We start from the raw sequence: 72,089 nt of genomic DNA on the forward strand, positions 1-72,089 counted from the left end.
CCAGATCCCCTCCCCTCTTCCCCATCCTGCCTGGGGCAGACATTGCAGGACTATGGGGTACAGTCTCTGGCAGGAGGGGTAGAGCTATGGATGTCAAGCTGCTGAGGTGTGGACAGAGAAGCTTTGAAATTAGAAGTATCCTGAGAAACCTATATGCAGGTCAGGAAGCAACAGTTAGAAGTGGACATGGATCAACAGACTGGTTCCAAATAGGAAAAGGAGTACGTCAAGGCTGTATATTGTCACCCTGCTTATTTAACTTCTATGCAGAGTACATCATGAGAAACACTGGGCTGGAAGAAGCACAAGCTGGAATCAAGATTGCCAGAAGAAATATCAATAACCTCAGATATGCAGATGACACCATCCTTATGGCAGAAAGTGAAGAGGAACTAAAAAGCCGAAAGAGGAGAGTGAAAAAGTTGGCTTAAAGCTCAACATTCAGAAAACGAAGATCATGGCATCTGGTCCCCTCACTTCATGGCAAATAGATGCAGAAACAGTGGAAACAGTGTCAGACTTTATTTTGGGGGGCTGCAAAATCACTGCAGATGGAGATTGCAGCTATGAAATTAAAAGACGCTTACTCCTTGGAAGTAAAGTTATGACCAACCTAGATAGCATATTGAAAAGCAGAGATATTACTTTGCCGACTAAGTTCCGTCTAGTCAAGGCTATGGTTTTTCCAGTAGTCATGTATGGATGTGAGAGTTGGACTGTGAAGAAAGCTGAGTGCCGAAGAATTGATGATTTTGAACTATGGTGTTGGAGAAGACTCTTGAGAGTCCCTTGAACTTCAAGAAGATCCAACCAGTCCATTCTAAAGGAGATCAGTCCTGGGTGTTTGGAAGGAATGATGCTGAAGCTGAAACTCCAATACTTTGGCCACCTCACGCGAACAGTTGACTCATTGGAAAAGACTCTGATGCTGGGAGGGATTGGGGGCAGGAGGAGAAGGGGACGACAGAGGATGAGATGGCTGGATGGCATCACGGACTCAATGGACGTAAGTCTGAGTGAACTCCGGGAGTTGGTGATGGACAGGGAGGCCTAGCGTGCTGCAATTCATGGGGTCGCAAAGAGTCGGACACGACTGAGCGACTGAACTGAACTGAGTTGAGATTTTGTGTGGCTTTTCAGTCTATTTAATTGATCTAAAACTGAAAGATTCAAAAGAATTTGTTTTTAGGAGTCTTCAGGGTTACAAGGGGCTTCCCTGGTGGCTCAGAAGGTAAAGAATCTGGCTGCGGTGCAAGAGTCTGGGGTTTGATTCCTGGATTGGGAATTCCCTGGAGAAGGGAATGGCAACCCACTCCAGTATTCCTGCCTGGAGAAACCCATGGACAGAGGAGCCTGGCGGGCTATAGTCCACTGGGTAGCAAAGAGTCAGACACGACTGAGGAACAAACACACATACATGCACAGGCTTACCAAGAGCTTTGGGGGCATCAATAGGCAATTGGAGGGGCCTTTCCAGTGGCTCAGTGGTAAAGAACCTGCCTGCAATGCAGGAGATGCAGGTTTGATTCCTGGATTAGGAAGAGCCCCTGGAGAATGGCTGCCCACTCAAGTATTCTTGCCTGAAGAATCCCATGGACAGAGGACCCCGGTGGGCTACAGTTCATGGAGTTGCAAGGAGTCCAACACAACTGAACCGACTGAGCCCACACACATGCAGGCATAGGCAGTTGGAATGTGTCAAGAAGACTCTCAGAAAAAGAATTCTTAATGCGGCTTGCTCTGGGTTCTAATTTTTAACAAGAGGGAAGTAAAAAGAGTCTCTACACTGGATCTCCAAGGAAGAATAGGAGATTCTAACTCTGGACAACCAGAGCTACCTGAATTTATAGAGATTTGCTTGTGCTCACCCTAGACACTGATGAGGGTAAGGAATTCCAACACATTTCAATAGTTTAGATGCAAAACATTTGTAATTTTACCTCTCTGCTTCCTAGACTAAAAGATGAAAACATAATCTAACCTGATTTTAATGACACAATGACCATGTAAAACTCCATTTCCTATATGACTCAGGGAATTCAAACTGGAGCTCTGTAAGAACCTAGAGGGGTGGGAAAAGGTGGGAGGTGGGAGAGAGGTTTAATAGAGAGGGGACCTATGTACACCTGTGGCTAATTCATGTTGATGAACGGCAGAAATCAAACCAATATTTTAAAGCAATTGTCCTTCAATTAAAAATAAATACATTTTTTAAAAACTCCCATTTCTATTTTAAGAAGGGTTTCTAAGTCAATGAGACACAGATTCTGTATCAAGCATCCTCAGCCTGTTTTTATGTTTTTGCTTTTTTTTTTTTTTAATCTTTGTTCTTAGTCTTGGCTTTTATTTCTGGTGATTAAATATTTCTACATTTAGAAATTTCTCCTTCCCTTTTTATTTTCTTATGATCTGAAAATGATAAACTAATGACATTTATTTGAACTGTAACTCACACAAGAACAAAAAGAAACTAAGAAAAAAATTTCTTATAAGCACATGGGCTTTAGGGCTATGTGTTCTCTATTTTGATGGGCTTTGAGACTTTTTTGCGTACTTCTAAGTGCTTGAATGTTCCAGATAGCTGCATCTAAAGATAAATAACACTTGAATTAAATGCACTAGATAAATATTACCCCACCCTTGCTTGATTCCTTCTCAACCCTACATTTACTCAAGAAATAAATCCTATTAGATTTACCTTGATCATGATTTAGAGTCCAGCCATGTTTCACCACTTCCACTGCTACTATTGCAGCCTAAACCATCATCTTCTCTCACCTGGATTACTACAATCTCTCCTAACCTATACTATGCTTCTGCCTTTGGTTCCCTTCAGGCTGTGGAACCCAGCCAGAATGTGTGTGTATTAGTTGCTCAGTTGTGTCTGACTCTTTGTGACCCCATGGACTGTAGCCCACCAGGCTCTACTGTCTATGGAATTCTCCAGGCCAGAATACTGGAGCAGGTAACCTTACCCTTCTCCCAGGGATCTTCCAGACCCAGGGATTGAACCTGGGTCTCCCACATTGCAGGCAGATTCTTTACAGTCTGAATCACCAGGTCCAGCCAGAATTGCCCCATAAAAATGTCATGCATGGTTTCTTCAACTATTTTGTAACATTTTTTTAAGAATAGGAGCTTGCCATTTCCTCTGAAATCAGGAACAAGACGAGGGTGCCCACTCTCACCACTACTGTTTAACATAGCTTTGGAAGTCCTAGCCACAGCAATCAGAGAAGAAAAATAAATAAAAAGGATCCAGACTGGAAAAGAAAAAGTAAAACTCTCACTGCAGATGACATAATCCTCTACATAGAAAACCCTAAGGACACCACCAGAAAATTACTAGTGCTAATCAATGAATATAGTAAAATCACAGGATATACAATTAACACACAGAAATCCTTGCATTCCTATACACTAACAATGAAACAGAAAGAGAAATTAAGGAAACAATCCCATTCATCATTGCAATGAAAAGAATAAAATACTTAGGAATAAATTTACCTAAAGAAACAAAAGACTTATATATAGAAAACTATAAAACACTGATGAAAGAAATCAAAGATGATACAAATAGATGGAGAAATATACCATGTTCATGGATTGAAAGAATCAGTATAGTGAGTATACTATCCAAAGCAATCTATAGATTCAATGCAATCCCTATCAAGTTACCAATGGTATTTTTCACAGAACTAGAACAAATAATTTCATAATTTGTATGGAAACACAAAAACCTTGACTAGCCAAAGCAATCTTGAGGAAGAAGAATAGAATAGGAGGAATCAAACCTTCCTGACTTCAGACTATCCACAAAGCCACAGTCATCAAGACAGTATGGCAGTGGCACAAAGACAGAAATATAGATCAATGGAACAAAATAGAAAGTCCAGAGATAAATCACACACCTATGGACAACTTATCTTTGACAAAGGAGGCAGAAATATACAATAGAGTAAAAACCGTCTCTTTAACAAGTGGTGCTGGGAAAACAGGTCAACCACATGTGAAAAAATGAAACTAGAACACTTTCTAACACCATGCAAAAAAAAGTAAACTCAAACTGGATTAAACATTTAAATGTAAGACCAGAAACTATAAAACTTTTAGAGGAAAGCACAGGCAGAACACTCTCTGACATAAATCACAGCAGGATCCTCTATGACCCACCTCCCAAAGTAATGGAAATAAAATAAATAAATAAACAAATGGGACCTAATTAAAAGCTTTTGTACAACAAAGGAATCTATAAGCAAGGTAAAAAGGCAGCCTTCAGAATGGGAGACAATAATAGCAAACAACTGACAAAGAATTAATCTCCAAAATATACAAGCAGCTCATGCAGCTCAATACCAGAAAAACAAACAACCCAATTAAAAAGTGAGCAAAAGAACTAAACAAAAATTTCTCCAAAGAAGACATACAGATGACTAATAAACACATGCAAAGATGCTCAACATCACTCATTATTAGAGAAGTGCAAATCAAAACGAAAATGAAGTATCATCTCATGCTGGTCAGAGATCATCAAAAAGTCTACAGACAATAAATCCTGGAGAGGGTGTGGGGAAAAGGGAACCCTCTCAACCTGTTGGTGGGAATGCAAACCAGTAAAACCAGTATGGAGAACAATGTGGAGATTCCTTTAAAAACTGGAAATACATCTGCCATATGACCCAGCAATCCCACTGCTGGGCACACACACTGAGGAAACCAGAATTGAAAGAGACGCATGTACCCCAGTGTTCATTGCAGCAATGGTTACAACAGCTAGGACATGGAAGCAACTTAAATGTCCATTGGCAGACGAATGGATAAGAAAGTTGTGGTACATGTACATAATGGAATATTACTCAGCTATAAAAAAAGGAATGCATTTGGGTCCATTCTAATGAGGTGGATGAAACTGGACCCTATTATACAGAGTGAAGTAAGTCAGGAAGAAATAAGAATACTGTATGTTAATGCAGATATATGGACTTTAGAAAGATGGTAATGAGGATCCTATGTGCAAGGCAGCAGAGACACAGATATAAAGAACAGACTTTTGGACTCTGTGGGAGAAAGTGAGGGTGAGATGATTTGAGAGAATAGCATTGAAACATGTATATTACCTTATGCAAAATAGATTGCCAGGGCAAGTTTGATGCATGAAGCAGGGCACTCAAAGCCAGTGCTCTGGGACAACCCAGAAGGATAGGGGAGGGAGGGAGATGGGAGGAAGGTTCAGGCTGGGGGGACACATGTATACCTGCAGCTGATTCATGTCAATGTATAACAAAAATCATCACAATATTGTAAGATAATTATCCTCCAATTAAAATAAATTAATTTTTTAAAAACAGGAGCTTGAGCATAGATATTTTAATTTAATTTAACTTAATTTAATGATGGTCTGTTCATAGTGAGCCTCTATTAAATGCTCTTTAACAAGCTCAGCAGTTAAGCGACTAGTACAAGATATGTTTCCTGGCTTGCTTTCCAATTATCCACATCAGAGCCTTCTCCTGGGCAGAGTAAAAAAAAAAAATTTCTACTGTAAAATTAAATCATGTTATCATGTAGGGTCAATGAATGAAGACCTGAAGTCATTCTGTATTGGCTAGTGATCAACTCATTTTTCCGAAAGTCCTTCTGAAGTGGGCTTATAATGGTTATGAACTGGCAGATAATAATCCAGAAAAGAATACAAATGAAACATTGTTTTTAACATACAAAGCAAGTGGGTATGTTACTTGGCAATTTGCCAACAACTACTGTACCCATTATGCATATTTCTGTTATAAATTCCTTTGTTTCTAAAGGACTAATGACAAATTTGTTCATTGTCAGAGTTTTCGAGTATGGGGATTCTGAATTCACCATGTAAAGAAAGAGGGGCAGAAAATGAGTTCAACCTGATTCCAATAAGTATATATGAAGAATACTGTATGAGGAATTCCTATGAAATATAAAGCTTTTACATGGAAGGGATTTTAACATATATTTTTAAATGTCTATCAAAAAGTTTACATCAAACATGGAAAGAGATTAATTTATACGTTATATAAAATGCTTATTCCTTCTCCAATGCATGAAAGTGAAAAGTGAAAGTGAAGTCGCTCAGTCGTGTCCGACTCTTAGCGACCCCATGGACTGCAGCCCACCAGGCTCCTCCGTCCATTGGATTTTCCAAGCAAGAGTACTGAGGTGGGGTGCCATTGCCTTCCCCGATATAAATACACAATGATAAGAATAATGAGCAAAAACATGAACAATTTATAAAAATTAGAAATATAGTTAGAAAACAAATATGTGAGGAAAATATTTTGCCATTTATAAATCAAAAAAGTATAAATTAAAACACCAAGTTATCATCCTAAGAAAAAAGCACATAGTAAAGATATATGGTGATAGGTGTTAACTAGTCTTATTGCAGTGATTATTTCACAGTATAAGCAAATACTGAACCATTATGTTGTACACCTGGAACCAATACATGTCAATGATACAAAAAAAAATTATACCTCAAAAAAAACAAAAAATGAAGTATTGTATTACATGTATTAAATTTTGGGAAAAAACAAATTAGATGAATATAACATAAATTATTGGTAACATAAACTGGGATAACTCAGCAACACTTATCAAGAGCAATAAACATATGTATACTTTCAGGTAGGAATCCCATTCATGATAAATTATACTAAGAAAATAATTTAAAATATAAATTTTAAAAATCTTTACTAATTAAAATATTTATGATAAAATAATCAAAAGTTAAAAAGTAGGAGTCTTAAGCATCAATTTGAGAAGCTACCACTCCAGCAACTTAAAATACAGTGTTTATCCCTTCAGTTCAGTCACTCAGTCATGTCCGACTCTTTTGTGACCCCATGGACTGCAGCACGCCAGGCTTCTCTCTCCATGGGATTCTCCAGGCCAGAATACTGGAGTAGGTAGCCTTTCCCTTTTCCAGGGGATCTTCCCAACCCAGGGATTAAATCCAGGTCTCCCACATTGCAGGTGGATTCTTTACCATCTGAGCCACCAGGGAAGCCCAATGTATCAACAGATATCCCTAAAATTTATTAGGTATCCCCCAAATTTATTATCTATATTTTATAAGAATTAAAAATTAGATATAACCATTAGCCTAAACCAGCATGATAATGAGCCCTATAAAACACTAAGCTCTAACAATCATTATGAGTGACCTTGCAGTCAAGAGCATGGTCTTTGGAGACTGACCCCAGCTGTGCTACTTATTAACCCTGAAGGACATAATACCCTTTCTAAAGCCCAGTTTTAACAGTAATTATCTCGTGAGGTGTTCATGAAAATGATTTAAGGTAAGGAATATAAAGCACAGCATCTAGGGCATAGTAAGTGTGTTAGTCACTCAGTTGTATCCGACTCTTTGCAACCCCATGGATTATAGACTGCCAGGTTCCTCTGTCCATGGAATTCTCCAGGCAAGAATACTGGAGTGGGTAGTCATTCCCTTCTCCAGGGGATCTTCCCAACCCAGAGAGTGAACCCAGATCTCCTGCATTGCAGGCATATCCAAGCCACCAAGGGAGCATGGTAAGTGTATGGTAAGTGGTCAGTACAAATAAGCTATTAGTATTATATACAGTAGACTTCAGTGTAAGATCCATGAAACTTTTAGTATTGCTTTATTATTTTAACATACAAAATCAGCTTTAAAAAATTGTCCTTCCTTGACATAATGATATTTTCTGCCCTTGTTCCCTTTCACTAAAGCTTAATGCCTGACACTCCATCAGATCCTTTCCCTGATAAACTTAATAACTCAATTCACTCAGTCACCAGCTCCTGACTGAGCATCTTGCCAATCTTATCCTTCTTTCAAGGCTCAGCATGAATCTGTTCTCTTCACATCTGACCTGAAAGACTCAAAGTATTTCTCCAACCTCAAAAATTTTATAGCCATCTTCTAGAGCAGTTCCCAACCTCACCACTGTTGACATTTGGGGCTTGATAATTTTTTTGGTCAGGGAGGGGCCTGTCCTGTGTATTGTAGGATACGTAGCAGCATCTCAGGCCTCTACTCACTAGATGCCAAATAGCAAATCCTTCCTTCCGCATGCCCTGCTACAAATTGTGACAACAAAAAATATCCCGGTTCTCTTGACATTTATAAACACTCCCTGAGCAATAACACCATCCTTGATTGAGAATCACTGTTCTGTAGCATTCTTATCTCAGCAGTTAATCCATTCGGGACTCTGTCTTTTGATATTATATGTGCTTTTTAATTAAATGATTGTTGGTTTGTTGTAAGTTTCATTATTTTTCTGTCTGTCTCTCCTTTGAGTAAATAGCTGATAAATTCCCTACAGACAAGTGTGTTGTGTTTACTTCTCTGTATTTGAAGTGGTTGATTTGTCCATGTCACTGGCACAGTGCATAAGAGCAGATGTGTGTGTCTTTAAACTCCAGTTCCACCGCTTACTTGATTGCCACTTCAGATAATTTACTTCACTTCTCTATAGATTAGCTTTATCATGAACAGAAAAGGAAGAATAGTATCTTCTTCACGAAGTCCTTATAAGGATTAAATAAATTAATACATGTAAAACACTAAATTAACACCTTCCCATGTAAATACTATTCCAAGTATTGCCTCTTATGATGTTCATAGTGGGCTTCCCTGATAGCTCAGTTGGTAAAGAATCTGTCTGCAATGCAGGAGACCCCAGCTTGGTCCCTGGGTCAGGAACATCCACAGCAGAAGGGATAGGCTACCCACTCCAGTATTCTTGGGCTTCCTTTGTGGCTCAGCTGGTAAAGAATCCACCTGCAATGCGGGTGACCTGGGTTCAATCCCTGGGTTGGGAAGATCCCCTGGAGAAAGAAAGGCTACCCACTCCAGTATTCTGGCCTGGAAAATTCCATGTAATATAGTCCATGGGGTCACAAAGAGTCAGACACGACTGAGGGACTTTTAACTTTCATTTTCAAGATGTTCATAGAACCAAAAGATGCAACATAGTAGAATGAGTGATTTCTATTCTCACAGGAATGTTTTTATGGTTGAAAGACATGAAAACCATATCCCAGAATTTAGAGGACCATTTGCAAAGTAAAATGTGAAGGATCTATGACAAACAGTCACCATGTAGTGTATGAACTACTGACAAATGACTGACAATTGTTTAGAATTCAGAGAAGGGACTATCACAGAGGAATGGAATGTTGGAGTCACTGAAGAGGTAAAAATTGAGTAGAACTTTAAAAACAAGTTGTGAAGAGGTAAGAAAAGAGTCTAAGCAGAGAGAAAGGTTCACTCAAAACCCAGGAAGACAAAAACCATGGCAGAAGACAGTCACTAAACAATTCTGGTTGGAATAGACAGTTGAAAGGAAAATGTGTCAAAACAAAGCAAAAATCAAATTCCATATTTTGTCATATGGAATGCTCACACAAAATCATTTCTATACATTTTAATTAGTTGCTACAGTTTCCACTGGTGACTGGAATAACCACAGCCAAGGCCCAGAGTTCAATATGAAGCATATTTTCAGCATATATGTTTCTTTACTTCAAGAAGGACTTATGATCATTGAACATTTCCTTCATCAGATGGTGTGCTGAGCACTATAGGGGCTTCCCACGTGGCACAGTGGTGAAAAATCTGCCTGCCAGTTCAGGAGATGCAAGAGATGTGTGTTCGATCTCTAGATCCCTAGGTTGGGAAGATCCCCTGGAGTAGGAAATGACAGCCCACTCTAGTATTCTTGCCTGGAAAATTCCGTAGATAGAGGAGCCTAATGGATTACCATCTATGGGGTTACAGAGTTGGACACAACTGAGCAAGCACACACACTGAGCACTATATTTTGTTTCAGTATTCTATTCAAATTAAAATAAATTCATGCTGTTCTATGCTAGACCATATTTCACAGATTAAATTATTATATGAAAATATTAAATATATTTGAGTTGAGTAGCTCACCCAGTGTCACATGATCATTGTCACAGAGGGGATTTAAACAGCTCTGTTCTCAGCTGCTATAATGACATCATCCATAGGATCTTCTTTCACTAGATTTTTCTTTATAATTTTTTCTGTGGCATGTGTCCCCTCAGGTGCTCAGATTTTCTGTTATCCTGAGGCTTTTTATTTTTGCTGGGCTTTGGACATAGTTTTTTTAGCTGGGGCTCTGGTTGTTCTTTATATAGGTACTGTCTTGACCAACATTACATAGTTTCCATCAGCTGCAGTAACTTCCTTAACACCTATAATCACTATGAGATATGCATTCATATATTCACATTAATTTCCAGATGTTTTGTGGTTAAAACATTTTCCATAGCACAAATTAGCATTATACGTACTAACTTTCCCAGTAACATAAGCCAAAAATAAAAAACTGTACTAGAGACAAATGAGACTAACTTCAACTGATTACAACAATCATTATTACTGTACACATAGTGGGAGATATGACTGGGAAGGTGAATTAAAATGTTAATTTGACTGTCTAGTAAAAGAGGGTGAATTTTACATTACAGCCTTAGGGATCCTCAAAAAGTTTTCGAGTGGGACAGGGAAATGCTGAAGACAATATTTTAGGAAGATAAACTTGATGTTGCTGTACAAGAAACTGAAGGAAAAAGAAACTAAAAGGAAAACATCTAGGAGACAATAACCCCAGGACTGAGTATGAAAAACATTTTTTAAAAAGGTAAAAGCAACATTACCTATACTACCTATATTGGATATTTGGCTTAAGAGTAAGACAGAACGTACAAGTCCTACCAAAATGATGATCATGCTCATAAACTGTAAAAGACACCATTTCCATGTTTAGCTGTCAACTAGGAAGCTTAATCCCATAGATTTAGCATCGACTTCCATACAGAGGAAATGCCTTCCATCAGGTCCCTTCTCTACATCCTTGGAGCTCATGGACCTAACCACCAATACTCCTCCACCTCTAGCACACACACACACAGACACACACAAACACACACACACACGATATCTTCATGGTCCTATGTTTCATTGTAGTTTCTTCCACATGAAGGACAATCAACCCATTTACTGAGCACTCACTATAGCTGCTGTGAAAGAAAGTGAAAGTCACTCAGTCGTGTCCAACTCTTTGAGACCCCATAGACTAGACAATACATGGAATTCTCCAGGCCAGAATACTGGGGTGAGTAGCCTTTCCCTTTTCCAGGGGATCTTCCCAACCCAGGGACTGAACCCAGGTCTCCCTCAGTGCCGGTGGATTCTTTACCAGCTGAGACACAAGGGAAGCCCAAGAATACTGGAGTGCCCTTCTCGAGGGGATCTTTCTGACCCAGGAATTGAACCAGAGTCTCCTGCATTGCAGACAGATTCTTTATCAACTGAGCCATCAGGGAAGCCCAGACAGCTGCCATATCTTGATCATATTGCCAAATCTTTGAACTAAGCCTATGGTAGGTAATAAATAGTATCCCTACATAAGAGAGGAAAAAAGCAAAGGGGGACTAAAAGCCTCTTGATGCGGATGAAAGAGTAAAGTGAAAAAGCTGGCTTAAAACTCAACATTCAAAACAATTAAGATCGTGGCATCTGGTCCCATCAGTTCAGATCACTGAACTGAATTGATGGAACCAGATGCCACGATCTTAGTTTTTTTCAGTTCAGTTCCATTCAGTTCAGTTCAGTCACTCAGTCATGTCCAGCTCTTTGTGACCCCATGAATTACAGGACACCAGGCCTTCCTGTCCATCACCAACTCCCGGAGTTCACTCAGATTCATGTCCATCAAGTCGGTGATACCATCCAGCCATCTCATCCTCTGTCATCCCCTTCTCCTCCTGCCCCCAATCCCTCTCAGCATCAGAGTCTTTTCCAATGAGTCAGCTCTTTGCATGAGGCGGCCAAATTATTGGAGTTTCAGCTTTAGCATCATTCCTTCCAAAGAACACCCAGGACCGATCTCCTTTAGAATGGACTGGTTGGATCTCCTTGCAATCCAAGGGACTCTCAAGAGTCTTCTCCAATACCACAGTTCAAAAGCATCAATTCTTCAGCTCTCAGCTTTCTTCACAGTCCAACTCTCACATCCATACATGACCACTGGAAAAACCATAGCTTTGACTAGATGGACCTTTGTTTGCAAAGTAATGTCTCTGCTTTTGAATACGCTATCTAGGTTGGTCATAACTTTCCTTCCAAGGAGTAAGTGTCTTTTAATTTCATGGCTGCAATCACCATCTGCAGTGATTTTGGAGCCCAAAAAATTATAAAGTCAGTCACTGTTGCCACTGTTTCCCCATCTATTTGCCATGAAGTGAGGGGACCAGATGCCATGATCTTCGTTTTCTGAATGTTGAGCTTTAAGCCAACTTTTTCACTCTCCTCTTTCACTTTCATCAAGAGGCTTTTTAGTTCCTCTTCACTTTCTGCCATAAGGGTGGTGTCATCTGCATATCTGAGGTTATTGATATTCCTGCCGGCAATGTTGATTCCAGCTTGTGCTTCTTCCAGCCCAGGGTTTCTCATGATGTACTCTGCATATAAGTTAAATAAGCAGGGTGACAATATACAGCCTTGACGTACTCCTTTTCCTATTTGGAACCAGTCTGTTGTTCCATGTCCAGCTCTAACTGTTGCTTCCTGACCTGCATATAGGCTTCTCAAGAGGCAGGTCAGGTGGTCTGGTATTCCCATCTCACTTCATGGCAAATAGATGAGGAAAAAATGGAAACACTGACAGACTATTTTTGGGGCTCCAAAATCACTGTAGACGGTGACTGTAGTTATGAAATTAAAAGACACTTGCTCCTTTGAAGAAAAGCTATGACAAAGCTAGACAGCATGTTACAAAGCAGAGATATCACTTTGCCAACAAAGGTTCATATGGTCAAAGTTATGGTTTTTATAGTAGTCATGTGTAGAGATGTGAGATGTGGACCATAAAGAAGGCTGAGCACCAAAGAATTGATGCTTTTGAACTGTGGTGCTGGAGAAGACTCTTGAGATCCCTTGGGGGTCCCAAGGAGATCAAACCAGTCAATCTTAAAGGAAATCAGTCCTGAATATTCATTGGAAGGATTGATGCTGAAGCTAAAGATCCAATACTTTGGCCATCTGATGCAAAGAGTCGACCCACTGGAAAAAACTCTGATGCTGGGAAAGATTGAGGGCAGAAAGAGAAGGGGGAGACTGAGGATGAGATGCTCAAAGGATTCAAAAGACACTAGTTTGAGCAAACTCCAGGAGATAATGAAGGACAGGGAAGCCTGGTATACTGTAGTCCATGGAGTTACAGAGTTGGACATGACTGAACAACAGAGGAAGAAAGTGGAGCTCAGAGAGATTAAGGGACTTGATCAAGCACCAGAGCTGGAAGAACAGAGACAAAAACAAAAAACAAAAAAAAATTCCACTTCAAGAATATTCTGCTCTTTATAAAACATATTCAGATTCTTACTTCTTTGCCTCCTAAGATCTCTCATCAATGGCGAATGGAGTTTTTCAGGCACAGCTTCTTAGATAACATTATTTGATAGTTAGACCTAACTTGGGTATGAAGAAATCTTTCTCCCAAAATACCAGCTTCCTCAACATTCCCTGTAATTGTCAAGATCTCTGCTTCCTTGAAGAGTGTGCTTACTCATCCTTTCTCAAGAAAGTAGTCCTAAATGCTTATCTCTACCACATCTGAAATCATACTTTTGGAAAGATAAGGAGGGGCAGAGAAATAGCAAAAGCAGCTAAAGTTCAATCCATATCCAAGACATTCGTATCTATTCACAGAGAAAATCCCATTCATGTTGATGTTGGCTGTTTATGTGACACAGATATGACTTACTAACCTGGATGAATACTAAATGCCTGAAAATGGTTCTGTCTGAAGAATGAACTGAGAGTAGTTCATGGAGGAGCCCATGGGCTCCATTGGTTCATGAGAATATCCTGATTTATGTCCCTCTCCCTGCAATGACCAGGCACAAAAGGTTCACCTGACGTGATTATTTCAGAGGGTCCAGCTGAAATATTTTTGCAAAAGTTCGTCTATCTCTAGTCTATCGTTTTCAGATATGAAAATATCTAGGAAACTCTGAGGAAAAAGTCATAACATATTCATTATCCATCTAATGTTTTTATCCTCTCTTCCAGGCCCAGAAAGTTATTTCAGTGTTTCCTTCTAGAGTGTGTGTATGTTGAGGGGAAAGGAGAGGATTTACTTTCACCACAACAAATATGAAGGTGAAACTCTTGAGAATACTGGCACTGGGTCACTAACTTTACCTGAAGATTAAAAACCTACACAAAACAGATAATGGTCTGTTTTACATATATTTCCCCTAGCTCACCAAAATGATTGTCTTCAGAGTTTATGCTCATTATTCCTTCACTGTCTCCCCTGCAATCGAGTGCTCTGAATAAATACAGGGGTTGAGTTACAATTAAAAATAATGAGACTCCACTGGCCCAGTGTCCTTGCATGAAATAAAAGGGTGTGGGCTAATTGCAGGAGCAGAGCTGTTACGGTTTTTTTTCCTCCCATTGAGCTTCACTTTGATTGGTGGATTGGCACTTTAAATAAAGGTTTCAGGTCTTCCCTGAATGAGAGATACAGAGTGAGTCCCAGGCACAGTCCAGAAAAAAGTTTTAATCTTCTTTTCTTAGAACTATCTTGGTTGGCATCGCAAGGCCCTGAGAGCACAGTGCATGCCAGCATTGAAGGTAAAATGTGATTTTATAATTTCCATGTGTTCCTGTTAGTTCTTTTCTCCTATCTCCAGGCAGCTTTTATAAAGAGGTTTTATCTTCATTTGTCACCGTAAGCTGAATAATAGCTTATGGTGAACCATTATTAGCATGTTCCCAAGAAGACATGCCTAATACCCTTTCAGCTAAGGGAAAAAGACTTATCTTTTGACTTTTTTGTTATTTGTGATTATTAGTGACAGTATTAAATTTGGAAAAGTATAGGAAGTTGAGCAAATCTTTTGCCTAGTCAGATTTCTGTTCGTGTAAATGTAAAGTGCCTTTTGAGTTCACAGAATAAATGAGAGATAATTCATTTTAGAAAGAGGAAAACTCTATTTAGAGACATATTTTACACTAATATCAAAGGAAATTAAAATATTTAGTTCATTTTTATTTTTAAAAGATAATTTTTGGCATGGTTTCCTGGATAAACTAAACATAGAATGGTACACCCTTTACACCCGCACATAAAGGTTTGTTATGAAATGACTGTTGGTTGTATTACATTTTAAAATGCATTTCAAAATTTACTCTGGAAGGGAACAAAGTATAAAATTCTGTGACTCAAACTTTATAGATGAACATTTCACATAGTGGAAGGGATTTTTAAATTCATAATATATTTTATGAAATGAAATTATAGAATATTCATGGAAGTGTTCCCACATGTTCATTTAGGTGGGAGCTTTGTTTAAAAAAAAAAAAGCACTTAGAAATTTTTAAATTCTTCATCAATTCATTCTAAAAATTTGTTGTTTAGCAATATTTAGTTGTTTTGTTTTTGAACCTAGTTGTTTGGAAAAAGCAGAGATTTGGCTGATGGAAATATTGTCTTTAAACCATTCTGAGATAAAAATTCATCTGATTTGATTCTCCAATCCAACTCCGTTTCAGATCCCACTTTTCAAAATGAAGGACGTGATACTGATCCTGTGCCTCCTGAAAATGAGTTCTGCAGTGCCGGTAAGTCAGTCCTCTAGGGGTACCCTACTAGAGACATAACCAGACAACAGACAACACTGAAGGACCTAGCTGAGTGTCCATACAGGGGCTCATTGGGATTAATCCAGTGGTATCTTCCTATTGAGTGAAAAGTTATAGCTGCCTAGATGTCAGCCTTTACCGTCCAAAAAGAAAGTAAAAATGAAAGTTTTAGTTTCTCAGTCTATCTGATTCTTTGCAACCCCATGGACTATAGCCTGCAAGGTTCCCTTGTCCATGGAATTCTCCAGGAAAGAATACTTCAGTGGATTACCATTCCCTTCTCCAGGGGATCTTTCCAACCCAGGGATGGAACCTGGATCTCCTGCATTGCACGCAGGCTGTTTACCACTAAGCCACAGGGAAAAGCCTTACCAACCAAAAGCAATAGCCAAATATGTAATTTTCCTATTCACAAAGATATTTTAAATATTCCAAAGACAACTCCCATTGTTCAACTCAGAGTTTGGTCTTATTCAACTCAGTTATAAGATGTATGTGTTCTCCAATGATGTCACAGCACAGGTTTATTATCAACTACCTGCTATCATTATGAAAGTGAAATAGAAAGAAGAAATTTCTCCAAAAAAGTAAGGTACATTTTCTTCTTCATTTTTAAAAGAACAATATTAGCCAAATTCCTATGGTTACAAAACTGAGCTAAGTAATTCCATTTGAAACTAGCAATTACCAACAGATTTGCTTTACAGGGAGATATTGTGTGACCGAAAGCTTAAGTTTCTTAAATGAAAACATGCCACGGCAATGGAGCTAATGGTGTGTTACACAGTCCTGCACCTGGCACATTCTCTCATATACTGAGATGATTTCATATGAATACCATCCTTTGAGCACTGACCTACTCCCATCAATAGTATGTGATTCAGTTTACATGAAGACTTTATTCAGCTCCTACATGAATCTGGGAAACATTGACTAAGCACCTACCATGAATCCAGCAAAATGCTGGAATTGGAGACATGAAGATAAATGTGACGTGGTCTTTTATCTTGAGAACCTTGTAAGTGGCCTCAAATGAACTTTAAATATTTACGTTTCTTGAGAAAAAAGTTCTTTGGGTATCTTAAAATATTTTGGAAAGGAGGGGTGGCAGTGAAAACTGACTACTAGGATGAAAACCTCCATTCTACAAATAAAAAGTTTCTATTCCATTCCTCAACATGAATTTTAAATGGAAAAAAAAAAAAAACTGAAGCTGCCACCTTAGCTGACCTTTGTATGATACTGACACTGGGGTCACCTCAGCCACCAACCATCAATCTAACACCCTGACACTCTTGGAACCTATAATGGTCCACAACTGTGTCAATCAGGTCCACTCTGAGAAAGAGGACAATTGCTTAGGATTGTCAACTGACTGCCTGCCCAATCAGATGTTCTTTTACTTCCCACTGGGAAAGATATCCTCTATCTACATTCATGTAAATACTGTTCATTAATGCATGACTTAGATAAATAGAAGCAAAGTGTTCTTTGTCCTGTAGTTGAATATGTTCCTGTTACCTTATTTTCGTACTGGCCAATAGGAGGAAAGAAGGGTCAACTCTCACAGTCCCTAAAATTCTGAACAATTTGCTCACCACACACACACACACACACACACACATACACATATATCACTCTTTTTGCCTACACAGCTAAAGATGTAGCTATTTGCTACACATTTATAGCTCTTTTCCTTCTATCCATTTGCAAAACTGAATTATTTGGAGAAATTAGCACCATGACTCAGATGGTGGGATTTTCCCTGTGTTAAAAAGTAAGAAAGTGGATAACATATGCTCAGAACAATGTTCTTGAAATTCTTGCTCACAGAGGAAAACTATGTACTGGTGTGTTTTTCTATTTTAAGTGTGTAAGAAAGTTTCTCATCATTAAAAAAAAGTGGTGAGGGGTGGGTTTCTCTTGAAAGAGAACACCAATTATTCTTATTTCCATTTAGGCGTTTCCTCAGCAACCTGGGATACCAGGCATGGCTAGCTTGAGCCTTGAGGTATGTATTGTCAGAGTATTTACATACAATCGTTACATTGGTTTGTTTCTGATAAGAGAGAAATACAAGGGCTGTTTCTCAGTTTTCTGAGCCTGAAGTCAGTGGTTGTCCTCCTGTGAAGTTCTAGAGAAGTTTATGACATTTATTAGAGCCTCACCTTATAATTTTACTGCAGTTTTAAATTTTCAGGTGTTTCGGTCTTTAGAACACCATCTGTATGCAAATCAAAGCAATACTAATATTTAATACTTAACACATTTATTAAAACACATTGTTCTGAATTCGCAAATGATTTATACTTAGTTCGTTCTCATTACAGTGTATGATAAAGTTCCCATGAGGAAAGTTTATCTTACAAAATTTAATTGTAAATGAGCATTAACACTGTAAGATGCTACCTCCTGCATAGACTCTGTCTTATTGCAGTTCTTATAACTAATATATACTCTGCTTAGAAAATCCCAGCAAAATAGAAATGTTTCAGGTGTCAGTAGAAAATATACACAGTTAAGAATAGAAAAATGTTTATGAGATTACAAATTTTTCACAAGGTCTTACAAAATTTATTTATATCATGACAGTCTAAAGGAAATCGATACTTGTATGTGCTAGAAGCTTTTTTCACATGGAAGCTAGTTTCATTGAGTTACTTTTTTTCTTACTTTCTAGCTTAACCTCAACTCAAAGCCTTCTAAACCTCTCCCCAGGAAAAAATGAAATTGACTTTAGAATTGGCAGCATTCTTGACCATCTATCTAGATACCATTTCCCCCAAAAGTATTTTTTATATTTATTATTTTGAGGGTTTTTTTTTTTTTAACTTGGGAAAGAGGTACGGTTGCTTTGTTTTGATTTGCTTTAGTTTGTTTGCTTGTGTGTGTATGTGTTTTTTTCCAAATTTCTCTTTGGGCTGTATTTGTAAAAGGCAAAGTAAATTAAATGGGAGGAAAAGAGTCAATGAGACAATGTCTTCATGATTACACTGATATTTCAGTTGAATGGGCTATTTTCCCATGTTTCAATATGACCTCCACTTAAATGATATTATCTCTCTTTTAATTAATGATAAAAAGCTCACTATTTTAATAGCAATAATAACAACAATGGCAGAATCATATTTAACATCTCCACTTTTCAGTGATGATTTGTGTCTCCTATCTTATTCAAGTTGACCCACCCCAAACTTTGTCTTAATATTATGATATGTTGAAAAGTCAATTGTGTCATACACAAAAGGAACATATGTGGCAAACACTAACTGAGTTTTCTTTTTCTTGATAGACAATGAGACAGTTGGGAAGTCTGCAGGGATTAAACCTGCTTTCTCAGGTAATCGTATTTTCAAATATTTCTTATTGCAAATATTCATGGTATTTGTGGTAGTGATATTAGCAGCAGCATTGTAATTCATAAAATTTGCTTGTGAATAAACAATATCCTAACTACTAAAAGAGCAAAGAGTAACTGAAATAACCTAAAACAAAATAAGGACCTAGGATGGGATAGTAGGAAAAAAATAAAAATAATGTTGAATTTTCTTTAGTACAAAAAAAATTCTTTTTTGTATTATCAATTTTATTATACAGCCCAAAATATGAATGCTTTTAAAAAAGCAAAATTGCAAACAAGTTTATGGAAATATTGCAGACTGGCTCAGAATAGAAAGCAAATCTATTGGAAGACTTACCTATCCACATTAATGAATATCACTCTTACTTTTGCTATTTCTGCACTTTCTGTGATCTTTTTAGAAAATTAAAACCAAGACAACACTGAAATGTAACCATACTTTTTTTTTCTCCATGTCTTTAGTATTCGAGATTTGGCTTTGGGAAATCATTTAATTCTTTGTGGATGAATGGTCTTCTCCCACCACATTCTTCTCTCCCATGGATGAGACCAAGGGAACATGAAACTCAACAGGTAAGTTAGTTGCATCAGCGTGTCTGAAACTTCAAGCTTTAAAATATTCCTCTGCTTGCTTTCTCTAAGTTGTCCTATACTAACCACAGACAGGTAACAGTAATGAATACAAAAAAACCCAAGTAAAATAAATCAAAATCTATAACTGTTTTTAGCACTTAGGAAAATTTAAAATGAAATGGTCCAGAATTTCAACCCATTTTGTATATCTATTTCAAATAGGAAGTTATGGCTTCCAAAATAAAAGAGACCTATGTTAAAGATATGAACAGTAATAATAAATAAACTAGACTCGAAAGCAGGCGATATCTTAGAAAAATCTAATTTTAGTCAAGATTCCCTAAATACTAAAAGACACATTTAAAATGATGCCAAAGTCCTAGTTAAAACACCATGAGCCCTGTAGCAATTAATATATTAATCAGCTAATTATTATTTATTTGGTGCCTAATAAATACATAAGCCAAGTGATAGATTGGCTTTCACTCCATAGATTGGGAGTGAAAGTGAAGTCATTTAAGAATGGCTCTAAAGTTTATGAAATTTCACATCAGATTAGGGCAAAAGACAAAACAACACATTACAAGGTGCTGAGTTGTGAGGTATAACTAATGAATGAAGTATAAATACTAATGAAAGCCGGGAGTTTAGAGATGGGAAATGCTTGAAGAGGTAAATCAGAGTTCACATTGTGGTGAAACTTCTAAGCCACTTTGAAGTGGCTGCAACCAATTTAAAAGTCATAGGGAGCTATTCACAACAGGTCATTTCAAAGAGGAGCAACCAAGCATGGTTACTTGAACAGGAAGCTTTGATTTCAGATGATTTTCCACAACAAACAGCATTACTGACAAAGCTACATTTAGTGGGACAGTAAATTACGTTAAGGGTGATTCTTTCTCCATATGATTATTTCCAAATTGAATTCATGATGCCAGAATTCAGTTGATATTTTATTTGGTTATCCTTTCTCTTTCAAAAAAAAAAAATATGTATATATCATCTATCATGCGCCAGGAACTTAAAAGCTAGTTAAGTCCTGGGGCTATGAAGATAAATAAGACAGCATATTCTGTATTAGTTGAATAAGGAATAAAGACATGACATAAATCATTGTAATCCACTGAGAAGATGGTAACACAGAAATACACAGAGGCAGTTGGAGGAACCCAAAGGAGGAAATGGCTTGTTCTACCCAGAAGTTCATATAGCTTCCCATCCACATGAGCACTGGTAGTCAGTCCCAGTGGAAGCAAGGGAGGTAGACACCTACCAGTCTTACCCAAATAGCATTGCTTTTAAGCAAATAGATGCTCTCTATGTAACACAACTTCAAGGCAAGTCCCATAGACTCTCTCGCAAGTACAAAGTTCCCCAAGACCTTTCGCTTTAGAAATTCTAGACCCCACAGTTCAGTGAGCCATCACTTCCTGACGCTCCTTTCAAATTTCTCTGCAGTATGAATATTCTTTGCCTGTGCATCCCCCACCTCTCCCATCGCAGCCATCCCTGCAGCCTCAACAGCCAGGACAGAAACCTTTCCTCCAGCCCACCGTTGTCACCTCCATGCAGAACGCAGTCCAGAAGGGCGTACCTCAGCCTCCGATTTACCAGGGACATCCGCCCTTGCAGCAAGCAGAGGGGCCGATGGTTGAACAGCAGGTGGCGCCATCAGAAAAGCCACCAACGACCGAGGTACCTCCTTTCTCTGAAGTCCTGTCAGGATCATCCATTAACTTAGTGAACGAAAACCGATTTGCAGAGCACATTTAAATAATCAGAGCTTTGGGTATAATGCACGAAAATATAAATATGTGTCTGGGCAATTGACATATTTGGGAGTAGAACACAGATATCCACTCCTGCCCTCTGCCATCTGAGATGGGGAGTATGGATTCTAAAAGATCCTGTTCTATAAGACTGGTCTCTTAGTTGCAAAAGTGAAAGCTTTCACTGAAAATAAGATAGTCCAGAGAAGTCCAGGCTTCCTATCATCAAGCTCTTTTTCAGTGCTAGAAGACTGAGAACAGTGATTGATCTCTCAGCATTGCAAGCAGTATTGGTGCATTACCATTTCTCTGTCTGGTAGTTGCTGTTTGTAGTTTAGTCGTTAAGTTGTGTCTGACTCTTTGCAACCCCATGAACTGTGGCACACCAGGCTTCCCTGTCTCGTGGGGTGTGATACTCCTTTCTGGTGGTAGAGAAGACAATAAAGTGAAAGTACTGTGTGATAAAATAGAGAAAAAAGCAATGGACAGAAAAGGAAGTTACCATGTAACTAATACGTTGCAGGCACTTAACATTCTCCAATATCATCCTGACTCCCATCCTATAAAGATAAACATAATCATCTTTTTTTAAAGAGAAAAAGAACAGATATGGAGAGGTTATAAAATGTTCCCAGTATCACACAAAAATTAAGTGACAGGGCCAGGATTCAAACCAACCTGACAGGCTCTGATCCCAAAATTCATTACTTTCTATGCTGCAAGACCAAACAAATTTGTGAGACATGATACATCCCCCTACTGTGCACTTGAGTCGTGTCAGAAAGGGGCAATTGTAATCTTATAGGTTGTATCCTCCAAGCTGAAATGAAACTAAAAACATGGAAATTCATTTTAGATTGTTTATTTATGTAATCGTAAAAAGGTTCAGAACCCTTTAAGTTCATTTTGTCTATTCTGATTGCTCAGTAATTTTAATATTTATCTGTAATGCAGCTGCCAGGAATGGATTTCGCTGATCTACAAGATCCACCGGTAAGTATAAATCTCAATAAGATACTTTCTTGGGAAATACATCTCTATACTTTAAGGAAGAAGAGTAAAAAATTTTAATTGTCCCATATATTCATAAATATGAAGTATAATGGGTTGCTTTGTTTTCTTAAATATTAAACACTTAATATTTATCTTAGTAATTCATCTGAAAATGTATTTCATATAACTCTTAGAAATGTCTGTAATGGGAGGTTTGCTGTGTTATAGCAAATATGAATTGTTTATTCTCTTTCTACCATTTAAAGATGTTTCCAATAGCCCATTTGATATCTCGGGGACCAATGCCACAAAATAAACCATCTCCAGTAAGTTTTTTTATACCATTTCTCTGTTTGTAATTTATTTCAAAACTTTTCTCTTGGGAATGCATTATGTGACGATTATTGTATTTATATTTAGCTTTACCCAGGAATATTTTACGTGACCTATGGAGCAAATCAACTGGTAAGTCTTTATCCTATTTTAATTAAATGTTACCTTAGGAGATAATATTATAAAATCCAGGTCTCCAACAGCAGATCCCATGTTTTCTGACTGCCGAAGTTAGCAACCGAAATGGCAAGGAGGCACATTTCCTATATGGATGATTCTGGCTGGGCATACAAACACACACACACACACAATGGCATTAAAGAAAAGGTAAATAAATTTTCTATCGGAATTATCCAAATTGGCCACATTTATTCAATAATGATTCATCTCTCCACTTTACTCCACCTCTGGACACAGCATTAATATTAAGGTTTAAGGAAAGACCAATTGACTTTTTTCTTGAGTATCTACAAAGATAATAGGAGTCAGCTGGTTCATAATATGATTCAGCGTTTCTTTTTGAACAGAACGCTCCTGCCAGACTTGGCATCATGAGCTCAGAAGAAATGGGGGTGAGTAATGTCTTCAAACTCTTCTTAAAACAGTGGCCAAGGGAGAACAGTCACAGATGACTGGCTGCAAGAGGCACTGGCCATGAGTGTAGCTGAATATACAACATGGGACTCAGGCTGTTCCACTCCAAAACCAAACGCTGGATTCTGAAGCAGCATGCAAAGAGTCATCACATTTCCCATGTAACTGTTTCTGAGTGATGAGCATTCTTGCACATAGAATTTTGCCCCATTTCTTGAATGCACAGGAGCACAGGAGCAACATCTCTTGAAAAGCCATCATTATTGAACAGCAAATGCTTCAAACCAAAAAAGAAACACACGGTTCATAAAGTTCCCCTTACTTCTCAGACCATTTAACCCCTCAAAACAACAAACTCAACAAAATGACAAATCATTTAGACCTCAAAATTGAGAGATCAAAAAGAAAAAAATTAACCAAATTTAAAATTTGATTATTGTAAAATTCCAAGTACATTAATAACTTAAGTCAAGTATGTTCTTACTCTGTTATCATTATCCATGCATATTACAACTTTAAAATTTTAACAGACTCACAATTGGACTTTTTCTCTCAGAAATTTCTATGTTATATCTGTTAGAACACAAAACAAAACCATACTAAAGTAAAATATCATTATCAAATCACATCAAATTAATAAATACAGATCATATCAAATTAATAAATATACATTAGCATGCTATCACTTAAAGAAAATTCAAATCTCAAATTATTGAATGCCTTCTGTGAGTGAGACATGTAAAAAGATCCTCTGGAGATAAGTTAAATAAAATAAGGTTTCTGATCTCAAGGAGTTTACAGACTAATCAGTGGGAAAAATAGATACCAGAGCAGATAATGTGATAAGGGTCACAGCCCAGGGGTTCACAGCACCATCTCTGGAGGAGATGATATGAAAATCTGAGGGTGGAGAGCCATGAGAAGGTAAGAGGAAAAAGTACTGACTCTACATAACACAACATACACAACTGACTCTACAAAACAGGGTGAAAATTCCAATGACAATTTTCAGTTTGTAATTTTATTTAACTTGTTTATATTCTGCCTCAATCTTAAAAGATTTTCCTGTAGCTTATAAAAAAGACAATAAATATAACCAAAAAAACTGAAGATAGAATTTTAAAATGAGTCAAAATGAGAATACAGATATGTAAGTTATAAGGCCATGCACAACCATTGTAAGTAGCCCAAGATTTTGGTTCTGAAATGTTTTGCAACAAAGGGAAAAAAAAGGAAACATGGTCAGTTCTAGAATTTTAACTGTCCACAGGAAGGAAATGTCACCATTTTTTCCAGAGGAAGGAAGGAAGGAGGGGAAGAAGAACGAAAGAAGGAAGGAAGAAAAAATTTTTGAAGAAAAAATTTTAAAAAAAATATATTACATGTGGCTTCGCTTCATTAATTTGAGAGATACTGAGAAATTATATTGATAAGGTCCTCCAAAACTCTGCTCAACCTATTTAGGAATGGATCAGATTTATGTTTGTTTTACAGTGGTATTGCCCATTTCAGCTGCTTATTGTCTTCTTAAAACTAAATTCAAACTACCTTTTGCCTGTAGACGTGGTTCTTCCCTACTTCCCTGCTTCTCTTCTTTCCTTTCAGCAAACATTCAAAGGGTCTTCATCTCCCTTTCAAAGAAGTGAGAGCCCCACTCAGAAAAATGCAGAAGTCAATTTAGTGAGAAATGTGCTTATGCAAAGCTGTCAGCCAATTCCCTGTTCCCTATCAGTTTTTTTGTGGCTTCTCTGTGAATTTGACCAGGTATAATTGCATGGTATAGTTAACAGTATGTGACAATAGTGTCTTTGGTAAATGGTTTTTTCCAGGGAGGAAGAGGAGGCCCCGTGGCCTATGGAGCCATATTCCCAGGATTTGGAGGCATGAGGCCCAGCCTTGGAGGGATGCCCCAGAACCCAGACATGGCTGGGGACTTTACTCTGGAGTTTGACTCCCCAGTCGCTGCAACCAAAGGCCCAGAGAAGGGAGAAGGAGGTGCACAAGACTCCCCTGTGCCGGAGGCCCACTTAGCCGATCCGGAAAGCCCAGCTCTCCTTTCAGAGCTAGCACCTGGTGTCCTCGGAGGGCTTCTTGCTAATCCTGAGGGCAATATTCCCAACCTGGCAAGGGGCCCTGCAGGGCGCAGCAGGGGATTCCTTAGGGGAGTCACCCCAGCAGCTGCCGACCCACTGATGACCCCTGGATTAGCTGAGGTTTATGAGACCTACGGTGCTGATGAGACCACAACTCTGGGTCTCCAGGAAGAAACGACCATGGACTCCACAGCGACCCCTGACACTCAGCACACATTGATGCCAAGAAACAAGGCCCAGCAGCCCCAAATCAAGCATGATGCGTGGCATTTCCAAGAGCCCTGAGAGTCTGGAGATATCGGCTACTTTCTGTATGCACAAGCTCCCCAGCTTTGTCCCCATAGCATATCTGTTTGCGAAAACACTTATTACCCTTCTGCAGCAAAGGCATTAAAAGTGCTAAGCACATATTAATAAATACAAGTGGCTAGAAATAGTGTAGGTCCCCTTCTTGCTTTCATTCTCTTATTGAAATAAAATGTGCCGCCTGTCTCTGTGATTTAGAAATACTATTAATAACATCAGAGCAAGTCAAAGGGTCTCTGCGTTTGAAAATCACTGTTTCTTAGCTATCTTGGCATTACAGAATTTCTCCCGCTAGCATGACACTGTTATATCCAGGAAATGTGACAGTACTTTGGAAATTTTTCTTTAAGCAAAGGCACATATTCTTAGAATTATAAGTTATTTCATTCAAACATTATTAAACGGGGACTGGTCGACAATCCCTGACTGGTATTACTGGGTTTGGTTTAACTGGATTTAAAATTCTCATTTGTAGAGTATTTTATTTAATCTAGTAAAAACATCTAGCCTATTTTAAATAAAGAATTTTTCTCACTGAAAATATCAGGAATTATACGCTTATTATTTACATATATTTAAATGGTTAAGAGAAGCATACTCATGCCCTGCCTTTGCTGCTCTTTAACTCATTTTATTCAACTTGTTTTCCTTTCCTGGCAAGTTTATTGAGTATCTACTGATGCCCTCAGCACTGTGCTAGAGAACAGGGACACAGACAGCCCCTGCCTCTGAGCTTTCAACAGGGGTGATTGACAAGTAGACAAACAACCACAGTAATAACAAAAACCTAGTGGCTCACATAGTAAAAAATCTGCCTGCAATGATGGAGACCCAGGATCGATTCCTGGGTGGGGAAGATTCCCTGGAGAAGGGAATGGCAATCCACTCCAGTATTCTTGCCTGGAGAATTCCACAGACAGAGGAGACTGCCAGACTACAGTCCATGGGATCACAAAGAAATGGACACAACTGAGCGACTAACACACACACAGACGCAATAACAGAAACAGCCACTCAAGGCCAAACTTGAGTACTTTACATGTATTATCTCACAACAGCACTGCAGATGAGATACCCCCAACCCCCTAACACATGTGAAAAATGCTATAACAAGATCAAGTACAGAGTACCCAGGAACCACAGAGATTAGGGCATCTCCAGGCTAAGACTGGGAGTATGCAAGGGACTGGGAGGGAATCACACAAGTTTTCTCAGAACAGTATCGAAAGCATCTGCAGAATGAGGCCTCCAAGAAGAAGAAACCCAAGAGTCATGTGGGCATCATGTGAGAATTAGCTTATTTCTGTGAAACATAACGTGGAAAAAAGGAACCCAAATAATGATCAGTACTTGTCACCAAAGCTAGGGTTTTATCAGCCAGGGCTACTTGCCTAAATCAAGAGGTTCCAAGGCCAGATCTGAAAAGTCACCTCACCCCTAAAAAGTAGCCTACTCCCTCATTCTCTCCATTTCCTTCTCAAGATGCCCAGACCAGGCCTCAGAGTCTGTGCAACTCAGATTCCCCTCCATCTCTTGTGGAGATTTTGGAGAATAAGCCAAGGAAAAGAGCCCTGACATGCCTCCTCACCTGGGCTATTTCAAGAGCCTTAACAGGACCATGCAGCCACTTCTTATTTGCTCCCTCTCTTCAGGCAGAGCTCTTATTTCCTCCCTCTCTTCAGGTGAGCTCTGCTCACTCCCACTCCATGGGTTGGAACTGAAGGAGAGATTCAGGGGATAAAAATTCAGTTTGCATCCCATAGTGGCTCTGGCAAAAGTGCAAGGATAAGAGAATGATAGCCACAGTAGCCAGCAGACACCCACTGAGACCCACCTTAGCATTCCAGACAGTCTCCTAAAAAGTCTCCATTAAAGACAGGTATGAGTTCAAACCTTGACATCGCATCTAATTATCTATGAGTCTTTGAAAGTGGAGACTTTGTCTCTCTGCTCCTGTGTTTTCGTGTCCCTAAGGGAGTCAGAGTGCAACTCACCCCACAGGGTTGCTGTGAACACTAAATGAGATAAAGTCCACAAATAAAATTGCTACATCATAGTAGTTTCCTTCTTTTCCTACTGATCCTTTTCATAAGGAGAACCTAACAAAATAGCTTCAGTAATAGTGGAGAAATGGAATATTCCCATTATCTGATGAAATTGTGCTTTTCCATTCACACTCCACACCCTACCCCTTTTGCCCTTCTTTGGAATTCAGAACAAGCATTTACAAGATCACATATGCTGGTTTCCCTGATGTCATATAACAGGCTCAAAGTTGGTCTCTGCTATTGGCAGGTGGGCACTTAATTGTGTTAATGGTTAGATCAGCTTTGACAAGGGGGATACCAAGTTGTTGATACCATATCACTTCAAGCACCAGTCCATGAGCAAACACCAAGGTAGGTTCAATATACCCCACAGGAGGAGCCATCTTAATTACTGGGAATTTCCTCCACTGTGACTCCCCTCCACTGGACATTTACATAAGAAATAAATATCTTCCTACTATAGCCCATTCTAAAACATCTAAGTAGCCTGCCTTCTAGACATCCTTATTAGTAATTGTCCAGTTTTGTTCTTTTTGACTCCTTGAGCAGCTGACCAGTCTGGTGTTGTTGACCCTGAGTTGGTATTGATCAATATCTCAAACCATTTGTCCTTCCATACATAAGAGACACCAGGTATACTATTTGGAGTTCTGTCCACTCAGTGGGCTTGTGCGGTATTAACTGTACACTTCCAGCTGATGCTAGAGTACAAAAATCCATAAACCAGGCACACATTCCTTCCTATTCATTAATGGATCATATATAGGGTAGTCATAATTGATTCTCCAAATTAGGATACTTTTGACAATGAAAAGTGGTGTCATGAATGATGAATAATGCAGACCAACAGGTATAAACCAGTACTACCTAGGGTAAACCTGGATATCTGCTTATTCTAGTCATACAGAACTCCCCGTGAAACCAGATGTATGGATTGAGGGAAAGGCATCAAGTTATATGAAAGTCTGAACCTGTCGCTTACACAAATTGAGGCCTTCGAATCCACTATAGCCTGATTATTTTCATTTATGATGGATTACTTCTGTTTATACTGTTTCATGGTTCAACGGATCATAAACCACCTAGTTCAGGATGAGTAACTCAAATAGCATAATCACTTGGCATCCCCAAGTCAGCACATTGGGTATATTAGGGTCCAGTAGCAAGGCAAGAACTTCTTTTCACAATGAAAATCCTAAGGTTCCATGCTCTTATTCTTCTGTCAGGGTTTGTCAGAGGTCCCATAAAGCCTCAGATCCTTCCGTGGGCCCCTGAGTCATAAGTCATAATGCACACGTGACATAGAAGATTATGCTACTGTATGTACCCCTTTCTTGACCTAGTTCAGTTCAGTTCAGTTATTCAGTAGTGCCCGACTCTTTGAGACCCCATGAATCACAGCACGCCAGGCTTCCCTGTCCACCACCAACTCCGGGAGTTTACTCAAACTCATGTCCATCGAGTCGGTGATGCCATCCAGCCATCTCATCCTCTGTCGTCCCCTTCTCCTCCTGCCCCTAATCCCTCCAAGCATCAGGGTCTTTTCCAGTGAATCAATACTTCGCATGAGGTAGCCAAAGTATTGCAATAGAGTTTCAGCTTTAGCATTAGTCTTTCCAATAAACACCCAGGACTGATCTCCTTTAGAATGAACTGGTTGGATCTCCTTGCAGTCCAAGGGACTGCTTCCCTGGTGGCTCAGACAGTAAAACATCTGCCTACAATGTGAGAAACCCGGGTTCAATCCCTGGGTCAGGAAGATCTCCTGGAGAAGGGAATGGCAACACACTCCAGTATTCTTGCCACCCACCCCCCCAAAAAAAGGGGCTCAAAGAAGTATTTTAATTTTCTTTCTTGACCTAAGTCCCACTCAAAACTGGCCACCTTTCAAGCCATACATTATGTAGTATACATTGTCCTCAAAACACACACACACAAAAAACAAAGCATTGTGCTTCTTTCATCTTGCCCAGTGGTGCAAGCTGCCTCAACTTGCATTTCGCTTTAGCTATCTTGACATGTCCCATGCTCCTATGCCTCTAGAAATGGCAGGAACCCCATAAACTTTTCCAGTATTTATCTTCCACCTTCTGGCTTGATTCTTCATGCTAATCCAAACCTGTGGCATTGTGCTTTCAATGGAATGGACTAGCATGGTTTCCAATGGGATTTGAAGATGATCAAGGACCCTCAGGACTATTTTATGATGGATTACAAGAAAGGTGACACAGCCTTGAGGCAAGACAATTTAAGTCTGTATTGTTCCCACCCTTTAAAAGCAAATTGCTTCTGATTTTTCTTACTGATTGGAATTGAAAGAAAGCATCTGCCACAACAATAACCACATATGACATTCCATGGGCTTTACTAATTCGTTCCAATAAAGCTACCACATCTAGAACTCAAGCTACAACTGGCATCACCACCTGATTTATTTTGCAATAATCCACTGTGTGCCCATAACCCATGTAGCATTTGCATCAGCCAAACAATTGAGTTAAATATGGATGTGGTAGGTCATCTTCATTTCCCTTTATCTCTCAAGTCTTCAGTGGTGATGCTATTTGCTACCATTCTCCCTACAGGTCTTACCATCTTGTCAAGGGGATTGGAGGAAGCAGTACAGGTCTAGAAGCTTCCTTCCACTTGGCCTGTCCTACCATTATAGATTTAATTCCACTGGTGTAGGAATCAGTATGGAATTCTATCAATCACTAGGCATATCTCCTGACTATACATTCTGGGTCTAGGGAAGTAACCACAAGATAGAGTCATTTAACTACCCCCCCCCCCAACACACACTCACACACTATTAGATGGATGTGGACCAATTCTGTCTCTTGTCTGATTTCCAAAGCTTTAATTGGCAAACTGTTAGGCTTTTCAGATTCAGAACCACTGTCTAATAACCTCCAGAAAGTCTGGGTATTTCTCTTCCCCCACTCCACTCTATACAGTCACCATAGTAAACTGCTTCTAGTCTCTCCAGAGAAGACCTAGGGAAACTTCCATAATATACATATGCAGTCTTTCTCACAGAGACCTTGTCTCCCCTCAGATAAGGGGCTCCAGGTCTGGGAAGTAGGTAAGGGAATGCGAATTCTACTGTGGTGACTTGAGTTGGGCTCAGTGAACCTAGAAACTTACCTTTTTACGCCAAGCAGCACCTTAACAGGATGTCCATAGATTGTTTTCTAGAGACATGATCTTTTAGTCACCACCACATATCCCTGCTGGTCAAAGCATCCTGACTCCCATTCCATCCTGTGACTTAGTGTGGTAATTGCACCCTCCTTGTCTCTGAGAGACTTGGCCTCTATTATTTCAGAGTCCTATATTTCCCACTGATATTCCAAAGCAGCAACCTCCATCATTATACCTGCCCTGCTGCTGCTACTGTTAAGTCATTCAGTCGTGTCCAGCTCTTTGCAACCCCGTGGACTGTAGTCCGCCAGGTTCCTCTGTCCATGGGATTCTCCAGGCAAGAATACTGAAGTGGATTGCCATCCCCTTATCCAGGGCATCTCCCACCCCAGGGATTGAATCCATGCCTCCTGCGGCTCCCAAATGGGAGGCAGATATTTCACTGTTGAGTCACCAGGGAAGCCATCATATCTGCCCTACAGAGGATAAAACCACAGAGCTCTCCATAATGCCTTAAGTCAAGGAAGGGTCTTCTAGGCCTTTCTGGGTGGAGAAGGGTTGGGAATAAATCTGGAATGGTAAACATAATGGAACCATTACACCAATACCTGGCATTACACCAATGTGTCTTACCTGTGGCATGCCTGCCATCAGTGTAAAGACGCAAAACTGAAAGTATTAGTCACTCAGTCGTGTCCAATTCTTTGAGACTCCATGGACTGTAGCCCACCAGGCTCCTCTGTCAATGGGAATTTCAGGCAAGAATACTGGATTAAATTGCCATACCCTTCTCCAACGGATCTTCCTGAACCAGGGATTGAACCTGGGTCTCACACATTGAGGGCAGACTCTTTACCATTTGAACCACCAGGGAAGCCCAAGACAATAATTTTTATGTAGCACATGAATAAATGTATTTACATCAAGTGATGATGGTTTTTCATTTACAGATGCAAAAATGAAGTTTCTTTTAAGATAAATTTTGTATAATAGGCTCTATACTCACCTACCTCAGTTGAACTACTGACTCACATTTGTTTCTTTATATGACTTTTTAAAGTGTTAAAATTTTTTAAATTAAAAATAGTACAGATTGGTAGCACTAGTGGTAAAGAACCCAGCTGCCAATGCAGGAGATAAAAGATGCAAGTTCGATCCCTGGGTAGGGAAGATCCCCTGGAGAAGGGCATGACAACCTGCTTCAGTATTCTTGCCTGGAGAATCCCATGGACAGAGGAGTCTGGCAGGCTACGGTCCATGCAGTAGCAAAGAAACTGAATTACTTAGACTGAAATGTCTAATACATGACTGAAATGACTTAGCACAGACAGATTAGGGTAGGATACAGCAACAATCACGGAGGCAATTGTACGTAAATGACTATGTACATGAACAAAGTTTAGAAAAACACTGACTTAATTCAATCTTTGCATTTATAGGCAAGGGGTCTCGTGCCCAGAACGATAATGTCTTTTTTCAAACTCTATTTGCATTAGAAGTTAAAAATACAAGCCTTCAAATTTCCCCTCGGCTCTCACAGAGACGCTCCACAGCATTCAAGCATTCATTTGATAATCTAATGAAAACTGTGAAATGAAGACTCTTTGAGATTCTATTGGACTGCAAGGAGATCAAACCAGTCAATCCTAAAAGAAATCAATCCTTAATATTCATTGGAAGGACTGATGCTGAAGCTGAAGCTCCAATACTTTGGCCATCTGATATGAAGAACTGAAAAGACCCTGATGCTGGGAAAGATTGAAGGCAGGAGGAGAAGGGGACAACAGAGGATGAGATGGTTGGATGGCATCACCAACTCAAAGGACAAGAGTTTGAGCAAACTCCCAAGAGCTGGTGATGGACAGGGAAGCCTGGGGTGCTACAGTCTATGGGGTCACAAAGAGTCAGACACAACTGAGTTATTGAACTGAACTGAATATTCATAAAATTCTGCCTACAATTTCAGTGATTACTCAGACAGCCTACAGTCAAATCATTCAAATACCTACCAGTATGTGGTACTGTATGAGTGGAGGCAAATATTCAAACTGACCCAGACTCACAGTCTGAATTTTTCAGAGCCTGAAAATACTTTCTTTGGGAAAGTAACTCTCAAACACATGAAAGAAAGCTCTGAATTCCTAGGAGTGTTCAGCTTCCATCCAAAACTGCTCACATGGAAAGAAAGAAAGTGAAGTTGCTCAGTCGTGTCTGACTCTTTGCGACCCCATGGGCTGTAATTCACCAGGCTCCTCTGTCCATGGGATTCTCCAGGCAAGAATACTGGAGTGGGTTGCCATTTCCTTCTTCAGGGGATCTTTCCTATCCAGGGATCAAACCCAGGTCTCTCGCATTGCAGGCAGACACTTTATCCTCTGAGCCACCAGGGAAGGGTTGGCTAATGCCGACTGTATGTGACTATCAGTCAAAGAACATCAATCAACACACAGATGGGCTGCATTTTGCAAAGAGGGGCACCAAAGACGAAGTTTAGACAGTTTCTTTCTTCCTGAAACACTGGAGACTGCGGGGAGGTGGGAATACATGCAACCACACTCCACAAAACCAGACGCTAGAAACAAAATTCCCAGTTTTGAGAAATAATCATTACAAAGTTGTCTGTCATCATACCTTTTGCTGATGCCTTCAGCTCTCTCCCTGCACTTTCATCTTTCACAGGGCTCAGCACTTTTCTGCCAACAGACCCCCACATAACCACCAGTTTGATAATGACTTAAAGATAAGCTATGTGAGCACTGTGAAGGAAATGACTGTGGGCTTTCCAGAGTGGACCGGGATTTACATTCTAATTTATTCACAAACTAGAAATGCAGTGGGGAGGGGGCTGTTATTTAAAGATGTGTTTAGAAAAACTGACATAAACAAGTTAGTCCTGGAGATATGTGTCTAGCACAGGTTGGACATTATTTTAATATGAGCCTGGCGGGCTACAGTTCATGCCATCACAGGTTCAGTCACGTCTGAGTGACTGAGCAACTGCGCACGGACTCACAGGGCTATGCTACTTCCATGAAGCAAGGAAAGCTAAGTCCCATAAGATGAAGCTACAGCATCACTACAGGTTGTAAGCTTGGGAGAAAACAATGGAAGATAGAAAGTCAGAAACCCTGAGACTGTCCCTCTGTCTTGGATCTCTGAGGCTTACTTTTATACCTATCCTAAGGCCAAGTATGCCAAGGCAGCTACTTCCAAGATGAGTTCATGAAACATATGGGTGTCGAACATGTAGCATTTGTCTCCTTTTTGCAGTTTTAAAAATGTTAGCATCAAGTACATATTTTTGTGAAAGATCCTGTGCAGGTGCTGAAGGTGGTCATCCATCTCAGTTTGCTGGAAAGCACGTTTGTCCAACAAAGGTCCAAGTGAACCCCATGCACTAAGCACTGTTTTAGGCAATGCAAAAACAGCAGTAAGGGGAACACCAAATCTGTGATATGACTTCAAGTAATGATAAGCCCTGTGATGAAAGCTAAAGCAGGGTAAGGGAAGAAAGAGGAAGGAGAGACTATGGGGTGGTTAAGGAGAGCTCCCTGAGGAGGTGACACTTGAATTTCGAAACCGAAAGCTCCTTAAAGAACAACTAGTCAAACACATACATTAAAATTTTAAAAATGAAACACTGAATGCCAGAAAGTTAAAACTTGCTCAAGGTTACACAGGGGCTTCCCAAATGGCTCAGTGGTAAAGAATCCATCTGCCAATCTAGGAGCTGCAGGAGACACAGTTCAATCCCTGAGTCAGGAAGATCCCCTGGAGAAGGGAATGCCTACTCACTCCTGTACTCTTACCTGGGAAATCCCATGGACAGAGAAGCCTGGTGGGATATAGTCCATGAGTTCGCAAAGAGGCAGACATGACTGAAGTGACTTAGTGCACGCGCGCATACACACACATACACACACACAAGGTTACACACAGACAAATGCGGGATCTACAGATAGAAGCCAGCCAGACCAAGGTATTCCCAGTCTGGGATTCTGCGCTCCCATCTGCCCCATTCTAAAGCACCTTCTCAGTCTTGGTGTTGCACAGGCAGAAGGAAACATGTGACTTGACCCTGACCTCACGCCTGGATTTCATTAGACAGCAGTATGGCACAGTAGTTTAAACACCAATTCTGCTCTTCCTGGTTTGTGACCCCATTCCTTCATCATTCTGTGCCAGAGCTTCCTTATATGAAAACAAAACAGACAAGGCTAAGAAAGGTAATCAAATTCAACACGTTAGAACACACAATAGTGACTTGCATATTACAACTCCATAAATATTAATACTAGGAATTACTATGCTTTTTAGAACTACTGATGTGTATAGCATTGCCTATAATTACGATTGTAATGAACAAATTATTTGTGTAATATTTGTTTAAGATCTGTCTGCCCCCACCAGCCCATAAGCTCTCTGATGACAGGGCTATTTGTCTTGTTTACTTCAGTGTCTCCAGATGCTCGAATGGTACCTGACTCAGAATATGGACTCGATAAATATTTACTGAATGACTTAATGAATTAAAATGCATAATTGTTGTAGATTTTGGAAAAGAAAGCAAAATTGGTAAGAATCTTGCCAGTAAAAACTGCCGTTGCACATTTTTACTTAATGAGTCTTAATTTAGACTCACTATTTATTGTCACAAGAGAAGGCTTTAAGTAAGCAATAGCCTAACTCATTCTGTATGAGTAGCTATGTCAATATGGTCCCCTACTTTATACTACCCAGAATTACTTATCACAAGAGTCAAGTTCAGTTAAACCTCTGCAATTGGACTTCATTCATTCAGCCAACACATTTTGAGCACCTACTAGGCCCTGGTATTGCACTAGCCACTAGAGACACAATGATACCAAGATGAGTAGGTCACTCAGATGCTGCTGTAAATGCTGCTACTTAGACGAGGACTCAAAGGAAAAGCTGACTCTGCAGGGAGTAAAGGAGGAAGTGGCGCAGAGAAGGGTATTTTTGAGCTGGCTCTGAAAAAATACAGAGCTTTCTAAGTGGAAGAAGTAAAGAGAGAATTTTAGGCTCAGAAAACCACAAGTGCAGATGGACGAATATTTAGAAAGGTCTGAAGAGTCTGGGGAGGGGAAATAAAACAATATGGCAAGAGTGTCAGGATGTTAGGAAATAATTTCAGTGGTGTGTTAGGAAAAACAAGAAGAGGCAGATGGTGACTTTATGCCAAATTAGGGAGTTTACATTTTGTCCTGTACCTCCCAAAGAAGCAGGATACGGGACCGGAACTGGTTTGAGCGAAATTAATCCTGACAGCAGGGAAGTGGGTTGGAGGGTATCTTTGAATTAGGGAATGGTTGGAGGAGTGAATCCAGTTAGGACTGTCTCTGTCCTCTGAGTCTTCTTTCCTGTCTATCCTTTCTGTCTCCTTGACGTGTGTGTGTGTGTGTGTGTGTGTGTGTGTGCGCGCGCGCGCGCGCGCACGGGCGTGACTCCATCTCTCCCTCTTTCAAGTCCTCTGGCCTCTGCTTTCTCTCACACTCTCTATCTCCCTCTGGCTCACTGCCTCTCCCATTATCATTATTTGATGTACAAAATACATAAAATTCTTTGCCTTTACTGCAAAAGAAGAAGATAGACAAAAACTGTTAGGAAAATATACATTATTTGATGATGAGCGCAATCAAGAAAAAAAAGCAGGAGAGAGGATTAGCAAGGATGACAGAGCTACAGTTTTACCTCACTGAGATGGTGAAATTTGAGTGAAGACCTATAGGAGGCAGGGGAGTAAGCCATGGAGACTCTGGGTAAGAGTGTCCTAGGCAAAGGCCCTGAGGCAGAAGCATATCTGGCATGAATAAGTTAAATTAAGAAGGCCAGAGTGGCCTGAGAGGAGCAGGGAGACAAAGTAGGAGGAGAAATCTGTCAGAGAGATGGGTTCAAACTCACAGGGCACAGGCTGAGCTGAGCCCACTGGAAAAAGTTCATGATCTGACTTACATATATTTAAATATATATTTAACATATCACTCTGGCTGCTAATTTGAGAAAAAACTAAAAAGGAGCCAAGAAGAAACAGAGGGACCACTATGGTGGTAAGACTCAGCAAGAGTGAACAGAACAGGTTCAAAGTGGTCTGATTCTGGATCTATTCTGCGGATAGAGCTGCCGGGATCTTCCAAGGAATGGGGAAGAGTCAAGGATAACCCCAAGGTTTGGGGTCTGTGAGACTAGGACAGGGACACATCCCTTCAGATGATGCTGGAGGAAGCGCAAGCTGGAATCAAGATTGCCGGGAGAAATATAAATAACCTCAGATATGCAGATGACACCACCCTTATGGCAAAAAGTGAAGAGGAACTAAAAAGCCTCTTGATGAAAGTGAAAGAGGAGAGTGAAAAAGTTGGCTTAAAACTTAACATTCAGAAAACTAAGATCATGGCATCTGGTCCCATCACTTCATGGCAAATAGATGGGGAAACAGTGGAAACAGTGGCTGACTTTATTTTGAGGGGCTCCAAAATCACTGCAGATGGTGACTGCAGCCATGAAATTAAAAGACACTTACTCCTTGGAAGGAAAGTTATGACCAACCTAGATAGCATATTCAAAAACAGAGACATTACTTTGTCAACAAAGGTCCGTCTAGTCAAGGCTATGGTTTTTCCAGTAGTCCTGTGTGGATGTGAGAGTTGGACTATAAAGAAAGCTAAGCACCAAAGAATTGATGCTTTTGAACTGTGGTGTTGGAGAAGACACTTGAGAGTCCCTTGGACTGCAAGGAGATCCAACCAGTCCATCCTAAAGGAGATCAGTCCCGGGTGTTCACTGGAAGGACTGATGTTGAAGCTGAAACTCCAATACTTTTGCCACCTGATGCGAAGAGCTAACTCATTTGAAAAGACCCTGATGCTAGAAAAGATGGAGGGCAGGAGGAGAGGGGGATGACAGAGGATGAGATGGCTGGATGGCATCACTGACTCAATGGACATGGGTTTGAGTGAACTCTGGGAGTTAGTGATGGACAGGGAGGCCTGGCATGCTGCGGTTCACGGGGTCGCAAAGAGTTGGACATGACTGAGCAACCGAACTGAATTGAAGGTCACTTCTGCCTCTGAGATTTTATGATTTGGAGAAACTTATGCTTCAGAGTGGAATCTTTCACTCTTTCAGAAACTAGTTTATTAAAAAACTGAACATATATGGTATCCCTTTTACATTACTGTCTCTCTTCAGGAAGCTTTCCCAATAAAGGAAAATCTATGACAAAAACCTTTTTAAAAACACAAAGAAAAAAAAATTCATTTGTTTAAAAACCAATCTTTTCCAATCACCTTTTGAACACTCAATTAGGCTGGATTCCTGCATTTCTTATGGATAAGGCGAGTATTGAATTGCTGGTGAGCCCAGAATGATCTTGTCATCAAAGGAAAGCAGAAGAACCAAGATGGACCCCAGGTGAGAAACAGAGAGAAATCCCCTGGGGTCAACACTTTGACTTACTAACGCTGATGGCTCCAGATAAAAGGTAGCCCTTGTGCTGATGTTCCCTGGTAGCTCAGCTGATAAAGAATCTCCTGCAATGCAGGAGACCCTGGTTCAATTCCTGGGTTGGGAAGATCCCTTGGAGGAGGGCATGACAACCCACTCCAGTACTCTTGCCTGGAGACTCCTTATGGACAGAGGACCCTGGCGGGCTATAGTCTATGGGGTCACAAAGAGTCAGACATGACTGAGCGACTAAGCACAGCACAGCACAGTGCAGACTTTTGCCTAGCCTTGTGACGATGATATTGTAGCAACTGGAAAGTTGAGGCAACAGACAGTGGTGCAAACTCATGCTCTGGGTAGCCTCAGATTCTGCTCATTAATCACCCCAAGTTTCCACTAGATATTAAATATCTACCAGTATTAATACCTACCATTCAGAGTTACAAGGGAAGGACAACATATCCAAAGTATACAACTCTAACCCTACATCTCAGGCTGAACAAATGGGTGGTAGAAACTCGGAATACAAGTTCACATTGGTCTAGCATCCCAAAGGTAGTTTTATGAGACCAACTCCCTCTGAATAGAGAGGTGAAGGTCAGTGGTGGCAGGTAGGAAAGGGAACCCATACAACACAAAAGCCATAAACAGAGGGCTACAGCCGATGTATATGAGGCCATTGAGGAAGAGGAGCTTGAAGTGTGTGTATCATCTCAGTGTAGAAGGGTAGTCTGAATGCTAGCATTTCTGAAAAAAAAATGATTAGATGATGTCTGGTAAGAAATGAGGTGATAGACTCAACAAGCTTCCACTTACTCAATTATCCAGTCTGCTCTAACTGTTTATTTAGAAGTTGATTCATCTTGCCCAGTATGCACTACACTCCAAATACCAAGAGACAGCTTCCTGTTTTCAAGAAAAGCAAGACTTATTTTTCTTTTACTTTCCATGCAACTGGACTTTAAAATAATCATAATTCATGTTAGTATTTGGAATTGAAACTTCAAAAACCCATTTTATATAAGTTCGCATCCCACTTTATTTTTACAAAAAAAAAAAAAAAAGCCTTTTATAGAAAGTTGGAGGGACTTCCTTGGTGGTCCAGTGGTTAAGAATATGCCTTGCAATGCAGGGGACATGGGTTCAATCCCTGGTTGAGGAACAAAGATCCCATCTGCAGTGGACCAACCCCACAACTAGAGAGTCCATGCACCACAACAAAAGGTCCCATATGACACAACAAAGTTTCCACATGCTGCAACTAAAACCCAATGCTGCCAAATAAATAAATATTTTTTATAAAAGAAACTTGGTTCCAGTGTCCTGAAACCACTGGTGAAAACATACATACCATATGTGTCTACACTATTTAAAGGGAAATAGTTAACTGCAGGCAGACCTGGGTTCAACTTCCTATTCTACCACTTAGCCTTTGGCAAGTTCTTAAACTTCATTAAGATTCCATGTTTTCAACAGTAAAATATTGCTAGATGGATCACAGTGCCTACTGCATAGGGTTTGTGTCAATATTCAGTAAGATAAATCATCTAGAGAACTTCGCCCAGGGTCCAGCATGCAGGCAATGAAGTTATTTATTGTTATATATTTAAGGTACTATTACTATAAAGAAATGATAATTAGGCAAGGTTTATTGTTACTATTTTATTAATTAAATTTTTATATCTATCTCCTCTCAGACTATTTTAGTTCATAGCATAAAATAGTAAAAATGAAGGAGGGAGATAAATTAGGAGTTTGACATTAACATATACACACTACTATATATAAAATAGGTAAACAGCAAGGACCTACTATATAGTACAGTGAACTATACTATCTTGTAACAATAATACAAAATTTGGAAAAGAATCTGTATATATAACTAAATCATTTTGCTGTACACTTAAAACTAACATAGCACTGTAAATTAGCTATACTTCAATTTTAAAAGTACAAAAAAAAAGAAAAAAAAACTCCAAAAAAAATAGTAATAAGGTTAGTAACATTAGATGGTAGATATAAAGGACATTCACAGGCTCAATACAGGGTCAGAGGCTGAGTCAGTTTCCTACAAGTGGCTGAGACTGCTGTATCTTCCCATTCCCATAGTCCCTTCAATATGCTTCTCCCAAATTCAAATGGCATTGGAATAGCCCTGGACATTCTGAGAAGCTGAGGTAGGAGACATTTAGTTTGGGTTTAGTGTTACGTATTTTATGTGATCCACAATAAACTTTTATATGTACTTAAAATGTTCTCTTGTTGGAATGATTTCCAAGAATATCCCTTCTTCCCATGCCTAACTCTCAATACCTACTCATTCTATATGTGACCTAAAGGTGTCAGACCAGAGAAAATATTGTGATACTGACATGTCTTGGAAGCTGACCTGGCAACATGTGAGGAGAGGAGAAACTGGGCTTCAAATGTATGGATGCTATAATAGAGGTCAGGCAGTTGGTAAAAAAGCATTGTTTTTCCAGATTTTGTAATGCCTGTACTATTTGTCAACTCTTTAAAATATGAAATTTGTTTGCAATTTGTTTTATCTAAACAAATATTTTTTCTTACCTAAATTTTGTGTTGTTTTTCTTAAAGAAAAAGCCTCCAAAATTATAGTAACTAAAGCCTCACATAACCTGGATCCACTGTTAATTAAGCCACCAAATTTAGCTTAGCAACCCCATGGACTGCAGCCTGCCAGGCTCCTCTGTGCATGGGATTTTCCAGGCAAGGATACTGGACTGGAGTGCCATTTCCTTCTCCAAGTAACCAGAGTGACAGGGAAATACAGAATGTTACATATTTCTTGTTATGGCAAAGGAGGAAATAAATCATGACAATAGTTGTAACAAAATTGATTGATATTCCTAAAATAAGGTGTAGAAGGTAAAGACCCTGGTCTAGATACTCCACTAACAATGTAACTCCAGAAAAATAAGTTATCAGATGTCAAGAACAGCAAGATTCTTCCTGAAACAAAATTCTAGCAGAAATTTCCTCTGCAGAGTTTTATATAATGCATATTTAAGTGATATAGTACAGCTTTCAACCATATTTTATGGGAAAGTCCTTCGCTAAACTTGAGATTCTGTTTGAGTAGCCCTGCTCACCTCTTCTAGCCATATGTCTCACCCCTCTCAGTCCTGGAGTTCTTTTGCAGCCATTCTAGAGTTCTCTAAGTTGTTAGAATTCACCTTGTTCATTCTTCCTCCAGACTTCACAATAATGCTATTCTCTGCCTTGAACATGTTTCTGTGTTTTTCTGGCTACCTTTAACTCAGAAATCAGGTTACAGCTTGTATCTCACTTCCTCTGGGACACCTTCTTTAAAGTCCTTCCTACACGCTCTGAACTGCTCCAGTCTTATTTCTTACTACACAGCATTATATCCTACACCTCAAAGTCTAGATTTGCTATTTAATAAATAGCTCCATGAAGGTACAGACTCTTTCCATGGTGTTCCCAATCAAAATATCACACACTTGCACTGTGTCCAGCACATGGTGGGCACTTTCTAGGAAGACTTCTTACATCTTTCTCTCATTTGTGAGTTGTAGTAATGAACCTAACTAAGGTGATTCTTTAAAGAAGCTAAGCTAATCTAAGGGTACAAGCTACCAATGGTATGACCTGACCTGGACACAGATCTAGGAATTCCCAGGAAGGTGGTTGAATAGCTCTATTCCCAAATCCATTTCTCTCAACCAGGCATTTCAGCAGAACTGAACCTCAAATATTTTAATTTTCTCCTTAGCATGCAAGTCCAGACTACTAGGACTCTACTCTGCTGATGAAGGACAATATCACAGGCTTTGGGAAACAAACAGGCAGATTCTTGTTATGGAAACCAAAAAGCAGTGAAGGCTAAGGACACTCCTGAAGTCCCAGGGTTGGTGAGTGATCAATCAAGAACTAGGAACTAGACATTCTGAATCCCTGTGATTTTCACCTCCAGTTAACTCCAAGATACTCAAGTAGGGACAATGGCAGTCATTGTTATCAAAGAGAAGCTAAATAAGCTGTCCATTAACATCACTGCTTCAATCCAGGCCGAGACAGCATGGAGTAGAAAACAGAACAGGGATCCTGGAGTCAGAGTGTCTGGCTTTAGCCACTTACTGACTATGTAACTAAACAAGCTACTTAATCTTTCTTCGTGTTGATTTCCTTATAATAAAATGTATATAATAATACAAACTATTTCATAGGGTTGTTGTGAGCATTAGTGAGAATAAAGCCATGAAAAGTGCTTAGAGCTGCATCCAATGCGTACAATAAATGGTCAATATATATATTATTTCCATGGTGAGATAACATCACAACCAGCCTCCATGAGGTATAAAAAGTAGAAAACCACCTAACTCTATGGCACTTACTATGAGCTAGACACTATTCTAAGTGCAGGGTATACATGACTCAGTATTTCGAAACTCAAGGCCTATGTTCTTAACTGTTGGGTTGCGTTTTCTTCTCAGACTGAAGAAGATGGAGAAGATGGAGAACAAGCTAACTTTCTTAGATTCTCAGGCATTGTTAAGCTGACCTTCAGTACATATAAACACTACCTGTGAGGGTGGTCCAAATAAATAACCACCTGCCAGCAGTAACTCACTGGCATCATGGAGTAATTTCTGCATTTGTAGATAAAAAGCTACACTTAAACTGAATAAATCTGATAAACTTTATTATCCAGTTTTTTCCTATATCCTATGGATGTTTCATTGCTCCTTGAGAGGTTTTTTGGTTTGCTTTCTGTCTTTTTGCTCTTTTTTCATCACTAAGCACAACAAGGTGAAACATCCTTTAAACTCGTTAGGAAATCTGTCAGTGGTCAGTAACAAAACAGCTAGTGAACAAGCTCTAATCATAACCCCAGGTAATATTTACATATCTACTTATGGCATTTATTTCAGCTATATACTATAAAGACTTTAAACAAATTAACTCATTAAATTCTCAACAAACCAATGAAGGAAATACTATTATTATCCTCCATTTTACAAACAAAGAAACTAAACCTTAAGGACTTTAAGTCACTTGACTGAAATTTTAAAACAATTAAGTTGTAGGAACCAGAATTCAAACCAACTACTAAGCTCTGACTCGGAAAAATTTCTATCCCAATAGCTTATACAGGATGGGTGGGAACCTCATGTGGGGATTTACATAAAGAGGCTGCTTGGGAAATGTCTGTGAAATAATACATTATTAACCATTTAAACTTTGAGAGATTAAAATACACTTCCTCTTCCCTTATGAAGGAAAGCTTCTCATACTTAGGGCCTGAAGCTAATCAGACAGAAATCAAGACTGTGGATGCTTATATACTATTTGGCCACCTAATGGTGGATTCCAAAGACTCTACTTTATCTCAAGTGTCCCAAATTCAGTAATCTTGAATTGTGGGAGAGTTCTACAAGTAATAATCCACAGAACTTGAGTGGATTATTATTAGTAGAGCTTCAGCATGATAGTCATGCTTAGGAAATGAGAATTATTACTGCTGTTATTACTCTTAAGTCCTTAATTATGAAGTGTAATGTGGAACCACAGAAGTACTTTAATGTATTGATCAGATACTAATCATCATTCAGTGCCTGTTAGGTGCCAGATACTTTACATACATTACTTAAATTATTTCCTAAAAGAAAATTATTACCCCCATTTTATGGAACAGGAAATTTAACAGTTGGAAAATATATGGCAAGTTTTAACTCAGGTTTGGCAACTCCAAAGCCAGCCCCTTTCCACCCATAAAAATCAAAAGATTTTTCTACTCCTGGTGACTTAAAATCTAGGGCAATAAGATCATGTTAGGAGAGAGGGAAAGTCACAGACTTTTGAGGATATAGGTTCTCCTTCGGGGGCAAAAAAAAAAATGCATCCACATACAAACACACAAATTCTTAAAATTTCATGGGGTTTTGGAGCCTTAATAAGCAGCCTTGTTTTATGGACAAAAAGGGAAACACAGAGGAAAATAGAAAGAGACAAATTCTAAAAATTTAAAAAGCCAAATCACAAATATATTCAAAAACTGCTGTAATAGTTTGGAGGGAAACAGTATTTATAAAGTAAAGATAATTGGAGTAAAGGAGAAAAAGTCACAAAGGATTAAACATTCTATGGAATTAAGCACTTGTCTCGTGCTTTTAAAGAAAAAATGATGCTTGGTTGTTTTTCTCAATCCAATCCACCACTAAGAGTCCACTCATTCAGTAGCTTCAGTTCAGTTCAGTTCAGTTGCTCAGTCGTGTTCAACTCTTTGTGACCCCATGGACTACAGCACGTCAGGCCTCCCTATCCATCACCAACTCCTGGAGTTTACCTGGGAGTAAACTCATGTCCATTGATTTGGTGATGCCATCCAACCATCTCATCCTCTGTAGTCCACTTTTCCTCCCATCTTCAATCTTTCCCAGCATCAGGGTATTTCAAATGAGTCAGCTCTTCGCATCAAGTGGCAAAAGTATTGGAGTTCCAGCTTCAACATCAGTCCTTCCAGTGAACACCCGGGACTGATCTCCTCTAGGATGGACTGGTTGGATCTCCTTGCAGTCCACGGGACTCTTAAGAGTCTTCTCCAACACCACAGTTCAAAAACATCAATTCTTCGGCACTCAGCTTTCTTTATAGTCCAATTCTCACATCCACACATGACTACTGGAAAAACCATAGCTTTGACTAGACAGATCTTTGTTGGCAAAGTACTGTCTCTGCTTTTTAATATGCTATCTAGGTTGGTCATAACTTTTCTTCCAAGGAGTAAGCGTCTTTTAATTCCATGGCTACAGTCCCCATCTGATTTTGCCCAAAAAAGTAAAGTCTGTCACTGTTTCCATTGTTTCCCCATCTATTTGCCATGAAGTGATGGGACTGGATGCCATGATCTTAGTCTTCTGAATATTGAGTTTTAAGCCAACTTTTGCACTCTCTTCTTTCACTTTCATCAAGAGGCTCTTCAGTTCTTCTTCACTTTGTGCCCATAAGGGTGGTATCATCTGAATATCTGAGGTTATTGATATTTCTCCCAGCAATCTTGATTCCAGCTTGTGCTTCATCCAGCCCAGCATCTCCCATGATGTACTCTGCATATAAGTTAAATAAACAGGGTGACAATATACAGCCTTGACATACTCCTTTTCCTGTTTGAAACCAGTCTGCTGTTCAATGTCCAGTTCTAACTGTTGCTTTCTGACCTGCATACAATTTTCTCAAGAGGCAGGTCAGGTGGTCTGGTATTCCCAACTCTCAGAATTTTCCATAGTTTTTTGTGGAGCAGCAGTGAGTGGCAGCTGTGTGGCGCTGGAACAGAGGGTGGTGGCTGAGCAGCGCTGGAGTGGCGAGCAGCCAAGAGGAGATACCGCACATCCAAGGTCAGAGAAACCCCAGTAAGATAGTAGGTACTGACAGAGGGTATCAGAGGGCAGACAGACTGAAACCACAATCACAGAAAACTAACTAATCTAATCACATGGACCACAGCCTTGTCTAACTCGATGAAACTATGAGCCATGCCGTGTAGGGCCACCCAAGATGGACGGGTCATGGTGGAGAGTTCTGACAAAATGTGGTCCACTGGAGAAGGGAATGGCAAACCACTTCACTATTCTTGCCTTGAGAACCCAATGAACAGTATGAAAAGGCAAAAAGATAGGACACAGAAAGATGAACTCCCCAGGTCAGTAGGTACCCAATATGCTACTGGAGATCAGTGGAGAAATAACTCCAGAAAGAATGAAGATATGGAGCCAAAGCAAAAACAACACCCAGTTGTAGATGTGACTGGTAATGGAAGCAAGGTCCGATGTTGTAAAGAGCAATACTGCATAGGAACCTGGAATGCTAGGTCCATGAATCAAGGCAAATTGGAAGTGGTCAAATAGGAGATGGCAAGAGTGAACATCGACATTTTAGGAATCAGCGAACTAAAATGGGCTGGAATCAGTGACTTTAATTCTGCTGCTGCTACTGCTAAGTCGCTTCAGTCGTGTCCGACTCTGTGCGACCCCACAGACGGCAGCCCACCAGGCTCCTCCATCCCTGGGATTCTCCAGGCAAGAACGAGCATTATATTTACTACTGTGAGCAAGAATCCCTTAGAAGAAATGGAGTAGCCATCATAGCCAACAAAAGAGTCCAAAATGCAGTACTTGGATGCAACCTCAAAAACGACAAAATGATCTCTGTTCGTTTCCCAGGCTAACCATTCAATATCACAGTAATACAGGTCTATGCCTGGACCAGTAATGCTGAAGAGGCTGAAGTTGAATGGTTCTATGAAGACCACACCCAAAAAAGATGTGCTTTTCATTATAGGGGACTGGAATGCAAAAGCAGGAAGTCAAGAAACACCTGGAGTAACAGGCAAATTTGGCCTTGGAGTACAGAATGAAGCAAGGCAAAGGCTAATAGAGTTTTGCCAAGAGAATGCACTGGTCATAGCAAACACCCTCTTCCAACAACACAAGAGAAGACTCTACACATGGACATCAACAGATGTCAATACCAAAATCAGATTGATTATATTATTTGTACCTGAAGATGGAGAAGCTCTATACAGTCAGCAAAAACAAGAACAGGAGCTGACTGTGGCTCAGATCATGAGCTCCTTATTGCCAAATTCAGACTTAAATGGAAGAAAGTAGGCAAAACCATTAGACATTCATGTATGACCTAAATCAAATCTCTCACGATTATACAGTGGAAGTAAGAAACAGATTCAAGGAATTAGATATGATAGACAGAGTGCCTGATGAACTATGGATGGAGGTTCATGACATTTACAGGAGACAGGGATCAAGACCATCCCCAAGAAAAAGAAATGCAAAAAAGTAAAATGGCTGTCTCAGGAGGCTTTACAAATAGCTGTGAAAAGAAAAGAAGTGAAAAGCAAATGAGAAAAGGAAAGATATACCCATTTGAATGGAGAGTTCCAAAAAATATCAAGGAGAGACAAGAAAGCCTTCCTCAGTCATCAGTGCAAAGGAATAGAGGAAAACAATAGAATAGGAAAGACTAGAGATATCTTCAAGAAAATTAGAGATACCAAGGGAACATTTCATGCAAAGATGGGCACAATAAAGGACAGAAAAGGTATGGACCTAACAGAAGCAGAAGATATTAAGAAAAGGTGGCCAGAATACACAAAAGAACTGTACAAAAAAAGATCTTCATGACCCAGATAACCATAATGGTGTGATCACCCACCTAGAGCCAGATATCCTGGAATGTGAAGTCAAGTGGGCCTTAGGAAGTATCACTATGAACAAAGCTAGAGGAGGTGATGGAATTCCAGTTGAGCTATTTAAAATCCTAAAAGATGATGCTGCGAAAGTGCTGCCCTCAATATGCCAGCAAATGTGGAAAACTCAGCAGTGGCCACAGGACTGGAAAAGGTCAGTTTTCATTCCAATCCCAAAGAAAGGCAATGCCAAAGAATGCTCAAACTACTGCACAATTGCACTCATCTCATACACTAATAAAGTAATGCTCAAAACTCTCCAAGCCAGGCTTCAACAATACGTGAACCATGAACTTCCAGATGTTCAAGCTGGTTTTAGAAAAGACAGAGGAACCAGAGATCAAATTGCCAACATCCATTGGATCACTGAAAAAGCAAGAGAGTTCCCGAAAAACATCTATTTCTGCTTTATTGACTATGCCAAAACCTTTGACTATGTCAACAAACTGTAGAAAATTCATTCAGTAGCTTAGCTGGGTTTTTAAAACATGGATTATTCCATGACCACTAACCAGCCTATGGCAAGGAAAAGGGTAAATGGGGACTTCCCTGGTGGCTCAGACAGTAAAGAATCTGCCTGCAATGCATGAGACCTCAGTTCGATCCCTGGGTTAGGAAGATGCCCTGGAGAATGGCATAGCAATCCACTCCAGCGCTCTTGCCTGGAGAATCCCCATGGACAAAAGAGCCTAGTGGACTGCAGTCTATGGCGTCACAAAGAGTTGGACACTGCCGAGTAACTAAGCACAGCACAAGGGTAAATGGAGAAGCAGTCATGTGAGGTTTAGTGGCAACTCCCAACAACCCCTATGGCTAAGGTTGGTATCAAAACCGTAGCCTCTATGTGAAGGGTACAAGCAGAAACCAGGGGCATCCAGCATCACAATTCCCATTGCATCTCTGTGAATACACTGTCCTCTAGGTGTCCTGCCACTTGCAAACCAATGTCAGCATACACACGGTATTGTAATTCCTACTCAGTTTCTACAAAATCAGATAAAGACAGACACTTGGAGCAGATATAACCTTGCATGCCTTCTTGGACACACACAATCTAAAGAGATACTTAGATATTTGGATAGATATTTAGAGATTAATTTAAAGTTAACTATTCTGGTGCAGTTTTGTTCTTTGTGGTACTAAATTCAGAGAGCTGAAGGGCTAAAAAAAAAAAATTCAGTGTTATTTGGCCCAAGGGGAAGAACACGGCACCTCTCATACCTTAGAGAATAGCACCTTGTACGACACCTGGGTGATCTGATGTGCACAGTCTGACCAATTAGGAAACAGCTTTGGGTATCAAATTCAAAAATTCTTACTGATTATGCCAACCTAAAAATAAGCAGCAAATATCACCACTACAAATGGAGCCACAGAGGACAGGAGAACCTAAATTCAGCAAAAATAACAAATCTTGCTCTTACCATAGAAAAGAATAACTGTCCTGTTTATTTATTTAGCAGTGAAATCTTTATTATGGAAAATCAAACTTCTAAAAACATCCATAACATAATCCCTTCAGTAAATTTCTCAACTCAGATCTTTGTGAGGTTGTATTATCATGAATAGCTGAGAGCTAATTTATCATTTTGCTTTTCTCTTCAATAACTTTGAATCCCCAGTAACTAACATATATTTGACTTCAAAAAAGAACACTATGTCCTGGTAACATTCTGTAATATAAATCAAATCAAGTCACTGAGTTGAATAATATTCTGGGCTTCCCTTGTGGCTCAGCTGGTAAAGAATCAGCCTGCAATGCGGGAAACCTGGGTTCGATCCCTGGGTTGGGAAGATTCCCTGGAGAAGGGAAAGGCTACCCACTCTAGTATTCTGGCCTGAAGAATGGACTGTATAGTCCATGGTGTTGCAATATGAGTTAATTTTAATTATATATTAAATGTATACTGAAGAAAGAAATGGCAACCCACTCCAATGTTCTCACCTGGAAAGTTCCATGGACAGAGGGGCCTGGCAGGCTACAGTCCATGGGGTCACAAAAAGTCAGATACAACTGAACACACACACACAAATATATACTAAGTATATTAAATTAATTACATATTTTGGCCTGCCTTTTGATGATGGTCAATGATTTATGACAACAGCACATGGTTAATATTCACCTTTGTTCCCTAAATATCTTTGTATAAACAAAAGTTTCTATACTTGAAAAATCCCAAATTCATCAAGGAAAGCATCTTCTAAATCTTACTGCTGTAAGCTCATTTTCCTGGACTGTTATTATACATAATGAGAGACTTCATTTGACAGCTTCTATAATAACACATTATAAATTTCACATTGGATGTGTTTTTTCACCTTAAACTCTTGAGATGGCAAAACCATCTTTCTCAAAGCTGATTGGTTGTGCAGGTCTACAACAGTGCTTAAATGTGACCCAAGCTTTCTGACAAGGAGGAATCTTTTTATTTTAAGTCTTTTTGGTACAGAACATGACTATTTATGAAGAATTTTTGTTTCATCATTAAGAAATAAATGTGACTAGCTCCTGAGATCTCCCTGGCTTTAGCAACTTGTAGTTATTTTCAATGTAGACTATTAAGAATATATTTTCAAAGACAGGTTAGCAAAGTTCAGGTAAAAGTTATTTTTTATATACTGGAGCGTCTAACTGGCATTGGGTGAGTATTAGAGATTATCAACATAAATAATATATTTTCAAATAATGAGCTTAATTCATAATGTTGATTGACTTCCTAATTGCATTCTTTGATGTTGGCTGATAATTATTTTTATGTAGCCTAATCTTCTGATAAAACTTCAAACTGCTTGGTTTAGTTGGTATATTTATTTTTCTTATAAGCTTTCTTCCAAACTACTTAGATTTCATTTAACATTGGGCTAATGTACACATCCCCACTAAGCAATCAAGTTTTGTCAACTTTGTCAACTTTTGTCACTAAAGGTATCTCAAAGTACGGTGCCTGGGTCATTTTCTGATTTAGCTTTCACCCTACTCTTAAAGGAACTGAAGATTAAGCTTAATTTTGAAGACTCTTTAATAAAGGTAGATCTGAAGCTTTTCTACTAGTTCCTTCATTTGTTTGCTTCAGTTCTATATTTAGGTTTCTTCTCATGCAAAATCTATACTTTTCTTAAAGGCTTATGAAAATTTTGGTGAAAAAATGCTGCTGCAGTGTAGGCATGAAGCCTCTTCTCCTAAGCTAGATTACTTGGTGAGTATTTTCATTTATTTTTCCTAATACAAACAGATCACATATCAAACTAAATATTGTCAGAAGTACATTTGAGAAGATAAAACTATTTAAACATGTCAAAAAAAAAAACAGAGATCTGAGTTGACAGATGGAATGTTAGAACTAGAGCTAAGAACTTACATAGTCATTGTATTCCACAGCAATCACAGAAATTAAAAATATTTTTTTGAAAAAACAGCTGAATATAGACTTTCATCTGATCATGACCTTTTAGACACAATGAATCTTAAAAGTCATCTAACATAATATGTTAATTTTATAAAAAGAGAAAATAAGTGACATTTTGTACTTACAAAATAAAAGATCACATATTCTCATACGAGTATATAATGTTATCAAGAATCTCAGTGACTGCTACCATAGAAATTAGATAGATAATTAAGCAAGAGAGAAATTAAACATACAAAGTGAGTGAAGTTGCTCTGTCATGTCTGACTCTTTGCAACCCCATGGACTGTAGCCTACCAGGCTCCTCTGTCCATGGAATTTTCCAGGCAATAGTACTGGAGTGGATTGCCAATTCCTTCTCCAGGGGATCTTCCTAATCCAGGGATCAAACCCAGGTCTCCCGCATTGTAGACATACAAAAGTTCCCCCAAAATCTTGGGCCATAATCTTAGAAAGTAGATTTAGGAAAGGATTTACCAATATTCTCCTTATTAACTTCTTTGTGTTGCTATAGACTATATTAAACACATTAATTTCAGTTATTTTTAATTCTCCACAATGTTATGATTCTAAATCTTTATCTAGTAGGAAAGGCACTTACATACTACTGCTTCCTTTGTTTAATTGCACTCTTCCAATTTCTCTGATATATAAAAGGTAATTGATTACACCTACAGCTTAGAAAAATGATGAAATGTTCTCTAATTATAGTGCTTCTAGAAAAGCAAGCAGAAGGGTGAAAACTGGCTCAAGTCACTTCTAGATCATTTCATGCCCAGAAAATACGGGGTTGGCCACAAAGTTCATTCACGGTTTTTATACAACATCTTATGGAAAAACATGAATGAACTTCATGGCCAACCCAACAGAAGAAACAAAAGGAATGAACAAATACTGGAGTCTATATCCTGATTAATATGCTAGGAATCATCTTGCATCTACTAAATCATGAAAATATATCATTCTGATTAAAACCTTTATTTTTGTCTATTGTATATGCAAATTTTTTTTTTTGCTGAATACAAAACAATAGTATAGTAGTATACATAGTCAGTATACATCAGACACTATGTGAAGCCCTTTACATTTCTTTTTTTTTAATTAATTTATTTTAATTGGAGGCTAATTACTTTGCAATATTGTAGTGGGTTTTGCCAAACTTCGACATGAATCAGCCACGGGCACACAGGTGTTCACCACCCAGAACCCCCAATCCACCTCCCTCCCCATCCCATCCGCCAGGGTCATCCCAGTGCACCAGCCCTGAGCACCCTGTCTCATGCATCAAACCTGACCAGCGATCTGATTCACATATAATATACACATTTCAATGCTACCCTCTCAAATCATCCCACCCTCACCTTCTCCCAGAGTCCAAAAGACTATTCTTTACATCTGTGTCTCTTTTGCTGTCTCACATATAGGATCATTGTTACCATCTTTCTAAATTCCAAATATATATGTTAGTATACTGTACTGGTGTTTGTCTTTCTGGCTTACTTCACTCTGTATAATAGGTTCCAGTTTCATCCACCTCATTAGAACTGAATCAAATGTATCCTTTTTAATGGCTGATTGTGGTACATTGTGTATATGTACCACAGCTTTCTTATCTATTTGTCTGCCGATGGACATCTAGGTTGCTTCCATGTCCTGGCTATTGTAAACAGTGCTGCAATGAACATTGGGGTACACGTGTCTCTTTCAATTTTGGTCTCCTCAGTGTGTATGCCCAGCAGTAGGATTGCTGGGTCGTATGACAGTTCTATTTCCAGTTTTTTAAGGAATCTCCACACTGTTCTCCATAGTGGCTGTACTAGTTTGCATTCCTACCAACAGTGTAAGAGGGTTCCTTTTTCTCCGCACCCTCTCCAGCATTTATTGTTTGTAGACTTTTTGATAGCAGCCATTCTGATTGGCATGAGATGGTACCTCATTGTGGTTTTGATTTTCATTTCTCTGATAATGAGTGATGTTGAGCATCTTTCCATGCATTTGTTAGCCATCTGCATGTCTTCTTTGGAGAAATGTCTGTTAAGTTCTTTGGCCCATTTTTTGATTGGGTTTATTTTTCTGAAATTGAGCTATAGGAGGTGCTTGTATATTTTTGAGATTGTCAGTTGCTTCATTTGCTATTATTTTCTCCCATTCTGAAGGCTGTCTTTTCATCTTGCTTATAGTTTCCTTCTTTGTGCAAAAGCTTTGAAGTTTAATTAGGTCCCATTTGTTTATTTTTGCTTTTACTTCCATTACTCTGGGAGGTGGGTCATAGAGGATCCTGCCGTGATTTATGTTGGAGAGTGTTTTGCCTATGTTTTCCTCTAGGAGTTTTATAGTTTCTGGTCTTACAGATCTTTAATCCATTTTGAGTGTATTTTGGTGTATGGTGTTAGAAAGTGTTCTATTTTCCTTCTTTTACAAGTGGTTGACCAGTTTTCCCAGCACCACTCATTAAGGAGATTGTCTTTTCTCCATTGTATATTCTTGCCTCCTTTGTCAAAGATAAGGTGTCCCACAGGTGCGTGGATTTATCTCTGGGCTGTTTTGTTGCAAATGGTACAGTTTCTTAAGGAATTACCTTTAGAATAAATCTCATTCAAAGATGTAAATACAAGAATTAATTATACAAGCCTTGCATAACTAGAGTGGGGTAAATAAAATCCATGAAAACAATCTCCAAACTTCATATATAAATCTATAGTATCAAACTTCCTCTGTGTTTAATCAGTGTCTAAGAAAGAGACACATTTATAGTTTTGCCTGTTTCTCCTATTTCTTTTACCGCTCTTAAATATTTGCAAAAAGATAAAATAATAGAAATAACAGTAATAACAGAAACAATAGCAGAAAGAAGAAAAGCATAGATTCTAGAATATTCCTGTTTACATAACTAGCCTTTTATAATAGAATGTGGTCTACAGCACCTTAGAACGTAGCTCAAAGTACTGATTTTGTTCTCTTGTGTTTTTTTTTTTTTTTTAACTTTTTATTTTGGCAACCCACTCCAGTACTCTTGCCTGGAAAATCCCATGGACAGAGGAGCCTGGTAGGCTGCAGTCCATGGGGTTGCTAAGAGTCGGACACGACTGAGCGACTTCACTTTCATTTTTCACTTTTCATGCATTGGAGAAGGAAACGGCAACCCACTCCAGTGTTCTTGCCTGGAGAATCCCAGGGATGGGGGAGCCTGGTGGGCTGCCGTCTATGGGATCACACAGGGTCGGACACGACTAAAGCAACTTAGCAGCAGCAGCAGCAGCAGCATATACCCGATTAGCAATGTTGTGATAGTTTCAGGTAAGCAGTAAAAGGACTTAGTCATACATATACATGTATCCATCCTCCTCCAAACTCCCCTCCCATCCAGGCTGTCACATAACATTGAGCAAAGTTCCATGCGCTATACACTAGGTCTTTGTTGGTTATTCATTTTAAACATAGAGTGTTCAAAATACTGATTTTGGACTGTACTATCATTCAAATTGAGATTATCCTCAATGGTGAATATAGTCAGACACTACTATGCCTTTCTAAACTAGCCTAGCAACTGGAAATTTAAAATCACCAATATTTATATTTTTCAAGATAAACTCCTAATTTCTAATTTCCACATTCCAGTGCTATGAACCATTTTCTCAAGCATCAGTGTATTCTCTGTCTCTGCCTCTCTGGCTTTTATCTTTCCTTTTTAAGCAGATTAGAACACCACCAGGTAATAACTATCTAATAGTTTCTTGATGCAAAATAAACATAGCAGCAGAGGCCCCTGAGATTGTGTATATCTATACTCTCCTTGACAAACAGATGGGCTAGTGCATAGATAAGCACCAAGTGCTTATCTAATGCTTAGATAACCCCAGCATTGTTACTTCACAATTCAAAAATAAAATCCAGTTTTGCATTCCAGGTACCAAGTGGAAAAATGAAGACTCTCCTGGTCTTTCTAAGCCTGCTTGGTTATTCCGTTGCTATGCCAGTGAGTATCTTTAAAATGTTAGGACTTTATGTTCTGCTGTTGCACAGCTTGAGGACAGTTCTTGGACTTATTTCAATCGATGTTCTGAACTTGTCACACATATTCTCTCACTTCCAGTTGCAAATGCATATGCCCCGAATACCTGGATTTAGCAGTAAAAGTGAGGAGGTATGTATGTTCAGTCTCAGGAGAGACATTTTCCAGAGCCCTTCCTAGAGTTCATTTGAAAAGGAGGATACTAAGGAGTTCCCTGGTGGCCTACTGGTTAGGATTCTGGGCTTTCAACGCTGGGCCTGGTTCAATCCCTGGCCAGGAAACTGAGATCCTGCAAGCTGTGTAGTGTGGGAAATAATAAAAATTTAAAAGGAGACTATTGGGAAACTTTCCAATATATAAAATTTCTTATAAAAGATGTAGAGAGACTCTACCTCTTAAACTCTCAAATCAAGACAAAGTGAGTTATTTCCCTAGCATTATCCCACCTATGTGCTTCTCCTTTTCAAGGTAAATGTGAATTTTTGTTATAGTTGATGTTAGTTTCCTTGTTAAGTTTTCAAGCTGACAAAGGTAGCCATTTCTACCAGGGGTTGTTAGAAGGCAGTCACTTAAGTATATAAATACATTTCATCTTTTCATAGAATATCAAATTCCTAAGTCCTGAAGGCCAAAAGAGGAGAGCAGAACATTAAAAAACTTCAAAGTAGACACTATTTTTGTCCTCTATTATTCTATACTGATTCCTGTCAAAATAAAATCTGACTTAAAAAAAGTGCCACAGAAGTTTTTTTCAGTTGCATATATATATATATATATATTTTTTTTAGGTAATTTTAAAAACATTTTTATTTATTTATTGGTTGCAGTGAGTCTTCGTCCTGCATGCAGGCTTTCTCTAGTTGCAGAGAGCAGGGGCTACTTTTCATTGCAGTGCATGGGCTTCTCATTGCAGTGGCTTCTCTTATTGTAGAGCACAGCCTCTAGGTGCACGAACCTTAGTAACTGCAGCATGCAGACTCTAGGGCATGTGAGCTCGGTAGTCGTGGCACATGGGCTTAGTTGCTCCATGGCAGGTGGAATCTTCCCAGACCAGGAACTGAATCCATGCCCCTGCATTGGCAGGCAGATGCTTATCTACTGTACCACCAGAAAAGTGTGAACTGCATACTTATTTTAAATTCATGCATAATTAGTAAAAGACATTATGACAGTTGTACCTAAAAATCAGAAAATTAACTTATTTCTTGTGATTTCATTGAATAAAATTTTCACTTTCTGCCACATTAATGAATTCCTTTGGTCACAGATGATGCGCTATGGTCACTTCAACTTTATGAACTTCCCACATGTAAGTTCCACTTTATATTAATTCTTATGATTTCCTGTTCATATACAGATAATTATATGGTTTGTCTCAGTGAATAAAGATACCAGTCATTATTCACATGTTTTAATAATCATTATAAGAATTTCAAGGAAGAAAAATCATTGCATCTATTGTACTTTCATGTAGATAAAAATCATTTATTAATTATACTGCCTCTTTATATCTGAGAGAAGTTGGTTCTAAGACTACACAAGATATATTTACAAATAATGAGAACAAAAAAATAACACAGGTAAATGCTGGGGGGGAGGGTGAAGTTTTATGTGGATTATTTTGAAAGATAACACTAAAATTATGAAATTAATTTTTATCCAATTTTTAAAATTTAGATTATACTTCCCACTATGTGCTAACTCTTATAACTAATTAATAATGAATCCATTATTAATTTAGAATAAAAATTTTTGGCATAATTTTTCCAAAACAATTTTATGATAGTACAATAATACTATATGTTACTTTCAACTTTTATGACATGATCATGAGACCCGCTGCAGGGGAAAAAAATCGACTTCATCAATTTTACCTTCATCTTTTTCATTCAAGTCATTCTCTTTTAAAGTCCCTCACCTAAAATTATCATCACTGGCAATTTTTCTTCTTTATCTATTGGGAGACCCAACTTTTCAAACTCTCAATCTCAGTTTTAACAACTTTGCCAGGGGTTTGAAATTTTACCAACTTAATTAATCATAAAATCTCATGTTTTAATGCAAGGTTGCAATTTCGCCTTCCATTAATCCACATGGCATTTGCACACTATTGTGTGTATGTCAACCATAGACAGTGAAAGACTGATTAATGAAGACTGGAGACAGAGACTGGTGATATATCAGAGAGGGAATGTTTGAATGGGAACTCCTGTTGTAAGAGGTTAATTCATACATTACTATTTTCGGATTATAACTACTTTTGCTTCCCTCTTGTTATTGATGTTCAGTCACTAAGTCATGTTCAACTCTCTGTGACTCCATGTACTGCAGCATGTCAGTTTCCTCTGTCCACTATCTCCCAGAGTTTGTTCAGATTCATGTCTATTGAGCCGGTGAAGCTGTCTAACCATCTCATCCTCTGCTGTTCCCTTCTCCTTTTGCCTTCAATCTTTCCCAGCATCAGGGTCTTTCCTAGTGCATCAGCTCTTCTCATCAGGTGGCTAAAGTATTGGAGCTTCAACATCAGCATCAGTCCTTCCAATGAATATTCAGGGTTGATTTCCTTTAGAAGCAGGCTCCTTGTAATTGTGGAGATTTTCATTATGAAAACAGAATTATGAGAATTTACCAGTAATCAAGAAGCATAGCCCCATATAAGGATGTTTCCACTCATAACATTTTTATTCTTTCTCTCTTTCTCCTTCTTTTGTTTTTTTTTCTTAACACTCTCACTACCTTTGTCTCCTTTTTTGTTCTTTCTCCTTTCTGTCTCCTTTTTGTAACAAGTCACAGAAATTTTGAACTTGGTATCAACTCCTCTGTAACCTGACTTAGACATTTCTTACCTGAGTCAGGGCTTCAAAGTTAGAAAATTATAAGCCACATTCTTTAACTGAAGTTTTTCACCCAGTTATGCCTTTTGCTTTGGTTGGTTTTCTGAAAGACTGAAATTCACTTCTGTAAGAAAACGTGTAAAGAAATTCCAGCTAAAGAGCTTAAAGCTTCCATTGTTGACTTAAGTTTCCTGGGCTGAGTTTTAGAGACCGACTGAAGAGGGCGGGGAGAGCTGGAATCTCAGCCCTCATGTGACTTCACTGTTATTTACTACCCTACAGTTGGCACACCTGAGTCCCTTTTATGGAAATGGTATACAGCTCCCTCAGCTCTTCCCACAGTACCAGATGCCCATGTGGCCTCAGCCACCACCCAACAAGAAACACCCACAGAAGCCTTCATCTCCCTCAGCACCCAAACACCAAAGCAAGACAGATCAAGCCCCTGAGACCCCGAGTCCCAACCAGCCTCAACCAAGCGATTCCCCACCAAACCAGCATTTAAAGCAGCCATCACCCACCACGGCTCAGCCACAAGAGGAGGAAACCCAGACACCTCAGGTGAGGCTCGCCCAGCAAAATTCCAAACCAGAGTCATAAATGACCTCAGAGGGATTGGGAGAACAATGCCACCCCCACAAACACACTTTCTCCAGTGCTCCCCAATATGGGTACCACTATGCACAAAATAAGCCTGGTGTGCTGTAGTCCATGGGGTCGCAAAGACTTGGACATGACTGAGCGACTGAACTGAACTGATGTACAAAATAGAATCATGTACTGTTGCCCTAAAGAGGCTCCTATTAAACTACAGAGGAAACATGGTATGAACAAGGGCACCAACAGAGGATCAGGGAACACATATTCGAATTTTACCCTGGCCCTTATTAGTTGTATGATCCTGAGCAAGTCATTTTGCTTTCTAGACTCCACGTTCATCACAAGTAAATGAAATGTTCTCCAAGTCCCTTACAGATCTATTCTTCAATGATCTAAAACATTGCCCTGAAAGTTAACACTGCTTCCAGGACTTCAGGATAGCATAACTGTAGCCCTGACTTAAAGCAAGAAGATGTGCAGATGGTTTCTCAAGATCTCATCCAGTGTAGAGCTTATAAAATATTGTCTTGAGTTGATTAACTTTCATAATCAGACCTATTATAGATGTAGAGAATACAAAGTTGAATGAAAAGACACTCCTGGCTTGGAATCCTGGCTTCAATCATTTATCAGCTATGAGATTTGGGGCAAGTGACTCAATTTCTCTGAACCTCAGACTCTTAAGTGAAATGAGAATAATGACAGCACATTATTACATTGGTATGTGAGGATTAAATGAGCTTACCAATATAAAATTCTCAACACATTACCTAGAACATAAGTGTTCAATAATACTAAGTATTATTATTATTATCATCATCTCTGCCCTTTAAAAGTTCACAGTTTAATGCAAAGGAAGATGTAGACCTCCAAGTTCCAAACAATTGTCTTTAATAGGTTTGTTTCATTTTTCGTTTATTCTCATTTCCACGTCACTCTGATTCCTTTGTTCTAGGCATTCCCACCATTCGGCAATGGGCTATTTCCCTATCAACAGCCACCGTGGCATATTCCACATGTGAGTGTTTTTCCCTTAAATTAGAATTGAAAATAATATTATCATGTTGTATCTCAAGCTAATTTCAGTTCATACATTCTAAATAGAATGCCATATTCCAATGAGTAGAGAATATGACACAAAATCATCACATCAGTAATAATGCATTATTGGAAAAAGAAGAATTTTTAAATGGATCTTTTACTCAAATTGGTGACATAAACAGAGCCTAAATAATCCAACCCTACTAATAACTTAGTTAATGAATTCATTTCAAAGGGCTGTGCCCCTTCACTACTATTCCTCACCCAAGAGATTAGAAAATACAAAGATTATCCTCATTCAATGCCACAGGGAAATTATGACAAATAGAGTTTAAAACAATGACTAGACTAAGATCTTTCCATAATATCTTATTTCTAGCCAGACACTTCATTATAAGGAATCTTGCAAAATAATAAGAATCGTTTAAAGTGTAAAATCATCAAAATAAAGCAAAAAAATGAAATTGCATGACAAGCATTTAAAAATATGAATTGCAAAATAAACTATCTAAACTAAAGAAACATTAAAGGTCAGTTGCAACTGAACTAACAAAAACAACAATAATAAATATTTGGTGATGCTTCATTCCACTATGGCATCGTTTTTTCTTGTCTACAACTCTACAACCAAGAAGGCTTCTTATAACCAAGGAAAAATTTCAAGGAGTAAAACTTCCTTACTTTTTTTTTTTTCCCTGTAAGAGTGACATCCTTTTTACTGGCAATAATGAACTAAGAAAACAAAGGCAGTACCAGGTAAAGATTGAAAAAGCAGATAAACATGATTCTCTGGCTGAAATAGCTTTTAATCTCATCTACATAAAACTTCTGTGGGAGTTGAATTGCTTTTCCAAACCCTCCCATGTGCAGAAACTCAATCTCCAAGTTTGATTAGAAAAATAACCTTGGTTTTGAGTATAAAAATATTATACTAATAATCCAGTACAGGTTGTCAGTTTGTCAACTTAAATGTAAACATTTTTAAAATAACATCATTATTTAATCTCCATTATTAGATATTCTAACGTGGATATTTGGATCCTCACAGCACTCAAATCTCTCTCTCTCTCTCCCTTCTGTGTGTGTGTGTGTGTGCATGTGTGTGTGTGTGTGTGTGTGTGTGTGTGTGTGTGTGTGTGTGTTGGTGATGGGACAGGACAACTACTAAGAGATGCAGCCACACATGGTATTTTGAGTAACATAACCAAGGATCCAGTTAAGGTCTTTCTATTTACAAAAATTCATTGATGGTTATGTCATAATTATTAATAGCTAGACTATAAGAGCAAATGACTCAGAAACTAAAAGCCAGCAACAGTGTTAACACTGACAAACTATTTTTAAAACATATTGGTGTTTACAATCAAATGGCAGCATAAAAAGTGGTTTTCTCTATGTTTATTATGGTTTTCACCTTTCAGAGGATACCACCAGGTTTTGGACGTCCACCAGGTAGCAATGAAGAAGGTGGGGTAAGTACAAGTAAAGCTACATTCTTCACTGAGTATTACATTCTGAAAGTCTCTGCTTTTTTGATCCCTATCTAACAAGAAAGTTAAAATCCAACACATGAATCTGTAGCTCAAGCACCCATGATTTTTTAAAAAGTGAAACTAACCAAGTAACCTAAAATAAATGTGATGTATCATTTCTCCTCTACATGTATTGAAACCAATCTCTCTATTTCTCTCTCTCTCTCCCTCTCTCTCTCTGCCGCCTCTCTAAAAAGCAAGCCTAATAACCTTTGTTCAAAGTTGATCTGGACTGTGAACAGTGATGGAACAACTAGTCAACAGGAATGAAGAAAAATTATCTTAGAATGTTATACTCAGAAGGCAATTAAGTGATCATCTAATACTCTCATTGTACAAATAAACTGAAGCTTTGTTGCTGTTCTTCAGTCACTCAGTTGTGTCCGACTCTTTGCTATGCCACAGACCGTAGCAGGCTTCCCTGTTCTTCACCAAATTCCAGAGCTTGCTCAAACTTATATCCATTAAGTCAGTGATGCCATCAAGCCATCTTATCCTCTTATCATCTTATCTTCGTCCCCTTCTCCTCCAGCCTTCAGTCTTTCCCAGCATCAGGGTCTTTTCTAATGAGTTGGCTCTTTGCATCAGGTGGCCAAAGTATTGGAGTTTCAGCTTCAGCATCAGTTCTTCCAGTGAATATTCAGGATTGATTTTCTTTAGGATTGACTGGTTGGATCTCCTTGCAGTCCAAGAGACTCTCAAGAGTCTTCTCCAACACCAGAGTTCAAAAGCATCAATTCTTTGGCACTCAGCCTTCTTGATGGTTCAGCCCTCACATCCATACATGACTACTGGAAAAACCATAGTCTTGACTAGATGGACCTCTGATGGCAAAGTAATATCTCTGCTTTTTTTTTTTTCTTTTAAGCTTTCAAGTTTATTTTTCCGTGGTGAACTCTTTACAGTATTGCTTCTGTTTTAGGTTTTGGTTTACTTGGGCAGTGGGATCTTAGCTCCTTGATGAGGGATTAGAAACTGTACCCCTTGCGTTGAAAGGCAAAGATCTCCAGGAAAGTTCCAAATGTCCAGTATCTGCTTTTTAATATGCTGTCTAGGGGTTTGTCATAGCTTTTCTTCCAAGGAGCAACTGTCTTTTAATTTTGTGGCTGCAGTCACCATCTGCAGTGATTTTGGAGCCCAAGAAAATAGTCTCTCACTGTTTCCATTGTTTCCCCATCTATTTGCCATGAAGTGATGGGACTGGATGCCATGATCTTTGTTTTCTGAATGAGTTTTAAGCCAACTTTATCTCTGTCCTCTTTCACCTTCATCAAGAGGCTCTTTTGTTCTTCTCTTTATGCCACAAGGGTGGCGTTATCTGCATATCTGAGGTTATCGATATTTCTCCCGGAAATCTTGATTCTGGCTTGTGCTTCATTAAGCCCAGCATTTCACATGATGTACTCTGGATATAAGTTAAATAAGCAGGATGACAATTTACAGCCTTGATGTACTCCTTTCCTAGTTTGGAACCAGTCATTGTTCCGTATCTGGTTCTAACTGTTTCTTCCTGACCTGTAAACAGGTTTCTCAGGAGTTATGTAAGGTGGCCTGGTATTCCCATCTCTTTAATAATTTTCCAGTTTGTTGTGATATACACAAAGGTTTTAGTGTAAAGTCAATGAAGTAGATGATTTTCTGGAATCTCTTGCTTTTTCGGTGATTCAGTGGATGTTGGCAATTTGGTCTCTGGTTCCTCTGTCTTTTCTAAAACCAGCTGGAATATCTGGAAGTTTATGGTTCACGTATTGTTGAAGCCAAGATTGGAGAATTTTGAGCATTACTTTACCAGCATGTGAGATGAGTGCAATTGTGCGATAGTTTGAGCATTCTTTGGCATTTCCTTCCTTTGGGATTGGAATGAAAACTGACCTTTTCCAGTCCTGTGGCCACTGCTGAGTTTTCCACATTTGCTGGCATATTGAGTGCAGCACTTTCACAGCATCATCTTTTAGGATTTTAAATAGCTCAACTGGAATTCCATCACCTCCTCTAGCTTTGTATGTAGTGATACTTCCTAAGGCCCACTTGGACTTCACATTCCAGGATGTCTGGCTCTAGATGAGTGATCACACCATCGTGGTTATCTGGGTCATGAAGCTCTCTTTTCTACGGTTCTTCTGTGTATTCTTGCCCCCTCTTCTTAATATCTTCTGCTTCTGTTAGGTCCAGATTGTTTCTGTCCTTTATTGTGCCCATCTTTGCGTGAAATGTTTCCTTGGTATCTCTAATTTTCTTGAAGAGATCCTCTAGTCTTTCCTACTCTATCGTTTTCCTCTATTTCTTTGCATTAATCACTTATGAAGGCTTTCTTATTTCTCCTTGCTATTCTTTGGAACTCTGCATTCAGATGGGTATATCCTTCCTTTTCTCTTTTGCCTTTCACTTCTCTCTTTTCTCCAGCTATTTGTAAATCCTCTTCAGACAACCATTTTGCCTTTCTATGTTTTTCTTGGGGATGGTTTTGATCATCACCTCCTGTATAATGTTACAAACCTCCCTCCACAGTTCTTCAGGCACTCTGTCTATCTGATCTAAACTCTTGAATCTATTTGTCACTTCCACTGTATAATTGTGCCCAATTTGATTTAGGTCATACCTGAATGGGCTAGTGGTTTTCCCTACTTTCTTTGATTTAAGTCTGAATTTGACAATGAGGAGTTCATCATCTGAGCCACAGTCAGCTCCCGGTCTTGTTTTTACTGACTGTATAGAGCTTCTCCATCTTCAGGTGCAAAGAATATAATCAGTCTGGCATTGATTATTGGCACTGACCATCTGGTGATGTCCATGTGTTGTAGAGCTGTCTCTTGTGTTGTTGGAAGAGGGTGTTTGCTATGACCAGTGCATTCTCTTGGCAAAACTCTGTGAGCTTTTGCCCTGCTTCATTTTGCACTCTGAGGCCAAACTTGCCTGTTACTCCAGGCATCTCTTGACTTCCTACTTTTACAATCTAGTCCCCTATGATGAAAAGGACATCTTTTTTTGGTGTTAGTTCTAGAAGGTCATATAGGTCTTCATAGAACCTGTGGAGCTCATGGTTTATTACGAGCATCGAGTGAGGTAACATATATAAAACTCAGTGCCTAGTACTTAGTAAATGCCTGACAAGTGTTTTATATATATATATAAAACAGTATAAAACATATATAAAATATAGTATACTGCTTAATATAATAATATATAGTACAACATTTAAGTGCCTGACCTCACTTGATGCTCATGATAATCTATGAGGTAGATATTATTTTATTATTTCCCTTTTACAAATGAAAAACTGAGGTTAGCCCAGAGTCATACTATTAGGACTGGTGGCATAGAGATTTTAACCTATATCTGTCTAGAGCCCCACTTTTTAGCACCACGGTTTGTATGTTATGCTATGAGTTTAGAGTTTATCCTGTAAGGTAAGGGCAATTTTAGTTAGAATTTGAGGAAAGTGACAGAACTTTCCCAAACACCCACCCCCCAACCTCTACTACTCTGATGGCAATTGAGAGGCAAGATTAGAGGAAAGTAAAATTATATCCAGAGTAACCAGTGAGAAACCTGTTGCAATAGCACAGGGCTATTGGGGATAAAGGGGGAGGGGCAAAGGTTTAGATTTTATAGATTTGGTCATTAACTGTCTAGGGGAGACAGAGTAGAAACTTGGGAAACTGGGTTGCTGTTTGTTATTTAGTCGCTAAGTCCTGTTCAACTCTTTTGCAACCCCATGGACTGAGACCTTCCGGGCTCCTCTGTCCATGGGAGTTCCCAGGCAAGAACAGTGGAGTGGGTTGCTATTTCCTTCGGATTCCAAGGGATCTTCCAGATCCAGGGATTGAACCTGATCTCTACTTTGAAGACATATTCTTTACTAGCTGAGCCACCAGGGAAGCTCAGATTTTATAGATTTGGTCATTAATTATCTGGGGGAAACAGAGTGGAAACTTAGGAAACTGGATAGATGGTGGTGAATGCTTATTACATATAGAACACTGGAGAATGAGGTGTGGGGGAAATGAGTCTAGTCTGGGTACATACAGTTAGAGGTACTCATAAGATCTTTAGTGTAGCAGTCTTGCTGTCTCAACCTCAGGAGAGAGTCATGCACCAGAATTATGGCTTTATGAGTCACTGGCATGTATCCATATTGAAAAACTGGCCTGTAATAGATTGCTCAAAGCAGGTGTGTTAAATGAGAACAGAATAGGGTGGATAGAGGATGGATTTCTTAAAAAACAAAAAAAACTTATATTTAGAATCCAGGCCTAAGAAGAGAAAACTAAGTACTGCTCAGAAAGTAAGAGTACCAGAAGGAAGAAAGGTAATGGAAACCAAGGAAGAATCAAATTTCTAAGAAGAGAGCATAACCAGTGGTGATTTTAAAAGTATATCACTAATAGATTTTTCTATTCCTTCAAAAAAATTCCAAGCAGCACCACAGTGGGAAACAGAGAGCAATTATTATTTCCATCTTCTTCCTACAGAACCCTTTCTTTGGATATTTTGGATATCATGGATTTGGGGGCCGTCCTCCTTATTATTCAGAAGAGATGTTTGAAGATTTTGAAAAGCCAAAAGAAGAAGATCCTCCTAAAACAGAGACTGAAGCCACTGATCCTTCTGTTAATTCAACAGTTCCTGAGATTAACTCTACCCAGCCAAATGCACCCAGTCCCAGAGCGGGTCAAGGCGGAAATGACACCAGCCCAGCAGGAAACAACGGTCAGGGCCCTAACACTGTGAGCAACCCTACAGTTCAAAACAACCCTGTAGTAAATGTTTCCGGCCAAGGAGTTCCAAGAAGTCAGACCCCATGGAGACCAAGTCAGACCCCATGGGGACCAAGTCAGACAAATAATCATGAAAATTATCCACATCCTAACATCCGAAATTTTCCTGCAGGAAGACAATGGCATCCTACTGGTACCTTTATGGGGCACAGACGTAATGGGCCTTTTTACCGAAATCAACAAATTCAAAGGGGTCCTCGGTGGAACTCTTTTGTTTTGGAAGGCAAACAAGTAATTCGTCCAGGATATCCAATATATCGCAGAGCTTATGCCTCCACCGCAAGGAGCAATTATCCCAATTATGCAGGAAATCCAGTAAATTTCAGAAGAAAGCCTGAGGGGCCCAGTAAACAACCTGCGGGAACCATTGCCCCTCTGGGTCCCAAACATGGTACTACTGGCCACAGTGAAAACATCCAAAATCCAAAAGAGAAGCCAGTAAGTCAAAAAGAAAGAACAGTCATTCCTACAAGGGATCCAAATGGCCCCTGGAGAAACTCTCAAGACTATGGAGTTAGTAAATCAAACTATAAACTGCCTCACCCTGAGGGTAACATTCTAGTCCCAAATTTTAATTCTATTGATCAACGAGAAAACTCTTATTACCCCAGAGGAGATGCCAGAGGAACCCCAAATTCTAATGGACAAACCCAAAGCCAGAATTTGCCCAAAGGGATTATTTTAGAACCAAGAAGAATTCCATATGAATCACAAATTAATCAGCCAGAAATAAGGCAGAGTACACATAAGCCAGTGTACCCTGAGGGATCTCCTTCCCCTGCAAGGGAACGTTTTCCTGCAGGAAGAAATACTTGGAACCAACAAGAAATCTCTCCACCTTTTAAGGAAGATCCTGGAAGGAAGGAAGAACACTTACCTCATCCTTCCCGTGGCTCTAGAGGACGTATTTACTACCCTGACTATAACCCCTATGATCGCAGGGAAAACCCACCATACCTTAGAAGTAATACCTGGGATGAAAGAAATGATCCTCACAATACAATGGGGCAACCTGAAAATCCACACTATCCCATGAATACTCCAGATCCAAAAGAGACAATCCCTTATAATAAAAAAGACCCAAATGATCCAACTGGAGATGAACATTTCCCAGGACAAACGAGATGGGGTGTGGAGAAGCCAAACTTTAAGACAGCCCCAACAGCTAGGTATGAAGGCAAGCAATATACCTCAAACCAGAGGAACCAAAAACCAACCAGAGGAACCTCAAACCAACCAAAGGAATACTCTCCCTATTCCTTAGATAATCTACCAAAACCCAGGGAGTATTTTCCTTATGGTGAATTTTACCCCTGGAGCCCAGATGAGAATTTTCCATCATATAATACTGCTCCCACTATACCACTGCTTGTGGAAAACAGGGGCTATTATCCTAATAATGCTGTTGGACAAGAAGAAAACACTATGTTTCCTTCTTGGAATTCCTGGGACCACATGGTTCAAGTCCAAGGGCAGAAAGAAAGGAGGCCATATTTTACCAGAACCTTCTGGGGTCAGCCAACGAATCTACCCAAAACCCCTGCTAGTCCACCCTACCACAAGGAGAATCAGCCTTATTTCAGTAACTCCCCAACTGGGCTTCAGAAAAATCCAACATGGCATGAAGGTGAGAATTTGAATTATGGCATGCAAATCACTAGGTTAAATTCACCAGAGGGAGGACATTTGGCTTTTCCAGACTTGATTCCTCCACATTACCCAGGGAGTCAAAAAGAAACACGTCTATTTCACCTAAGCCAGGGAGGCCCTTGCTGTGCTGGTGGCTCCACAGGGCCCAAGGACAATCCACTTGCTCTACAAGACTACACTCTATCTTTTGGTCTTGCACCAGGGGAAAACCAAGACACCAGCCCTCTCTATACAGAAGACAGTCATACTAAGCATGAAAGATATACTATATCTCCAACAAGCATCCTACCTGGCCAAAGAAACAGCTCAGAAAAAAGACTTCCTGGAGAAAGTAAAAACCCAAGTCCTTTCAGAGATGACGTGTCCACTCTGAGGAGGAACACACCATGTTCTATAAATAATCAATTGAGCCAAAGGGGAATTAGGCCCCTTCCTGAAGCCAGTTCCCTTCAATCAAAGAATATACCTTGCCTCAAAAGTGATCTTGGAGGAGATGGAAACCATGTTTTGGAACAAACATTAGAAGGCAACCGGCTCAGTGAAAGACCTGTTGATCTTACTCCTGAGCAGCTTGTTATGGATACACCTGACGAAGGTCCCAAGCCAGAAGGAATTCCAAGTGAAGTGCAAGGAAATGAGGGCAAAAGGCGGCAACAAAGACCATCTACCATCCTACAGTTACCATGTTTTGACTCCAAATTAACAAAGTATTACACCTCCAGCACTGGGACTCCATCTAGTCTTGGAAGGCAAGGCTCATTTGATGGGGATCCAATTATGCCTACAGAAATTCCTAACTCATTGGCTGAGTCAGCCACTGGGGCACAGTTTCAGAATATAAATCTAGACCCACTTAATGCAGATGATCACACTCCATTTGATCCTATTCAAATAGGGACCAATCCACACGACCAGGTTCAAGACTGCTTATTACTTCAGGCCTAGGAATCATCTCCAGCAAGTATTCTCTGGGGAAGGAAAATACCTGCTATTCTTCAGTGGTTTCCAGACATTTTCTCCCCCAAGACTTGATTAAGTATCTCACTTTCTTGGTGATCCTTAAGTTTTTCCGCACTCCAGCACAGGAGGCTGGGCCTCTGGGATTTGCTAGAGTCAGTATTGTCACTAATTAGCACAGACTTTAAAAAAAAAAAAAGGAAGGCTCTGACCACCATTGCCCTGAAACTTGTAATCCACTTGTCTGGATTAGTTTCTTTGTGCTTGCTGATTCTTCCTTTTCCTCTCAAAGTTCCATACTTGCAAAATTGTCTGCATTTGCAAAACAGAAAAGCAGATGAACTTGCCATTTTATGTATGGAGATCTATACATCAATATAATCCTTATGCACTGTACTTTTTACTTCCTTGTGTTGGTCTTTTTCCTGATTAATATTCTCTTTTGGAATTTTTCTTCCACTACCTCTTTCTTCACCTTTATCATTTCCTTTTTTAATCCTTCTTTATTTCTATCAACCACTCTGTGTTTAGCTTTTTATTTTTCCTTCCCCATCTTTCACTCTCTCTTTTTATGTACTAAGATACCTTTAACTATCACTAGTCTTTATATCCAATTTCTCAATTTTTCCTTCTTTTCTTCTCAGCTTTCTGTTGTTTCCCAGCGTATCACTTGTCAATCTCTTTCTTCTCTGACTCCTTTCTTCCTTTCATCTTTTTCTCTGCTATATCATTTGCATAACTTAAGACTACATGCACATCTCACTCCCTCCTTGTCTTTACTCTAAATTCCATACTGATTTTTTTCTTGGCCCAGCCTAACCATCATTGCAGAACATATTTTGGAAATAGTAGACACTGATACCTATTTTTATTTTTAATTTTCATATGGTCTTTACCAAGTAGACACAGCTCAGTGAGAGGAACACATTCAAAAAGAAGAATAAGGGAAAAGAGGATATTTACCCAGACCTAGTAGCCTGGGGACAAGACTTAAGAAGGTAAAGAGGGAAGGACTCCCTCTCTTCAACTGAGCATCCAGATAAAAAAAGTAGGACTTGCCATACCCCATCATCAACTCATAATCTGCAGGATCTAGAGAATATCTTTAGGGTAACACCATCCTAACAAGAGAAACACTCAAAGGTTAATTTCTTTAGTAGTACCGTATAAGTGGTCCTACCAGTGCATTCTGCTACTAACATAGACTTATTCTTCATGCCCTGGTAGAATTATTCACAGACACATTCTCTTTGTATCTTGATTAAATAGTGTAAATTATTTTGTGAAGTAGATATTTCTATACTGCCTTGCTTAGAATACATCTAGGTGTTTTGCTTTGTTTTTATTAAGGGCACTTTGGCCTACTCTCTGTATATTCCTTCCCAGAGAGGAAGAATTATCCAAATTATCCAGAAAGTTACCTGTTGGCTCTTAAGAGTTTATTAGGAGAAAGTTTCCTGGGACAGATTTCATAAGATCTCAGACACTTGGGAAAATACACTGAAAACTTCCTGAGAAAGGAATCTTTCCCTTTGAGTCTTCTCGAGTCCCTGGCACAGTGTCTTGCACATAGTAGATAGCCAATAAATATTTATTGATTGGTTTTTAAACAGCTTTGAAAGCTCCCATGAAAATACCACAGTAAGCTTGTCCTGTGGATATACCATCTGGGATGCTAAATGAGCCGCCATACTCCATAGTTCTATATACTCAGCAACATTTGCATTGTAGAATCTCAGGGTTTAGAGGTAGATTATCTAGGTCAATCCACTAGTTGCTTAAATCCACCAGCACCACCACCAGATTTTAATCACATGTTGAAAAATTATTAACTTATTCTATATAAAACTGTCTCTCAAGAATTATCCTCATCAAAATAAAACTACATTGTTATGTTTCACTACTTCTTTTCAAATGACTTCTTTAATCTAGACACAAATACCTTCACTGTAAAACATTCATTCACTTCAGTATTTCCTCAAAATGCATAGATCATATATTTTTTGGCAGATATGTTGACTGATCTTTATCTATGAGGCACCACGGCTTTAATTTATCATCTGAGACCTCTATAATATAACATGTAAAAGCACAGTGGAGCAAAAACATCTACTGAATTTGAGAATGCAGAGTGAGAAAAGCGGGGAGGGAACATCTCTGTAGAAGACGACTCTTCATCTCACCACCATCATCACTACTACCACAGGTATTCTTCCATAAACCCAGACACCAGGGCTGAGTTTCTTACAGTAAAGAAATTATTTTGTGTGCCCTTGCTAAGCAAAATATCAGCTCTAAGATGAAGGTTCACACAGTGGGGATGGCAGGCCTTGAAAGTGACACCTTCTTGTCTTGAATGCCTCCATCCCACCACCATGGCCCAATTTCTGTGTTGAGTTCCTATGTCTAGTGGTCGTTACCTACTGATTCTAAAATAACTAGATATATCCTGGTGATGACTCAATGATAAATTAAAGAAGAAGAAAATAATATCTGAGGATAACAAACTTAGGAAATAATTCAGCAAGGCTAATAAACACTTGCCTTATAAGCTTTTCTGTCTCATAGCCTATAATAGATTTCTCTAGGAGTACCTGGGCACTGAGCCAGTTGGCTAGAGAAAGACATATATTTTTTTTTTTACTTTGAGCAAAAAGCAAAATAGGATGATGAAATATAGGATCGAACCACCTCTTAAACCTCAGCCTAGTAGCCATTATCACAGAGATTATTCCTTGGCTTTTTGGATTCCCTGAACTAACATCAGTCTTGACTTTTTACGTCTTAAAAGAAATTTATAAGACATGACATGTGAGTTACTTTTATCATTTGTTTTGACACGTCTCTGGCCTCACTTAACTGGTCTCCCTCAGTCGTGACTCTGAGGACCGTAAAGAAGATTCATCTTGCCCTCAGGAAACCAAACTTTATTTCTAAAAACCCAAAAGGGAACTAGAAATAAAGGACTTGAAATCAACAGCTGTCTCTCCTTCACAAAACCTCAAAGGTTTCACTGTGACTCAGGCCAAGTATCCAGCTAAAACTCAGAAGAACTGTACTTGGTAGAAAATAGGTAATCATCATTTCACAATGAGTTATAGTTCTTGGTTTGTCCACCTGTTCTTCCATGCCTCTGCACCTAATCCCTAGCCCAAAAACATCAGTCACTGGATCTTCTTCTCTCTGAATTCGCCATGAATAAACAGGTAACAAACAGAATACCATGCTGATGGAGCAGAACCCTTCAAATAAAGGAGCAAGGAGGAAACTAAACTGTTGGTCAACACAGACATAACTGTGAAACAGATGAAGCTGCCCTCAGTGCCCCATCACCTCCCCAGTCAAAGATCCTCTGCCATCATAGCGCTCCATGTCATCTCCCTTAGGACACACATCCTCCATGTCTGTGCTGCATCAAAATGGGACAGTAATTTCCTCTGCACTTAATCAAATAACTGTGCCTCATTCCTTTCTGCACTGTATAAAGCAGGTATTTGCTGTGGTTAACCTGGCAAAAACATTCCTTGTCCAGTGTTGGTTAACATGTAGTCATGCCCTTAAAGAGTGAGTCAAATCACAGCATATTTAGAGAAGGATATTGGTAGAAACCTTTGTTTGGTCAGGACCTTGTCAGTCCC

The 72,089-nt window shown here is 39.2% G+C and overlaps 2 protein-coding genes across 2 annotated transcripts; both read left to right on the forward strand.

The window, feature by feature from the left end:
* On the forward strand, positions 14,687-26,006 carry AMBN (ameloblastin). The gene is made up of 11 exons (XM_005681727.3): positions 14,687-14,701; positions 15,623-15,691; positions 17,673-17,723; positions 19,005-19,052; positions 19,536-19,646; positions 21,105-21,341; positions 22,370-22,408; positions 22,675-22,734; positions 22,829-22,873; positions 23,269-23,313; positions 25,165-26,006. The coding sequence occupies exons 1-11, from the start codon at positions 14,687-14,689 to the stop codon at positions 25,711-25,713; spliced, it is 1,269 nt and encodes a 422-aa protein (XP_005681784.1). The 3' UTR covers positions 25,714-26,006.
* Positions 50,787-69,225, forward strand: ENAM (enamelin). Its single transcript, XM_005681728.2, has 8 exons — positions 50,787-50,837; positions 54,955-55,023; positions 55,141-55,191; positions 56,327-56,368; positions 58,176-58,454; positions 59,449-59,511; positions 60,956-61,006; positions 65,539-69,225. The coding sequence occupies exons 1-8, from the start codon at positions 50,787-50,789 to the stop codon at positions 68,437-68,439; spliced, it is 3,507 nt and encodes a 1,168-aa protein (XP_005681785.2). The 3' UTR covers positions 68,440-69,225.

Source organism: Capra hircus, chromosome 6 (assembly GCF_001704415.2).
Source record: "Capra hircus breed San Clemente chromosome 6, ASM170441v1, whole genome shotgun sequence".
Classification (NCBI taxonomy): domain Eukaryota; kingdom Metazoa; phylum Chordata; class Mammalia; order Artiodactyla; family Bovidae; genus Capra; species Capra hircus.

What these genes read in the sequence shown, in the direction of transcription:
- AMBN (XM_005681727.3), top strand. An exon ending in CTGATCTACAAGATCCACCG is followed by an intron (nt 22,409 to 22,674) that starts GTAAGTATAAAT and finishes TACCATTTAAAG; the next exon opens with ATGTTTCCAATAGCCCATTT. An exon ending in CACAAAATAAACCATCTCCA is followed by an intron (nt 22,735 to 22,828) that starts GTAAGTTTTTTT and finishes ATTTATATTTAG; the next exon opens with CTTTACCCAGGAATATTTTA.
- ENAM (XM_005681728.2), top strand. Translation starts at nt 50,787, where the DNA reads ATGCTGCTGCAGTGTAGGCATGAAGCCTCTTCTCCTAAGCTAGATTAC. An exon ending in GTTATTCCGTTGCTATGCCA is followed by an intron (nt 55,024 to 55,140) that starts GTGAGTATCTTT and finishes TCTCACTTCCAG; the next exon opens with TTGCAAATGCATATGCCCCG. An exon ending in ACTTTATGAACTTCCCACAT is followed by an intron (nt 56,369 to 58,175) that starts GTAAGTTCCACT and finishes ACTACCCTACAG; the next exon opens with TTGGCACACCTGAGTCCCTT.